This window comes from Oxyura jamaicensis, chromosome 8 (genome assembly GCF_011077185.1).
Source record: "Oxyura jamaicensis isolate SHBP4307 breed ruddy duck chromosome 8, BPBGC_Ojam_1.0, whole genome shotgun sequence".
Lineage (NCBI taxonomy): Eukaryota > Metazoa > Chordata > Aves > Anseriformes > Anatidae > Oxyura > Oxyura jamaicensis.
This window is the reverse complement of record NC_048900.1, coordinates 30,675,429-30,746,254: the sequence shown is the minus strand read 5'-3', so window position 1 is coordinate 30,746,254 and position 70,826 is coordinate 30,675,429. Positions and strand designations below refer to the sequence as shown.

Below are 70,826 nucleotides of genomic sequence, written 5' to 3'. Positions count from 1 at the left end.
GCAGAGAGGCTGCTGGGGCCACTGGGAGCCCAGGGGCTCCTTGCCTCTGGCCGTTGCCCCCACGAACCTGGAACTGAGACCTGAGGAGCCACGCAGCTGCCGCAGGCAGGTGCCCAAACGCACGCCAAAATAAAGACAAAGTTCCTTTACTCCCCGTTCCTGAGTGACAATCAATAAGTCTATTATTATCCAGCCAAGGGGAAAGCAGACAAATCGGGCTTAGAAACACTGACGTCCGTGCTTCAAAACAAGGGAACTGCCGATTTCAACCCATGGAAATATTGATGCTTGCAAAAAAAAAGGCAACGTATTTATGGAAGATGTAATTTCTGTGAGATGATAACACCAGGCTGGACAGGGGAAGGCGGGCAGACCTGCACCGACCCACCCAGCAACCTGAAGAACATCACCCGACAGCCAGAGGTCAGCGCTCAGCCTGCCCTGGGGAGGAAATTGAGTGCTGCCGGGCAGCCGCTGGGGCTTTCGCCTTGTCTAATACCTTAATCTTCTTTTCTGGAGCCCGGCTCCCAGTGTTTAATTACGTCTCCATTTTGTGCCCTGATTTCCCCAGCCCTGTGGCTGCTGCCCTTTCCCAGCGGGCTGGGGGCTGGCCCCATTTCCCTGCTCCAGAAGCAGAGATCCCCCCATCCACCATGTGTCTGGGCACAGAAAGGGAGGAGAGGAGCCAGGGGGACCTGCAGCAGCACGGCCCGAGCGGGGGGCACCGGGTTCACCTCCTGGCCCCCCCTGTCCTGCCGCCCCGTGCTGGTGCCTGCCGGGGGGCTTACGGCTCGCCGCCCGCCCGTGGGGCCTTTGGGGAGTTTTAGCAGTGATGCTAAACCAACACGTGGAGTATTTTTAGCTTACGGAATGTACGGCATATTTCTGTCCCTCCATAGAGCAAATTAAGTATTTGATGACAAATTCACCAATTAAGTGGGAGCAACTCAATTGACTTCAGTGGAGTTTCACTGACTTACTCCTGCTAATTCCATTAAGCAGGCTTTACATGACATTTATGTAGACATACTTCTGCCTCCCTCCCTTAATCTGGATATAGGAGTAGTCCCAAGAAACCAGTGGATCATTTCTGGTGGAAAACACTGCCAGCTTTATCTCCTGAGCAAACTTGGCAGCTTGTAAAGGTGACTGCCGAGTTGGAGGTTGGTGTGTAGCAGCCACGTCTCCTGCTTGCTTCAGAGACATCGTTTAACAATGGAATGTAGGAACCTGGAGCTTACAATCTCTAAAAATAATAATAGTAATATGGCTATCGCATTTTAAAGTAGACCTTTCAGGTGTTGCTTTCCCTTTAGACCTAATTCCCTTGGCTCAGGAGGGCGGCTGCGTGCAGCAGCATCCCGATGCAGTGCCGGTGGGCAGCTCTGCCCTGTGGCCACACACTGGAGTTCTGCCCTGGCACTGGGCAGCAAGGACAAAACCCTGAAATTTTCTGGTTTTCTGCACTGGTTTTTGCACAGTGTGGTTGGTTTTCCTGCTGGGGCTGGGACAGGAGGTTCACACCCCCACGCAGCCCCCACGGCACCTGCTCCAACTCCACTCAGCCTCTGTAGGAGGCGGGGACGGGTGTTGGGGCATTAGAGGAGCTCTGATGCTGGGGATTCCAGGTTGAGCAGACCATTTATTCACCCATCATGCAGGTACCTCGCTGCTCAGCCCATTTATTCACCCATCATGCAGGTAACTCACCACTCGGCCCATTTATTCACTCATTATGCAGGTAGCTCACTGCTCAGCCCATTTATTCACCCCTGGCTGCTCCCTGACTGTGGCACGGGTAAGGTCGATGCTCATCCCGAACACCCGCACTGCTCATTTCTAAATATTAGCACAGGAACTGGGGGTGAATTGCCATGCTGCTGGCACACAAAGCCTACTCCTGGGGACTGCCCCACTTCACACCATTTATTTCTATCTATCCTGCCATGGCTGTTCAAGATTTTGTGCATTTCTCTCTCTTCTCTGCTACTTGCCCATGGATGCTCTGCAAGTTCTGTGCCACAATCCGAGGTCTGCTGTGCTGAACCCTCTGACCGTAGCTGCCTTTTTGCAGTAAACTCCAGAGCAGAATAAAAGGATCCTGTCCTAATTTGCAATAAGCCTTCGTGACGTCATTTTGTGGAAACCAAATTATACGGGTTTCACTTGAAATCAATTGAAACATATGAGGCTGCAGCATGAGCCATTATAGATTGATCCTAAAAATTACTTTACTCATAAAAATTACATTGAGACTTCTCTAAATTCAGCGATGACCTAAACTAAGGCAAATGCACTAGATGCCTCATCCTGCTGTCTCCTCTCTTCAGGCAGTACAGTTCCCAGGCAGCGAAAGCAGCGTAACCTCTCGTAACGGGCTCTAGCTGGGCACCGCAGACCCAGCCCGACCCGAACACACCGGACACGTGCAGTGTGCTCACCTTCCACTTACCTCCATCAGCTTTGCACCCCCGAGACCAGGCGTAAAGCAGCAAACCCGGTGACGCTCCCCTGCGCTCGCTGAAGTTTGCTTGCACCTATCTGAGATCACCACGCAGGCTCCTCGAGGGTTCAGGGCTCACAGAAGGGTGTCGCTGCTGCAGGGGGGGGTTCCTGGACACCTTAGAGGAACCATCACTGCAGGCAGACATTGAACTTCTCCCCCCACAAGCTTAATTTAACACGTCACCGCTGGGTACTGATGCTTCACGGTTGTGCTCCTCGGTCTGTGCCCTGCTCCTGCACACCTCATCACGCCCGAGCAGTGAAGCTTTGCAGGTTTTGCCCCTCACAGACCAGCAAAACATCCACGTCCAGAAAACACCTGCAGAGTGCAGCAGCGTGAGCAGGGGGAGACCCTCGGTGCTGCCCAGCAGTGCAGCCACCTCCGGCCAGGATACTGGAAAAACCATGTGCAAACCTGCAAGGCATTAGTGCCTGTTCATGAGGCTGAGCATCCTGCTCTTTTCACCTGCAACACATTAGAAGAGAGGGGACAAACCCCACCAGGGGCTGTGCACGGCCATGCTGGCGCCTGCTCCTCCCCAGCACTCTGTGGGGCCAGCCTTGGCCATCAAGGTGGCAATGTGAGCGAGAAACCATCACAAAGCAGAGGAGAAGTAGCCCTCAGGCATCAATTTATTCAGGAAATGCACTTCTGGAGCCACCAACTATATTGAAATGCAGGGCAGTAAATTATTAGCCATACTGCTAATCACTTCGACTGGGAATTTAATTTTGCACAAAGCAGAGACAATCGCAATTTCAACGCTCAGCTCTGGCTACACTCGTTACCAGTTTTTGTTTTCACATGGTTTTCCTCTCTGCTGTTTCGTGACTGTTAAGGGGAGAAGGGCAGAGGGCATGGTGCTGGGGTGGGCACTCTCCCAGCTGACCCCGTTCAGTGCCCTTGTGCTGAGGGAAGAACCCAAAATGTTGACTGCCATCCACAGACCTCTCCCCCGCCTGCAATATGAAGCTTTACCCCGGTTTTGGAGGCTGCAAGCCCCTGATTTGTAACCCACAGAGAAAGGGGCTTGTTCTGTTTCAATTGCATGCAAAGAGGCCACAGAAGATTAAATTAAAAATATAACAAAACATACGTGAAGCACATCGGGATGAGGGGCTTGGCAGCAACTGTGTTCCTCTAGAGGAAGCACCGGCCTGAATCCTGCAGTGGATGGTGCTGGGCAATGGGTGGTGGGTGCTGAGCTGCTGGCAGCCTGAGGAGGTGCCGGGGCCTCATCCTGCACCACCGCACCCCACAGCACCTGCACTGGGGAGCAGTCAACAGCTCTGAATGCATTAGGTGCTTCTCAGCTGCACCAGCACCAAGCCTCAGCACGCGCCGCTTTTATTCCCTGCTGCCGGTGCTGGCCCGGGCAGAGCTCCCCCAGGAACGCAAACCTCTCTGAATAACAAACAGCGTGAGCAAAAACAACTCGCCGTTTTGTGATGCCTCCCACACCGCCGTGTCTCAGTGCCTCACAAAGTGTTTCGTTGCGTGTTAGCACTGGAAAAAGCCCCGCATTTTGCTGCGTGCCAAGGCACTGAATTTTGCAGGTGGGCTTCCAGCGAGCGGCACGGCTGGCGGGACAGGGGCCCTGTGCCAAGCAGGGATTGTCCCCCTGGAGGGGACACAGCGGCCACGTCCCATGGACAGGAATTAATCGTGCACAAAAAGAGAGTGTTAAACTGGAGCTTGCAACAGAAAATTTGGTAAAAGAAGGACATTTTCCTCCTATATTTGTTCATTTATGCATTGCTTCATATACATTTTTATGGTTTCCTTCATATAGATGTAATATTCACACCGAGAGGCTAAGAAAAGGAGAAGGGACCCAGGAGCTGTCCTGAAGTGCAGGAGAAGTGGAGACTGGGGACAGCGGGAACCAAGCAGTGACAATTCGGTTCCAAAAGGGGACTCCAGACATCAGGCCTGCCGGGGAGGGAGAGGACAAGCAGTGCTGACGGAGGATCTCCATCCCCGTGCTCCTCGGTGCGGGTGAGAGCCAAGCCCTCCTGCCCAGTGTGGTGGTTTTACTCGGGTGGGCGGCAGAGCTCCACCACAACTGCCCTCCCCCTCCTCAAAGAGGAGCGGGGAGAAAATACGATGAAAGGGTTGAACTAAGGATGAGGAGATTGTGCAGTAATTATTGTGACAGACAAAACAGACTCAGCATAGGGAGATAGTAAGATTCATTGCCTATTGCTAACAAGCTAGAGTAGTGAAAAGCAAAGGAAAGAAACCAAAAGCACCTTCCCCCCATCCACCCTCTTCCACCTCCTCCCCCTGAGTGGCGCAGGGGAATGGGGGAATGGGGGCTATGGTCAGTCTATAGCGCTTCTTCTCTGCTGCTCCTTCTCGGTCACTCTTGTCCCCTGTGCTGTGGGGTCCCTCCCACGGGATGCAGTCCTTGCTGAACTGATCCGGCGTGGGCTGCCCACGGGCAGCAGCTCTTCAAGAACTGCTCCAGATCTGGGTCCGTACCACGGGGTCCATCCCTCGGGAGCAAACTGCTCCAACCTGGGTCCCCCACGGGCAGCAGCTCCTGCCAGGTCACCTGCTCCTGCGTGGGCTCCTCTCCACGGGCTGCAGGTCCGGCCTGAAATCTGCTCCGGCAGGGGCCTTCCACAGGCCGCAGTCTCCGTTGGTGCAGGTCCACCTGCTCCACCATGGTCTCCTCCACGGGCTGCAGCGTGGAACCCTGCTCCACCGTGGTACTCCATGGGCTGCAGGGGGACATCCTGCTTCACCATGGTGCTCACCACAGGCTGCAGGGGACTTCTGCTCCAGCGTCTGGAGCACCTCTCCCCCTCCTTCTTCACTGACCTTGGTGCCTGCAAGGCTGTTCCTCACTCCTCTCACTCTCCCAGCTGCTGTGGCATTTTTTTTCCCTGTCTTAAATCTGCTCTCACAGAGGTGTAAAACAACATCACTTACTGGCTCAGCTCTGGTCAGCAGTGGGGCCCTGACCAAACGTGGGGCAGCTTCTAGATCCTTCTCACAGAAGCCACCCCTACGGCCCCCTGCTACCACAACCTTGCCACGTAAACCCAATCCAAAAGGACTTTGGGGGAAAAAATGTTGGAAAATCCCTTTTGTGTCAGCATTGCAGGGGGGCACTGCGAGGGGCAGGGCAGGGCTGCGAGGGCTTGGCCTCAGCTCCCAAACCTCCTGCCAGGAACATGGATTTTGGAGCTGGCAGCGAGCGACCCCGCTGAGCGGTCCTCACCTGGGAGCTCCTGGGTCTGTAGTTAAAATCTTGGATTACAAAAAGTCTGTAGTTAAAACCTTGGATTTTCAGATACCGGCCGAACAAGCTGGGGGCTCTGTGCTGCAGTCGGGCAGAGCCGCCGGCGGCACGCAGAGCAGGGGTGAATTTCATGAAACTTTCACTGCGGCAGGATGAGCCTTTCTTCTCAAAAGTGGCACCACTTATGTTAATTAAATTTGAAGAGTTCATTAGGTAAATGGCAATTGCAATAACATGCTTTAAAGAAATGATGAAACACAAAACCTGCTTTCGGAAAACTCACTTATCTCCTTTCCAGGTAACCTTCAAAGAGCCATGTCAAGATTAAGAAAGGAAAACAACACTTCTGACACGCTGGCTTTCCAGACGAACTGCTAATTAACGCAGGGCAGCTTTCTTTTCTGATTTGTATGTTTTGCTTTTGCTCTGTCTTTGACTTGACCGGCCCTTCTTCTTCCTCCTGAAAGCTGCTGGCTGCAAGGAGTTGGCCATCACCAGTGCCTGGTCTGCGGCCACCACCAGCCATCTCCAGCCACCACCAGCCACCACCAGCCACCACTCATCATCAGTGGCCACCACTGGCCACCACTGACCACCACCAGTCACCACCAGTCACCACTGGCCACCACCGGCCACCATCAGTCACTACTGGCCACCACTGGCCACCACCAGCCACCACTAGCCATCTCCCCGGGGGCAGGCACTGGCTTGCAACACTGCTGTGAGGCCAGCCAGATTGGGGCTATTTTGCTAGGAATAAAATAAAATACAAAGTAAATCTGCAGTGGAAAGGGATGCCTGGCTGCAGACACCCTCCCAGCCGAGATCACCTGCCAGTGCACAGGCTCGCCAGTGCTTTTCCTGGGAGACGAGCACGTTTCTGGTCTCGTAAGCCCCGCAGCTGCGGTGAAGATGTTTATTTGCACTGCGGTGGCACTACAAACTCCAGCTATGTACCAGGATCCAATTATGTCAAGTACTCACTGATTTAACGAGGCGTTCTGGAGGCGGGGGCAGGCAGACGGCTGCAGAAAGCTGCTGCACTCGTTGCAGAAGACGAGGCTCCGGGGGAACTTGTGCTGGGCTGGCTCAGAGCAAGGGGAGGCCGGGACCTCCTGCTGCCAGCCCAATGCCCCTCGTCCCCTCCAGGAGCAGCCCCAGAGCCCCCACGGTGCTGCTGTGCCAAGGGGGACAGAACTGGCACCCAAAGGTGCTCGTGTTCCCTTCCAGCATTCTCCCAACACACAGGAGCGGAGGCAGGTCCGTGGGTCTCCAAGAACCATCATCTCCTGGCCGGTTGGGAAAGAACCTTCAAAATTAATCAAGCAAAATCTGAAGCTTCCAAGTGTTTTTCAATGTGCTTTTGTTTGTTTGTTTGTTTGTTTTATAAGAAATCCTTATTCCATGCGCTTCTCCTGGCATCGCGAGCTCTGGCAAAAGTCAATGGCTGCAGCTGTTAGGGAGCATGCTGCAGAAATACACTTTAAATGTAAAATATTGACAAGCACTGTGGGAGTGAAGCGAAGGACGGTGGGCGCCTGTGTCACCACAGCTTCTCCTACTGCTTCTGAGGGCTGAGGACAAGCAGGAACCGTTTTCGGACATCCTGACATCCCGCGTCAGGCAGGCAGCATCATGAAGGGGAAATCCCCCTTTTGCAACATTTGCATCCAAAGGCATCTGCAAAGGGCAGGAACGTTCCTTGGGGCATCTCCGCCAGCACTGCTGGTGTTCATCCAAGGAATATTTTTGCCCGAGATGCTGCAGCTTGGAACTGGACATGTTAGCGCTGCAGTGTTTCCTGCTCCCACGCTCGTACTGGTATTTTTTGGCCCCTTGTAATGCTGTCAGCACGTGGAGGGAGCCTCCAGCAATTTCAGGGACACTGTTCAGTGTTAGCTCAGTGCCAAAGGAGCCGGGGGTACGTGCATTTTGGTGCAGCTCAGCACGAAGCCGGAGGCCCCAGCGGTGGGGCAGCAGCAGACAGAAGCTTCAGGCATGGCAAAGGCATAAAGCAGTTGTTAAAACACAGGGACCTGGAACAAAAAGGGACGCTAAAAAAGAAGAGAGAGGACAAGTTGCAAGAAAAACAACTCAGGGGAAAAGGCGTCTTTGAAACATAGCTTAAGACAAGGCTCAAGGCTGCAGCGCTGTGTGTTGGGGCCCTTCCAGCACTAAGAGCATCCACCTGGCTTCTGCAGTTATTTGCAGGTTCAGAGCTGAGGTTTCTTACTGGGAGCTCATCTCTCCTTCAGCCCTTAATGAGATAATTCTGAGCTCTAAAAGCTGGCAGAAAGTACGTATTAATGACTTTTCTGCTCTTTGGTTCACCAGTGCTCGCAGAGGCATAAAGCTGGCCTGATGGCTGCTGCTGTGTATTGTTTCCCGTTGCGAACGGCCGTGTGCCCGGGGTTAATTAACTTACAACTGGTGGCATCCCGAAACTGGCACTGTGCTGCAACGTGCAGGTGTGGCTGTAAGCGTGCAGCACTTAGCAGCTCGGGTTATTGTCCAGGAAGATGACATCTTTGCAAGCCTGCTCAAAGTACGGTTGTGGGCAAAGAAGGCTATTAGATCATTTTAACCTCGCCTGCATACACGACTGTTTGCTGCCACCACGCTTGTGCCAACCTGTTCCACCCAGCCACCGTAATGGCTGTGTCAGGAGTGAGCTCAGCTTCTTGTTATAACACTGCTGCTTTCCAGATCTGTCTGAAGTGCGCTGGGTGGAAATACAGCCGGGGTGAAGCCCCTGCGCGGAGCTACGAGCAAAAACAGATCTCCTCGCCTGGCTGGGGCTTGAGCAGAATAAAGGAGAATGAACAGGAGCAAGTTTGGGGTCGAGTGGGAGGCCAGGAGCATGGGCTGGCCGAGGAGCTTTGCTCAGGGCTTGGTCAGGTCACCTCGGTGGGGATGTCATGAGCCAGCAGGGCTCGGCTTGCGGCGGGGACAAGGTGCGGATGTAACCCCTGCCTTTTGGACGTGCTGTGGCTCAGTTGGGCTATCTGTGCCTCTTCGGGACGCTGCTTCCCCTGCCATCAGATGTGGACTTTGCTGTTCCTGCATGCAATGACTGTTTGAAGCAGCAGTGCTGGCACATGCAGCGCCTTGGGGCAGGCTCCTGATGGAGACGGGGACACGCGCCCCATCCCGCCCCGCAGCAGCACCTGTGGCCCCATGGCAAACACGAGTAAAAGCTGCCCTGGGAGCAGCTCATGTCAGCTCCTTCCCAGCGCTGAAAACCAGACAGACTGACGCAATGGCTCTGCACTGCCTGCAGAAAGCGTCGGCTTCAACCTTAATTCATCCCCTAGCTACAGCCGAAGCGCACAGCAGTCTGATACGGAGGAGAAGGTAACAGGCAAGAAAAGCAGTCATGGCTGGTAAGGACCACGGAAAGACAGCATGCTGGAGGTGGTTCTCCCCTCCACAAACTCCTGCAAAGTTGACTCTTCTTATTAAGACACAGGAAGCACATTTCCGAGCCTGCTCCCGGGAGACTTTCTGCTATTCTTAGCTGAGCGGAAGGAACAGCACTGTCACAACAAGGAGCGAGGAATAAAGGAGCTAAAAATGGAACGGTGGTGACTTCACTCGCGTTTTGCTTAACATGTTAATATTAATCTCACAAAAATGTTTGTGGTCCTTCTTTGACAATCATTAAGTCTGACTTTCAAAGCTGGTGCCTCGAAGAGGCAAGTATAAAAAGAAAGAAATCAAATCAGACTTAACCAAATATCTGGAATTCAGGCAAGCGGTGTTTCAGCAAAGACGGACGAGATCTATAGTTATTGGATTTTGCAGACCCGACGTCCCGCCCCAGCCCAGCTCCAGCAGCAGGTCATCGTGGGGCTCCTTGGGACTTTCAGCATTATTTAACCCTTCCCTAATGAGGGGCTGGACGACTCCAGTGACCGCTGACCCTGCCTGGGACAGCCTTGCCCAACACAAGCTCAGCCGTCCCTGCCCATGGTGGTGCCCCAGGTCCACTGCCAAAATCGCAGCCCCCGGCTCCACCATCCCACGCCAGCGGCCAGCCCTCAGCCAGGGACATTCCTCCTGCCCGATGGCCACCGGACAGCGTTCATCTTTGTGAAAACAGCTTGTCCACGGCTGGTGGCAGGGCTGCAGGGCTATGAAATGATGAGACCAGAGCTCCGAGACCTGCATCCCGTGTGGAGCTGCCGGGGGAACTGGGACAGCGACAGCCAGCAGTGTGTGCTGCTGCAGCCCTGCGCGTGCAGATTTTGGGGGTGCCCATGCCGCGGAGAGATGCCAGCAGCTTGGTCGGAAAACGTTCCTGCTCGCCTGGGCTGCCTGATGCTGCGAGCAGCATTTATAGCCGCGCGTGGGAGGAATCCTCTCCAGCACGCTGCATTTCTGCAGCTCCCACCGGCAGCACAGCCCCGCTGCCTGCTGATGTCCCCGGCGCTGCCCAGGGACGGTGGCAGCCGCCGGGCTCCTCGGTGGCCCCACATCAGCTGCAACAGCCCCAGCGGTGCAAACAAACTGGCCCCTGGGGGTGGGTTTTCTCCCCCCACATCCCCGCAGATCCCAGCGGTTGTGCCGGGCTGAAACCCCCTCCACATCCCTGCCCGCTCAGCAGGAATCTCCAGAAGCCCTCCGCACGCTTCTGTCGCATCCTGCTGATTTTTCCCTATTTTATGTAAATCACGCATTCAGCCAACTGAAAAGACTTCAGCTGCAATGGGCAGGAAAAGATGGTGGGTTTGCCCCGATAGGAAAAAACTCATTTTCTTGAACCTTTGTGCAGGGACCAGCCCTGGGGACCAGGAGCTGTCCAAGCCCCCAGATGAGGAAAGCAGAGGCTGCCCCAGAGCCCACCGTGCCGCAGCCCTGCCCTGGGGGCCCAGCCCTGCCCTGCGTTGGGCAGGCACCACTCCGAGCTCCATGCCCTGACCACACATCCCAACCCAACACCATGGACCATGCTGCTGCTGTGCCACCCCCGTAACCTTCTGGAGTCCTTGAGAACATGGAAATTCTGTAACCAGCCCTGTATAACCCCTCTGACCAGGGGCTTGGCTTTATTTTCATACCGTGTTACCTCCACGGGCCCTTGGCACATTTTGGGGTGAAAATGGGCTGTGCCGTCCCCGCCAGTGGTGCTGCTGCTGAGCTGCCCAGCAGACCTCACTGCCTTGTAATGAACTCCCAAAGCAGCAGCTGGAAATACCTGCTGCTTAAACAGAATTGGGCAGGCCATAATTAATTAGTGCTTGCAGACCTGTTCTGAACTACTCTGCACCCTGATTTTGAAACAGAGGAATTCAGAAGAGGGGTGCTTAACATGGGGCATCCCGGCTGCAGCAGAGCCAGCACGGAGAGGGCTGAAATTCTTCACCCTCTGACAGCTCCCAGTTCCTGATAAAACAACCAAAAAGGGTTTTTGTGCTTTAACCGATGAACTCAAACTGCCCTCCTGAACTCTTCGTTGTCCTCTTAGCTTGAGCTGAGAGCCTTCAGACAGGTGATAAGCAGGGAAGCAGCTTTAGTGATTCCCAGCAAGCCAATTTGGCTTTGTTCAGCCAAACAACACAAGAAGCTTCTCTTTGAAACAGAGGGGTGCAAGGAGGGACAGGGGGAGGCAATGCTGGAGGCTTCCTGGGCTCCCCTGTGCCGTGTGTGGGGGCGAGGGGCTCGCCAGGAAGCCCCTCTTGGTGGAGTAACCCAACAGCATCACCCCATCAGCATGAAGCCTCCACGTGTACAGGCCCGTACAGGTCTCCAGCAGCTGCTACCAGTCAACCCTGCGGCCCTTAAGAACAGGGGAAACCTCCAGACGGGATCCTAGGCTGAAGATTAAAATTTGTGCGCTGTCCCATTTTGCTCTGACACCAACAAGACGGAAAATTCCTGCTTCCGTCTCATCACTAGCAGAGGTTTCTGGTCTAGAGGAAGAAGAGAAGGAAAAGGAGGAAGAGGAGGAGGAGGAAGAGGAGGAAGAGGAGGAGAAATAATTCCACACACACTGGGTGAAAGTTCCTGGCAGCTCTGCAGCCAGCCTGGCTCCTGGCACTCCCCCGGGCACGGAGCTCTGCCGGAGCTGCCCGCGTTCCCCAAAGGCTGCACGGCAGCGAGCCAGGCCCTCCAGGCATCCCTCCCTTTGATATCAATACAAGTTTCTATTTTCTTGGCAGTTGTAATCATTAGAAATTACATAGTTGGCTGGTCTTCCAGGAGCAAATTAGGAGGATCGGTATTGTTAGGGGAGGCAGCACAGCGAGGGGCAGGGACGGGAACCACGGCGTGCGAATGGGACACGGCACAAAGCTCCCTGGGGCTGCTGGCTTTGCCTCGTCACGCCTCAAGTTATCCCCAAATACCCCCTGATGAATCAGTCTCAATGAGAAATTTTTACACAGATGAATGGCAAACCAAGGCCTGCAGCACTACTCCCAGGCAGAAGAACAGTGGATGTGTTACTTGATTATTCCCTTCAGAAAGCATTTTCCTACCCAAAAAGTGCCAAAAACGGAATAAAAAACTGTTCTTGTATGAAGATGAGCAGGACAAACTTGAGACAGCCCAAAAGTTATGGTACGGAGGGACAAGGATATTTCCATGTTTATAATGCAAGGTTTATTATTTTCATTAAGGTGGATAAAAATTGTCAGAGAAGAGGATTTTTTAAAGAAAAGTGAACTTCTGTGGGCTAACTGCTGTTGCCCAGGGTCACCCCCCCGTGTCACCCAGTTCAGGGACCTGCTCCGGTGCCTGCAGACCCCAGTGCCATGCTCCCGCAGTGCTTCGCAGTGTGACACTGAATAAACACAAGAAATAAGAAAACACAGACACTTTGGGTTTGTTTGCTGAAAATGCAGCATCACATTCCAATGCATTAGAAGCAGGCAGACACACGCTGCCCAAATAAATCACTTTCAATTACAGACGGTGAAATCCTTAGCAAAGCAGGATTTTGCACCAGGGGAGTTTTAGGTTGGATGTTAGGAAGAACTTCTTTACCGAAAGGGTTGTTAGTCACTGGAACGGGCTACCCAGGGAGGTGGTGGAGTCACCATCCCTGGAGGTCTTTAAAAGACGTTTAGATGTAGAGCTTAGGGATATGGTTTAGTGGGGACTGTTAGTGTTAGGTCAGAGGTTGGACTTGATGATCTTGAGGTCTCTTCCAACCTAGAAATTCTGTGATTCTGTGATTCTGTGAAGCAGGATGGAGACCCTCAGCCTGACTCCTGCTCAGCAGCATGGCAGGCTGGGACCTCGTTCTCCTCTCTCTGTAATTACAAATAAATCCTCTTCTAAAATGCTGCCAGATCGGCATTTGTTCTCATTTTTTAATCATTCTCATGCTCTTCCTGAGCACCTTGGAGACCCCAGGCTCCCTGCAGGCGTCCAGCGCTGCCGTCACTGCGCTCTCGGTGCAGTGCCACCTACACAAAGACCCTGCGTGTGCCTCCTGTCCCCAGCAGCAGGTGACAAGTGGCAGGGACCAGGGACACAGCCCAGCCTCTGCAGGCTGCCCAGACTCTGGAGCTCCTTACTCCTTACATCTCGTGCGTCCGACGCTCAAAGGCCGATGGTATCTGGGGTCTCTGCTGCCCACCGGCAGAGGTGGCACCGCCCTTGGAACAAAGCAAGAAGAAGCGACAGGTGAAAGAGACAAGAAAACTGCACCACAGCCACGGAGCATAAATAGGAATGCATCCCATCTCCCCAGAAAAGCCTTTTAGAGCCAAGACAGAAATACTTCTGTTGGCTTTTTTCCTGCCAATGCTGTAATCAGGAGCGTGCTGGGGTGAGTGACTGCGTTAGGCAGAGCACGTAGCGAAAGGCACCCTCATTTCCATCAGCTTCTCTTGCCGGGTGCAAGGCAGGGAATTTCCTGACAAGTGCCCAAGCAGGGCCGATGACGAGCTGGAAATCCTTACCGGGGCTGGCAGGGACAAGAGCTGACAGAGCCCCCGACCTGCTGGGACTAAAAGGACGCCCCACCGCAGCCCCAGGCCTGACGGCTGCACGGGGCTCACTCCAGGAAGGAAGCTGTTTCCCAAAGTCACCAGCAAATCCCCGGTGAGACACATGTCCGATGAGATACACGTCCGCTGAGCTGCCCAGCCCTGCCCGGGGTACGGCAGTGAGCCCGGCCTCAGCGGGCATTTCGCATTAATGTTTCAGGACTACACGGATTTGGTAAAATACTTCCCAGCAGGCTGTCAGATCCCTTCTTCTTGGAGTCGCTGAGAATAAAATCCTATTTTCTTATAAATTTGTGATGTGATGGAATTACAAAACAGGTCAGCTAGAAGGTTGTTAGATACGGCCTAACATCTCCCCCACTGAAACCCAACCACGTGCACGAGCCCGCACCGCGCTGCTGGGCCGAGCAGGGGCAGAACACACGGCAGAGAGCTCGGCCTCGACAGCCAGAGTCCAGGCACAACGTGCAGGGAAAGCCAGCGTCAGAAATCGTCATTGTCACTGCCCCCGTGGAGCTGCTCGGGCTTTCATCTTCCTTAGAGGTGGAGGATAGATAGGTTTTATACGTGCCTCATAAAACGGTATTGCTGAACATTAGAAGCACGTCAAAGTAAGGAAATACAACCGCCTAAGTTATTCTGAGAACCACGTTTTCTAAGAGGTCAGAGCTAGATCCTAAATTTGTGCTAGGAATTACTTCAACTTGCAGTATTAAAATTAAATATAGATGACAGCATTTGCACATTCAACTGAAACCAGGCTGTGCGTGCAAACGTGCTTTGCATGCATTGGTTTGTATCTGCTGTTGGGGAAAACAATCCTGCCTCCCTGGATCTGCTGCAGAAAAAGGACCAGGCATGGAAAATTATGGCCAACAAGGCAGAAGCCCGTGTATCTTTATTTTTGTACACCTGTAGGGGAAATGAAAGCTTTTGTACGAGGGGGAGAAATGTAGAACCCAGGTGGCACTTCCCCTGGCCCCAGGCCACAAGCACAGCGCTCCCCGTGAGGATGAGGAGCCCAGGGGCTCCCCCGGCAGCAGCTCCGAGGTGCTTGGTGGGCAGAGCATCGCCTCTGAAGGGGGGTAATCAAACAATTTCTGGGCTTATTATCCGCATCCTTTTCAACGCCCTTTGCGAAAACCAGATGTCAGAATTTATTTGTGACACGTGAACTATTACGCTGACAGTAGGCAGAGAATAGGGAGCAATTTTGCCATCCGAAAAGCATCTGAATGAAGGGCATTGTCTGAGAGCCATCTTCTCCAGCTGCACTGTGCAGGCTCGGCAGGGCACAGGGAGCCCTCACAGGGGCAGGGAAAGCATCGGAGTAAAGGCGGGCAGAGGAATAATGAGAAATAACTCATCTGGAGAGCAGAGGCTGCACGTGGAACACCTGAGGGGCAGCAGCTCCGCGCTTCACTCCAGAAACATGTGGGAAAGCAGCTTGCAGTGAAGAAGGGTGTTTACAGGCATCTTGTTCGTTGTCTTTTCTTTCCAGGCCTTCAGTGGCAAAATGGCAGGTGAAAGCCAATGCAGGTAAATACAAAATAGCACACGGCAGCAAGCTCCTGAGGAGCTGAGGCGCTGCCCCACAGGAGGAGCAGGACCAGGGATGGAGGGAGCGGTTCTGCAGAGAAGGAAACAGGCACACGACCCATGAGGACACCCCGCGCCCTAGTCATGCACTTATCACTATGATAAAGAACACACACAACATCTCTGGCTTCACTCCTTACCATCGCTCCGACTTGGCCAACGTGAGGCCAGCCTTGCCAAGTAGCACGCGCCTGCACCACGCCGGGGCCGCCTGCTCATCCCCTGGCGATGCTGACCCAGGGCTTCCCCGGGCTGGAGTGGGGTGGGAGGGCTGCGAAAGCTGCTCACACGTTCGGTCCTTCCTGCTCCAGTACCCAGGGGCTTTACCTGAAGTCCGTCCTCACCTCCTCCTAAACCCCGGCCGGAGCGCAGCTCTAATATTTCATAGGCTGGCAGAGACAGAGCCGCCTCGTCACTTTGCATTAACAAAGTCATCAGATCCATTTAGAAGGCAATCAAGAATGTCTCATTTTAATTAGAGGTGGGATTGCCACAATTAAACTAAACAAGAGTCCTTCTTTCTTTTACTGAATCGAACCTCGGCTGCGGTCTCCCCGTGCCCTCCAGCGCCTCCGAGGCAGGTTTCTGCCATCCCCAAGCATGGCAGCACTGAACTCACACAGAGATGTGCTTGATTCTGTGAATATGTAACACGGACGGGTTGGGTACCGGGCATGTTTCATAAGTTACTCACCCGCGGAAAATGCAGGAGGAAATACAGAAAATAGAGCAGCAATATTGCACTCCGCGCGGCTATACTGCGCTGATGAGCCCAGTGCCACTGTCAGGTTTTATTAAAACTCTTCTGAAGGAAGAGCTTTGATGAAAACTGCCTGTTACCTTCTTTTCTACAGCACACGAGGTATGGGGTGAGGGACCAAAATACCCTCAGACAACAGGCTGTGCCTCAAGGCCTGTTCTTTTCCGTGCGCAGCTCAGTGGCACTGCACCAGATGAGGCTGTTGAAAGCTTTTACAGGTTGTGTACTGCAAAGAGAGAGTAGAGGGAAAAAAAAAAAAACTCATTTTTCTACCGGGGAAGTGTGCTGCTGACCCTACTGGGAGCGGCTGCAGCTGCCGGTGTCACCCCCAGGTTTCCTCGATGGCACCAGCAAAGTTTTTTGGTTTGTTTGCAGCAGTGAAAGAAACCTCCGTCATTTCTCACAGGGGAAAACAAGAAGGAACCTAGCACAACGAGCACCCAGATTGCCGGGTGAGATGCTCCACCCGAGGACAACGCGTGGTAACAGCTGTCTGTATTATTTTCGGTAGGACCACCGTCTGTGTGAGCCGCCCAGGACAGAGGCCTCACCGTGCGAAGCTCGGGCTCCACGAAGGCAGCACGGCCAGGCGAAACAAAACCAGCTCTCCTCGGCAGTGCAGGTTTCCCGGTTCATTCAGTGGCAGCCAAAGAGCCTGGCAATAGATGAAGCACATAAAGAAGAGATTCTGCGGCGGTTTGCCACAGGGCTGGACCTGGGCAGAGCCAAGCTGAGCACCATCACATTGCGGAGTTTCACCCAGCATCGCGGCCAGCGTGCACGGGGCCAGCTCGTGCCCGGCCACGAGGGTGCACAGGGCTTGGCCGCCTGCTCAGCCAGGTTTCCTCCTTCACCAGCAGCTCCAATCTGAAATTAATTTCCAGGTTCATTTCCCTCTCGCTGTTTCTCCCTCCCGATGCAAGAGGGGATAATTTAGGCATCGCTCTTACGTTATCATCTGCCCGAATTCTGGACAGCTACAGAGGAAGAACTTTTTGAGCGGTTCCTGCTAAAAAATTATTCATTAATTTATAATGCTATCATCTGGTGCTCCGAGGAAGCAGGGTGATGTCTTTGATTAATTGAAATAATTGAATTTCCCATCCCTACAGAAGGGTGAGCTAAAGGAGCCCTGTGCAGGAGGCTCCTTCGACCGCCCAGCCTCGCCTGTCCCTCTGCGTGCTGCTCCCTGGCCTCAGCTGCCTGAAAAGGGTTTCCCAAGCACGTTCCTTGTCCCGTCACTGCAGGGATGTTCACACACCCTGCGTGAAAGCCCCAGCTTCAGCTGCACGGAGTCAAAATGCCCCGAACCCCCTAGAAGAGGAAACCCAAGGGGGAGCAGGGAGTGTGCTGGGAAACTTCTAGGTAGAGCCAGTGACTGGGCTGGGGTTGTTCAGACAATTCAGATCTACATCTATTCATTTGGGTTAAAACTACCAACTATAAAGACTTGGTAAAAACCTGACATTCCTCCCTGGCACGCTGCATCGGCTTCCTGGAGGAAGGCAGGAGGCGAGGCACGGTCCCAGGCGGCCGGCGGGGAGCGAGAGCTGCTGCGTGGGGCCAGCAAACTGTAAAGCAAAGGGGAACTCAACAGAGAGAGCCAGCTGTGCGCCGGCCGACTTCCCGAAAAGTGCACCGGGAACCCACCCTCCGGTTCGGCAGCACGAGGGCAGGCAGCCAGCCGCCACCAAACAACGTTCAGGAGCCGCGTGTCGGCCCCAGCACCCCAGAGCCTTTGGGTATGCAGGCAGGTAATTGCAAGGGGAAGAGCACGAGGCTCGCTGGAACAGCTCTTCCTAATGGGTCATCTCTGGGCTGCACGCTATTCATTTTTAAAGGATTCTCTCCAAAATTGTACTGAGATGTTTTTGCATGCTCTCTCTTTTGCCCATAAAACAAGACTATTTCTGGCCACGAGCACTGCGAGACGGCCAAGAGCATTAATCTAAATCACCATCATACCTTCCAAATGCAAGCCATCATAAATATTTTCTGTTTATTTATAAAGGGTAATTAATTCCTTTGATTTTGCTATTCAGTGCTCAATAAACCTCTTCCCATCTTTTCCCTGCAGCTCCCAGATTTTGGCTGCTGGGAGGCAGGAAGCGCCAAGGCTGGGAGGGCACCAGGGAAAGCATCACCGCGACAGGCACAAGTACTTCATGGCAGCTAAAAATCCGAGTCAGGACACAGAACTAAGCATTTCCTTTTTTTCCTCACCTCTAGGGAAGTGGAGCTTTCCCCAAGCTCTATGCAGACGGGCACAAAACCAGGTTTTTGTGAAACCAATTATTTCATGGGAAAGCCGGTCTGCAGGACGCCTGGCACAACCCCAGCAGGGCCCAGCCCCATTCCTATCAAAATCTGGCGCTGAGCCTCTGGTCTCGCTCATGGTCCGGGCCAGATCGTGAGCATCTTTCCAAGCATTTCTACCTCCATGGCATCGTGCTTCCCATGCACGCCAGCTTTCGCTTCAGCCTTTTAAATGCAAAGGGCACACCCTGAAAATAAAAGGGCTCCCTGGGATGAAGTGAGCCCCAGCCAGGGCGCCTGCAGCCCCTGCAAGCTCAGCCTGGAATTAAGGTACACAGAGCTCACGGGGAAATGTTGCAGGGAACGACGGTGGAGAAATCATAACGACAGGTTAAGAGCACGGGATTTTGCCTGAGCGTGTTCAATAATGGTTTAAGAAAAGAAGCAGATGAAATTGCAGATGTCATACCGAATGGCACAGGTCTGTCACTCACCAGCAACTCATCGTCCCCTGGGCATCCGTGGATATTTTCATCCTCCCTCCTGGGACTCTGGCAGTGGAACTGGAGCAGCCCCGGGCTGGTGGGGACCAGCACTAAGGGCATAAGGACACCGAGACAGCCGAGAGCCGCCAGCTCTGCACCACCTCACCTGGAGAGGGACGCGCATCGGCCTTGCCTGGCATCTGTCGTTAAAGAGTAACGAAGGCTGTACACAACTGGGAAAAAAAGGAAACAAAATGGTAAAAATAATTTTTTTTTGAACACCACATACGTTACTGCCCAGGGGACCTCCCTGGTATTTCTGGTGCCTGGCAGCCAGGAGGGTTTTCCTCCGAGTGCCCTGAGCACCAGCGGAGCTCCGCAGCACTCCTGGGACATGCTGCAAACTGGAGCTGGGTACCTTCCCCTGGCTTTTTTTTGTCCTACTTCATAAAAAAATTATTATTATCATTTTTTAATTAAGATGAGAAGTCTCCATCATGGCAAAGCACTGCAGCACATGCTATTTAAGATTTAAATTTTAAGATCTTCGGGAGAAAATCTGGGTGATTAACTGCTGAAGACGGGCCTGCAGCACTGAATCACTGAATGGCTCAGGTTGGAAGGGGCCTTAAACACCATGTGTCCTCCTGGACATGCATCTACAACTGCTTTCCAGGTATCATTGCTTCTTTTTTGAGGAAAAACCTGCTGCTTTGAGTTGCACAAAGACAAGTATGGGCCTGAGCTTTCCCCTTGCTGCTGCCATTATTCCTGACGCTGCGAGCAGAAGCAGGACCGGTGTGTGCCAAGCGAACTCCATGCTGGGCTCCTGCTGCATCTGCAATGCAATTGTCACTTACGCTGGCTTCTGGCGCGGATCTGGCTGGTGAAGAAGTATAAGTGAGAATAAAGGATCTCAGTTTTTCATGGGCAGGTTAAAATGCAGGAAGCAAGATGCTGGAAAAATACTCTTTGCCTTGCAAAGCAGGCAGATTGGACGTGGAAATCACCAGCTGAATAATTACAGGACCCTGAGGTGTCACCTTTACTGTCACTTTGCTACAGCTTCAGTCAGGCGGTGGTTTGAATTTCATGGTATTTATGGATTTGAAGTGGATTTTTCTTTTTTTAAGTTTGCTACTGAGAGGCTGGGCTCCGGTTTGAGCCGCAGGGACAGGTCTGTGCCCAGCAGGTCCCCATGTGCCCACTGTGTTTATGTGCCGTGGTCCCAGACATCTCTCTGGCAAACCATGCCATGCAAGCATCCCTTGCAGGGATGCTCCAGCTCCCGCATCACTCCGTGCCGGGTCCCTTCTGAGTGCAACCCCGATGCACGCTTCATGCTGACACCTTCCAGCAAAGCCCACCTCTCCGTCCCCTGGGCCAGGGCTGGCCTCCCGTCCCCACCAGGCTCCTCCCGGTGCCCCGTGCACAGCCCTGCCATCCCTCCCATGGATGCTGAGGATCCTTCCACCTGAAGGACCCAAGTCCCATGCCGTGCAGTGCATTACTATTTCTACAGCCGCTCCAAAAACATGAAGCACCGCGCCGGGGAATGCTATTTCCAGCTTTCTCGAAGACAACCTGAATAAACCCTGGGCTGGGGCATCAGCACGGTGCAGACCTTCACCTCCCAGCCCAGCAGCTCAAAACTGGGAAGAATCGGTTAAGCTGCAGTAAAGGCAGTGCTGCTGCAAAACCTGCGCAGGGCTCTGGCAGGGCAGGGGCGTACAGGCAGCAGACAGCCAGGTGCTGGAGCGAGGCTCGAGGAATCTGCACGAAGCGCGACGCCAGCCCGGCACTAATTACCATGCTCCGTGCTTAAATCATCGGCTTTTCTCATTTGGCTTTCAGTGCAAAATGATTGTTATTTTAATAGGAACAGAAAGTACTCAGCACATTTCGTGCATAAATTCCAGCCTGCCCTCCACTGCGAGCAGCACCGGAGCAGGAGACCGGAGTGCCCACGGGATGCCAGGGACACCGGGGACACCGGGGACACCACAGACACCGGGGACACCAGGGAAGCTTCCACACGGAGCTCTGACCACCAGCAGCACTCTGCCGGCCTGTTTGTGGCTGGAGGTGGGCTGTGAGCAGGGCAGAGCACGGCACTGCTCCAGCTGCCCCTGTGAGAAGCCGGCCACCAGCGGCTGCTTCTGTCCCCACTGCGGCCAGCACCATTTCCCAGCAGGCGACAAGCCTGCCTAATTAAAACCATCCCTAATCTCCTCCAAAAGGCTGAAAATACTAGAGCGCAGAATTTGGGCTTTTCATGAATAAACCGCCTTTTTTTTTTTTTTTCCCCCGGCTCCTCGGTCTGTCTCCATAGTTACCGAGAGACTTGCTGGGCTGCCTCTGCAAGCTAATTGATTTTCAGAAAGCACTGATTAATAAAGAAGCGCCGAGTCGCCCTCTTTTGCAGGGCAGCTCCCGCCGCAGCCCCCACCTTGAATCCCGGAGAGCTGCAGCAGGGCACAAAGCCTCTCCTCCTGTCCGAGCGTGCCACAGCTTGAAGCCACAACACGGGTGCGTGGCCTTCACGCAGGAAGACCGCTGCACCTTGTCAGAGAGCTGTGTCCCCTGCGAGGCCGGCGGGATCGGTGCCAAGCCCTTTCCATCCCTTTTCCGTTCCTCGAGCTGCGTTCCTGGCAGCGGGCTGTCGGAGCACCCTGGGACAGCGCGGCTGCTTGCTCTTGGTTGCTTGCTGGGAACACGGGGACAGAGGGATGTCGATGCCTTCGTTGCTTTTCGCCAAGGGCAGGCTACCCGCTAACACCTCCACCAAGCACGGGCCCGGGCACTGCGCTGCTGGAAGAGCAGATTTCTGACACGGGGTTATCCCAACGCCCCACGGGGAGCGCCTCCTCCTCTTACAGGTGACAAGGAATTGCTTCCCAGTCCCAATATTTTGTACATCTTCCCTTTGGTCCTGCATCCAGATGCTGCACTACGCTCCCCAGGTCTTTTTTTCTTTCCTTTTTTACATGGCAGCTTCTTCACTGCCACGGGTTATGGTGCTGGAGGCAAGATTTTCATCTGTATTTCAACATCCAGCCCGTGTGGAAAGGCAAAGAAAAACTTTGATGAGGAGAACCTCGGGGCCTGAGCATTTCATGCAAAATTTAAAGCGTTCATTAAAAGTGCTCAGAAAAATGCCTTCGTGCCCGTGGCATTGCACATGCTCCTGCTTCACCTCTGCCCAGCGATCCCAGCCGTAACCTCGCCGTTTCCATGCCGAGCACCACAGAAAGTTTGAAGTCAAAACGGAGGCGGAGGGGTGAGGACAAGGTCACCAGGAGCCACCCCGAGCATGCCCGCCCCAGCCCGGCCCGAGGGCCTCTCACTTGGGTGGAGCAAACACAGTGCAAAGAAAAAACACGAAGCGACTTCTCCCACTGCGATTTGCTGGGGAAAACCCACTCCCATGAGGCAAAACGGAGGCAGTTTTGGAGCGGGTAATTATTAGCCCACGGTGCTTCCAAGGCTGTATTCTGAAGATACTCACGCAGGGTTTTTTTTTCACAAGCACACCGCAAACCCTAGCCCAGAGGGTGCCAGGGCTGGCTCAGCACTGAGCCCTGGGCACAGGCTGGGGCAGCACCACCACGTGCCAAATCCTCCCCCTGGGACGGGAGCAAAGGGACGCGGTGGCACGTGTGGGCTCCTGGCTGCAGGCAGGGAACCCCACAGCATCCCATGGGCTCACCCCGGGACCTCTTTAGCAGAGCTTCACGTATTTCAGCATGGCTGTTGGCACTGCTTTGCATCGTGAGCAGTGCTCCAGGTTAGAGCTGGAGGATGACCAGCTGGGGCTCCGTCCCCAGAACTGACCACAGTTTCCCTTCCCCTTCTGCCCATGCTTTGCTAACCGTGGAAGGGGCTGGCCCGAGGCTTGTGCATCCCCGAGGATGTCAGGAGGAACCAGAAAGGATCAGAGAGCCCTCTGCAAACAGAAAGCACCTTGCACGCACGCACCCGTGCGTCTGCTGAACAAGCACCAACTTTTCATCTCGTACATGACACCGCTTCGCTTTATTCTGTTGACAGGCTCTCCTCCCAGCGTGGCTCAGGAGTGTTGGAGAGAACAGCCTGTACAAAACAAAGCTGCCTCCAAAGGCACCGAAAGCGCGCCTGTTTGTGTGCAAGGTGAAAGCCCACGTGGTCGTGACTATTAATGAAATATTGTTCGTTAAAGCAAGGGAAAATACAGTTACCTCTGGTTTCCTCTCCAGCTTGCTTTAGTGTTACTGGGTAAGACGAACCTGGATCAATCAGAATAAACCATGAAGGAGCTCTGTCTCGCTGCGTTGTGCCTCGGCTGGGAAGTGAGTAGCTAGCTTGAGGAAACAGATAGAAACGTAGCATTATTTATGACACATCCTCAGTGCTGTTTCAGTGATTAAATAATTAGGGAGAGAGATTAAAAATTACTTTAAATGAGCTGAATTCCTAAACCCTCCCTCCTCCCCCACCTCGGCCGGCTGTAAGGATCTTTAAATCATGCCTCTTTAAAACAGCTGGCAAGATGAAATACGGCAGCCCGGTAAATCCACACATTTGCAACAGCACTGGGAACAAAAGACGCATCGCTGGGTGAACGGGAGCGGCTGCATCTGCTGCCTGAGAGGGGCGGCACGGTGGCACAATGGCACATCAGCACAGGCTCTGGCTGCCACCCGACCCCCAAGGACCCCCCTGGGGCTCCCCAGGCAGCCTCGGCCTCCCCAGGCGCATTGGAGTGCCCCCACGGGCACGGCACTGCCAGCAAAAGGACTCAGCAAAGGGTCGGTGTGAAGCGGGCAGCGCGGCGATACCCTCAGAATGGGAAAGCAGAGCCCCCGTGCGAGCCTTACCCCATGCACGAGAGCAACCTGGTGGGGTCATTCTGCTCTCTCTGCTCTTTTCCTGGCTGTTGGCACGCTGTGGGTCAGCCTGGAGCTCCGCCTGCTGAGGCGCGCTCTTACACCGAGATTTATCAAATTACCGCTGCCCATTGAGTCAAACAGGTGAAAAAGGCCCCGTGGGGTTGCCTTGACACAGCCCGAGCCATTTGTAACGAATTATTTCCTCCTACTTAGAGGAGGCTTAGTAGACAAATTGCTTTCAGTGGCTACAGTAAGGTAGTAAAAGGGAATGTGTGGGGGATGAAGGTGGGGAAGCAGCTGTGAAAATAGAAATGTCAGGCGGGCTGCAGCGAAAGGAAGCAGAAGTAATGGCTCACAAACGAGGCCATTGTGCTCCAGAAAGACACCGCAGCGTGGTACAGCCCAGCTGGAGCAAGTGGCACTTGGAATTTGGTAAACAAGAGTTCAGCTTCTCTACGTATTTATACCACGGGCCAGTCTTGCTACAGGACAAACTTAGATGTGACCAGAGAAATCCCAGCAAACGTCTGTGGCCGAGCGGGCTGTGGTACAGCCCTGCAGCCATGCCCACTGCTGGATTCGTGCACACAGCCTGGTGTGTGCACCTATCCATACAATAAAGTGAATAAACTCTGGTCCTGCGAACAAGCCCGGTTTTGTAGCACGGAACTGGGTCTTGCCCAAGTCAGAAGTGCTTCTTTCACTGCATCCTCCTCTTCGTGGCTTTGTACGTGCAGATTTTTTTGCACTGGGCCCTGTTTTGTGCTTCTCATTTCAGCTGCCAGAAAATGCTGAGAGCTGCTTTGGCACTCGGACTGGCAAACCTCTCTGAGCAACATGTCTTTTAAAAACGAGTGCCTTTAGTCCCTCTCCCTTTAAACACGTGCACCAGTTTTTGAGGTTTGTAAAAACAGCAGCAATTTTCTGCTAAGTGGCTAATTCAGGGCAAGCCATAACAGTTCAAACGGGTGAGCAGCTGCAGCTGGCAGAGAAGCCACTCTCCATATCAAACCTGGAATTTAAAAAAGCAAATTTCCCATTTTTAAAACAATACTTTTTGGTGCTTTCATATTCCGTTAGATTTTAAAAGGAAGAGTTTAAATATCACCTACTCCCAAAATCTGGAATATCTCACAGCGATGGACAAAATTCCTGACAAAACAGCCCGTTTCTGGGGCTTGTGGGAGGGGTCTGGGCCTTCCAGGGGGTGTGCACTTTGTTAATAAATTAACAGAGACCTTCTAAAGAAGTGCTGGGCTGCGACAGAGCATTCCCCGGAGCAGCAGCATGCCGCATGCCCCATCTCCCGAGCTGTCACCACTCACACACTGCATGGTAAAAATCCACATTTTCAAGTTTGTTTTTTTTTTTTTCCCAAGTAGGTTATTTTCCTAAATAAGACAAAGAATACGCGGGTATCCACTCGGCCTAAAATCAGAAAAGGGAATTTGGGAACTAATTTTCAGCTACCTGAAGTCGTTGGTGCTCACAGACTTCTCACGCAAGCATGAAAGGGAAAAGGAGAGTTAGGAACTCAGACGCCTTCCAGCAGTCACTGACGCAGGTGGACTCCTTCACTTCCCAAGCACAGCCTGACCACTGAGTTCACTGCCAGGACTGGTCACCCAAACAGGGCTTACTGCCTCCCCCCAAGTATCCCCGTGATGTTTCTCTTGTTACGCTTGGGATAAGGGCGAAAACAGTGCTTCGAGCAGGATTTATCCATCCTCCAGACTGTTCCTGAAAAAAAAAAAAAAAAAAAAAAAAATTAACAGAGAAGGAAAGGCACTAACTGCAACAAGCACCCACAGAGCAGTGCAGAACTTCAGACAACAGGAAAAAAAAATCATTGTCCTCTAAGAATACTGATGTAAAACTAGGAAACATAACCAGATTCTGCAAATTAGAGAAATGGAAAAGCATTAGGGAGGAAGCGGTATAAAAACACACCCTCATTTACCTCCTAAGGAGCTGGGGAACTTCACCAAAGGCAGGAGCATGGCAACGGAGCTGTTGGTGCAATTCATTCTCTCTCGTACTCTGAAACTTGTCCCTGTGCCTTTTCACATCCAAAATACCATCTCAGGATGTGAAACAACAAAACTGAAGCCAGGATAATAATCAACACTAGTTTCCCAGAACGTGTCTGGAGCCAGCCAAGCCCCTGCCGGCCGGGGCTCCCAGCGCACTGCCGCACGCGCTACCTCTCCTGCTGCCAGGTTGTCTCTTTGCAGCTCTGACTCACAAATATACATCAAGCACAGCCCATTAGCTTGACTTACAGAAAAAATCTTTCAAAGAAAATGAAAATGCAATCAATGCTGCTGTGGAGCTGAGCGCCGGCGTGATGGGCAGCGGAGATGGGTGGCGTGGAGCACTGCTGCAGGGTGGGGTGGGCAGTGGGGGAAAAGGGGTGCTCTGGGGAGCAGCACGTCCAGGTGAGCCATGTGCAGAGATGCCTTCTAGAAAAAAACAAAACTCAACGGTTTTCTAGTGAAGCAATGAGTCTAAGGAAGCCTAATGCTTATTTCACAAAAGATAAATACTGCTAATCACAGTGCTTTGATTTATTATGCATACTCCAGGTCCCAAGCATCCCTACACATGAGCAAACTTAATGTCTAGAACAGCATCGTTACTACAAGGTAAACCTATATTTATGATGTGATAGCATCTGCTCTGCGATAGCTTTAAATTAAAAGGTTGGCATGGCAACAGATGCTCCCACACTGCTGTGTCTGCCTCGTGCTGCCATTTTGCTCAGGATCCCTGGTGGGTTTAGGATTAACCGCCTACAGTATTTCATTTTGACTAACGAAGCCGTTTTTGGCTGAAGCATCAAACAAACAGCTGAAGCCCTAGCGTGGACTGTGTACTTTTTGTTGCCTAGCTGCCCTGTAATTTCAAAACACGTCTCCCTGAACTCACGCTATTCCGGGTACCCCGAGCTCCTCCCCGGCGCGCTGCCAAGCGGCAGCGACGCACGGTGCTGAGCACCGGGCCCTGGCCAACACTGTGCCCCACGAGTGCCGCAGCTCCCCCTGCTCCCACCTTGTCCCAAAACCTCACCCCACGTGCCACCTCTCCCCCTGCTCCCACCTCATCACAGTATGCAGCAGAGCCAGCCTCCAGCGTGGTCCCCGGGCACGAGCCAAGGGTCGCTCTGCACCCCCCCTGCCACTGCACCACGTAGCAGCAGCAGCTTCGCAGGGTCTGCGATGGCACCTGGGTGCTTTTCAGAGCATTTTCCTTCTCTCCAAGGTACACGCATGTTACAAGATGCCACATACGGTGCAATTGCTCTGACTCCACCCCATGCACTACCTGGGCAAGGAAAACCTTCCCCAGCCCAGCTCAGGTTACCCTGTGTGCAGTGGAAGCCCAGCTCGCTCTGCACTTCCCAAGCAGAAGCAGCAACACTAATGAGATATTTTTCAAGGCAAGAAGGAAAAAAACTGCCTGAAGAAACAGATTGCATTTTCTTGCCTCTCAGGGATGCTTTGTATGAACTGCAGCAGTTTCCACATCCTAAGATTTGGGGTTTCATTTCACCAAATGCAGTTTTTCCTGAGAAGGCGCTGGAAGCTTCCAGTCATTTCTGGGTAGAAAACACAAATTGGGCTCATCCCATTCACGAAGTCAGCCAGTTAGCTTGCAAATGCAGATGGAGTAAGCATCTCTGAACAATTGCTATCTAACCAGTCCTTCCGTAAATCAGATGGCTTTTTTCCAGAGCAACTCTGGAAAAGCCTGATGGAGGCCTGGAGAGAGCCACGCTCCCCGCGACACAAAAGGAAGCCTGAAATGAAATGATCCGAACAGATGCAATCCTGCTTGCTCCCGCACACCCAAAGCGGGACATCTGAAGGGTTTTGGAGTGCTCACCGACAGGCAGGTTCCCGCTGACGAGCCAGGAGGATATGGTCACCTGGAAGGTGGGGGAGATAGGTACAAAAGCAGAAGACCAGTAAGGAAAAGGAGGGAAAACCAGTCTTTTTCATGCCTTTAACAAAAAAAAATAAAAATAAAAAAAAAAAAAGGCAGTGATATTACCACAAACACAGGCAGTGATATTACCACAAACACAAAACCGGGGACGTTCAGGCAAGTGGTAATTTCAGCGAGGAGGGAAAATATTGCTCACAGCAAAGTTACAAAGTTTACATTCGGGGGTCACTTTTATTTTCAGAGGTTTTGTCAGGTACATTATTCAGAAACAGCACAGTGATACGAAGCAGAAAGGGTAGGTCAGAAGTGTTGCAACAATTGTTTTCAAAACAGCTGCGGCAAAGTGCTTGACAGTAGGATTTGGTAAAAACTTGTACCATTAAAAAGGGATCTGTTAACAGCCTTCCTGAGTTTTCCAAAAGGCAGATCAGTTCTCCCTGTGGGAAACTCCTTAATAACCCAAATTTCCTCTTCCTAACAGCACCTCCAAGCACAGCACGAGGCACCCGCCCCGTCATCTTTTTCACTGCTCCTGCCCCTCCGCTCTTGCAGCATCCTTCTGCTCTGACATCTTCACCTTCCTTTTCTTTAGGTAGGATCTAACAACTCAAGGTCTATGCACCCAAACGACCTATTTGGGGCAGTTTTAAGGACTCTAACTCTTCTCTTCTTGGGGCATCTTCTTTCTCCATGCCGACCCCGCTGCTCTGCTGTGCCACGGCAGCTCCATGCACTGCCTGGAAGTGTCCACAACACCACGCACAGCTGGGAACGAGGGGACACATCAGCACCAACCCGGCCTGAGGTCCTTTCCAGGATGAAATAGCAGGGGAAAGCTGAGGGCTGTAGCATTTACTACAAGAAGGTCAAGCTAATTAGGACGGCCTCGTGGGGAAGTGATGTGCAGCTGCCTGTTGTTGAGGAGGTTCTGCCTGCCTCAGCACGAGTGAGCCCAGGAAGGGGAGGAGGATCCAACCCACAGCGTGAGCTCCTGGGCAGCTTGAGAGCAGCAGGGGGAGGAAAGGAATTCAAGAAAACTTCGTTTAACCCAAGGATAATAAATAATCCAGGTGATCAACCAAACCAGGAGCTGCTCTAACGTGAGAACAAGCAGCGATGTGATGCCAAGTGCCTTCTGTACAGATGCTGCCGCTGGACTTCGGCTGACAGGTTTTCAAGGAGCCTTCAGCAGCAAAACTTCGTATCAGCTGCGAAACATTGGCTTCAATTCTGGAAGTTATAGAAAAGCTCGGGCAGAAATCAGACTTGGAGGAGGCACCTTCAAATGTGTCAACAAAACGGAGAAACAGAAAAGAAACAATTACATGGTTAATTATGAAAACAAAAGCCTCATTTAAAAATAGTGCCATTTTGTAAGGAATGGAATTAGGGAAGAGATATGCTATAGAGAAATGCTGTGTATTGCAGGGACTACTTTGCTTACGGAAAGGCAATGCCCAAATCCATTTTCCAGGGACGCAGCGCTGCTCAGGGCTCAACCTATCTTCACAGCACCACACAGGCAGTGCCCGGTTGAGCATTTTGGTAAAACTTTATTAATTAATGGTCATTAATTAGTGAGCAGAGGCTCTTCCTGCCAGCACTACACATGGGATGTGGTGGTTACTGAAATGTCCTGGCCCACCCTGCCCATTGCCAAAGTTAAGCCAAGCAGGGCACCGAGGCTCAATTTCAGTGCTCCACAGCTTCTGTCATTCAAAAAAATAATAATCATCATCATTTTTGCATGCAGCAGGGTGCCAAAAAAATGCAAGGGGAACTCTTCAACCTGTACATTGCTGGTTGTGCTGCTACGATCCCAGCTCTTACAGTATAAACCTCACGTTAAGACTTGGTAGATCCATTTTTTTATTACTGTCCTGAATCAAGGGAAAAATTCATGAACATTTTCATGCAAAAAAGGTGAAGGTTTAACACCTCTCCCAGCAAGCCAAACAAAACAGCACCAGATTTCTAGTGAATACAGATCAGTCTGCATAACAAAGCCTATGTGAACCATCTCATTTCTCAATTAGGGGTCTGTCCTCCTACCTCATCCCTGGCTGCCAAGACGTACAGATGTGCTAGACAGACACTGGCCAGAGCGCTGCGCTTGCTTTGAATGCCCATGAATGTATTCTTTCCATTGTTTCGCCTAAAAGGGTTTCACAGGATTTTGACAATAACAAAGTTAATTTGCGATGCATCAGTTAAAAGAAAAGTGAAAAGGAATCCGTGTGCACAGAAAACGAATCTGTTAATGAACAGAAAATAGCTACAACAGAAATATCTAGATGTAGCAAAGAGGCAAAATCATGCAGCAAGCTGCCTGCAGAACCCAGGAGCAGGATGCTGCCAGCTCCACGAAGCTCCAACCTGTGAGCCCCAGACAGCTTCAGAAATGCTTGGAATTTATCATAAGAGACCCAGAGCCCTCATTCATGCTGAGCAAGTCAATATTAAATTCAAATTCTACATCTCTGAAATGTTAATATTTAAATTTCACAGTTAGGTTCAGGCCAATCTGTTCTAATAAACAGCAGGTTTCTATTACTTAAAAACGTACCCATAAAAATATGAAATATATGCTGCTTACATTTATGTTTTCTGCCCTACTCCGCAGGCATTCCTGTGGCTAGCAAAGGTTTTGGTTAATTGGTACAGAACAAAGTAATTCCAACAAAACCCATTGCAAGGCCAGGTGCACCATGTGCCACGAAGGGCGCTGGCGATCAGCAGCAGCCCCATCTCCACGGATGAGCCTTTTCCCTCCGGCAGCGTGGGGCACCCCGCACAGACAGGGGGGCCCAGTTACTGCTGGGGGGGCACCACTGGGGGACGTATTTCACTGACAACCTCCAAGTCTGTGGGTTTGAATTTTTTCCGTTTGCTGTTTCGCACAGCGGCACTGGGGTGAAGGCTGAGCTCCCTGAGCAGCAGCCGGGGGCAGCCGCAGATAATCCCCATCGCCCCATCCTCCCCGCCCCAGAGATAAGGCTGCACTGGGGATAATGAGCTTTGGTTTAACTGCGTTATCAGTTAAGATTTTTTTTTTAATTACATCTTTCCAAATATTACACTGCAGCACACAAAGAAGCCCTCCCAAGGAAGTTAATCAGGATTAGGTATGGAAACAAGGAGCGGCTCCATGCTTGGAGGCAGCAGCCTGCCCATATCCCTGCCTCCGGGACAGGGGGCACAGGCTCTGCCAGCCCTCCCCAGCACCAGGGAGGAAAAAGCAAAAGCTCCAAAGACATCGAGCAGCTCTGGTGTGAGCCTTGCATGTGCTCTGCAAAGTATTTTTCCTTTAATTAGATTTTTCTCCTGTTCAGAGGACACCTGGGAACCATTATAATCTCTGCTACAACATAGGAAAACAAAGCTTGCAGTTCCACACTTATCTCTGAATAATTTAAATGGAGTGGCTTACAAAACACCAATTTACCTAAACACAACCCATGCAGTCTGTCATGATAGGTTTGATATACAGCCTAAGCCAGAAGGAATATTGGCACTTTCACGTTGAACCAGTTTCAGATGCTCCAAAGCTCCGTGGAAATGCCACAGCATCCAAGCACCAGCTTCTGCTGCTCTGATGTGCTCGATGAAAGGAACAGCAGAAACCCAACTGCAACCACCAGAACTGCAAAAACACCAAAACCCAAACTGAAAAGGGCACTGTGGGGGATCTCAGGAGCCCACCCAGAGCCCTAGGAGGAGCTCACCCTGAGAAAATCCTCCAAGCCTCCTCCATGCTGAACCCACATGCAGCTGATTCCTGGCCAGCCAACCCCGCTGGGCACTTCATGGCTGTGCGGTGCCAGGCCGGCAGCTCCTGAAGCTCCCGGCACTGCACATTCCCTTATCAGCTCCTCACTCACTACACCCTGAGTTCAGCCATAGAAAAATGGATAAAACTAATACTTTTAGCAGCATGCACCTCCCTCACATCCAGGGCTTTTCCCAATTAGCGTAGCGGTTTGTATCAGAGCGGGTGTCCCCGGTGTGCAGGAAAGCATCCAAGACCGTTCTAGCTCTTGCTTTTTTGCCTCTAGTCATGCTGAGAGTCCTGTTGCATTTTATATATCTATATATCTTTTTACAGCATTTTTTCTTCCATTTGAATCACGCACTGAAGTTTGGATCTTCATGGACTTCTTACATCTTATCAAAAAGCATTTTTTCCTCTGAAAAGCGATTTTGTAGAAAGGCTCTACCTGACTCAGCAGGTCGGCTCCCTGCATGCATTCACAGCATTATCTGCTGACATCAGGGACAAAAATAAGTTTTTACTGACTTTTATTCCCACAAACTCTGTGGTTTTCACATAGTCGAGGCTGAAATGAGGTCTGTTCTACCCCGCAGGTCACCACTAAGTGACCGCTACTGAAATTAAGAGATGTCACAGGTTTTATTAATGGCTTGAGCTGCAGCTTGCTCTGAGAGCTCAGGCTGCGTTTCCAGGGCTGGCAGTTAGAAAAACATTATGCTGAAAGCCACTGATTCACACCACCTCAAACCTCACACTCCATCGCTATCACAAAGCAATTTCTCAGACCGGAATTGCACTTCAGAGCTGCTCGCCTTATCAGGCATTACTCCAACACCACAGCCAAGTGTCGTCTTCCTTTTTCCCCCCCCTCCTTGGGCTCTTATTCTTCCAGAGCATCGATAAGTATAATATTGTTCCCACTTCCTTGCTTAAATGCTAATAAAAACCTCACGTCGCTCTGGCAGTCGGTACCTGTTGCCTTTGGCATGACGGTATTTGTACGGACCGGCTTTCCTGCCCAGCCCTTTCACGTGGACTTGAGACCTCTGCAGCCTTTCAGGTCATAAAACTCTCCCTTGCAGGCTGAGCAGCCCTGGTTTTAGTGGCAGAGTGATTTCCTTCGGGAGTCACCGTCTGTGCATTTACAGCAGGACGGTGGCGGACTCGATCATGCCACATGCACGGTGCAGGGTGGGATGGGCGGCCCGGCGGGAGGGCTCTGTGCATCCCTCCTACAAGTGCACGGTGAGAATGCTACAGGAAATATTTTAGGGCAGCACAGGGCAAGGCAGGAGACTGCACCTCGGCACCACATGGGCTCTGCAGGTGGCCCCGAGCAGCGTGCACGAGCTGCCCCAGTCCCCCCAAAGCCCACCCGCCACCACAGCGGCATCACGTTGGCAGCGGCACCGCTCAAAGGGTGAGAGTGGAGCTGGGGAGAGCAGGACAGCGCAGGGGAGGAGAGGTGGCAAAGAGCTGCCCTACTTTAGTGCTATTTTTGAGAACTGTCTCAAATGCAGGATGGATTGACGTGACGCATCAGGCATCCCCATATCCAGCACACCACCGCGCCTAACCTACCACTGCCGACCTTACTGGCCCTAAGTCGTTCTAGCAGTATCATCTTTCCTTAAGCTATGGAAGTATTTTGTCTTATTCTTGAATATATTTAATGAGATGCAACTTCTTTTCAGAGCTCCCACACACAGGCAGGTCCGTTCAAGTAACAGCTTTGCAAATCAAAAAGCATTTCTTCCCCAGTTGCGCTCCAGGTACCTTAAGCATTGGCCACAAACATAAGGTGATATCCACACACTACTTATCGGTTTAGTGGATAATCATGCCTATTTTGAATTGAATCAGTTACACATATTAAGACTTCATATTTTATTAATTCATCAATTTACATTCCATATCAAAATTAAATTTTGTCCAGAATCATTAGGAGCAAACTCAAAATAAGGTAGGTTTTCCACTTCCCTTTTGGAGGTAGCAGATACAATTTCTCAATACTCAAATGGCAAATGAAGAGCATAACCTTGTTTCAGGAGGCTCCTTCTCTTGCGGGTTTTAAATAGACCGTCACGAACGCAGACCTGCAGTCCTTGCCGCATACCAATGTAAAGCTCTGTGTGCACTGCCTGATGGGCTGAGAAACGATTCAGGACTCAGCAATTACCCATTAAAAATAAAACCGGTTTTAAAGGGAATGTTACAGCTGACTCAAATTTATCCATATTAATAAGAAACTGTCTGCTTTCTATTCTGTTTCAAAATTAAAGAAATCTGATTTCCCATATAATCCCAGGAAAAGCCCACGTATAACAGAGTGACAGCCTATTAGCAGCACCCTCACCGTCAGCATTTACCATTTGCCTTGGTACAACTGCTTGGAATGAGGAAGCCTATTTGCTTCCTCATTGCTTCCTTCAACTCATTTGGGCATGAGTTTGATCAATGGGGAGCTAGATAAAGCTGTCCCTTGGTAATTATAATACACTTACCCAGATTTTAAATGAAAATAAAAGGTTTCCTTTTACATCATGATTTTTTATCTGAAAAATGAGTAAAGGAAGGAAGGCTCCAGCACAGACTGTGCCTCTCCCGGCCACCTGGGTTCACCCCGGCTCCGAGAGCAGAGCTGGGGCAGCAGCACCCAGCACCCAAACCCCCACTGCTGTGGGCCCTGCACGGTGACAGCAGCACCGCCACCAAGAAGAGAAACTAAACATCTTGCAACCCAGGCAGGCTGCAGAGAGAAGCATCTCCTCTGGCACCCGTCGCTCCCCTGTCCGGCCTTGGGATGCAGCTGGCAGCCCTGAGCCAGGGCCAAGGCCATGGTTAGCACGCTGTTTGGTGCTGAGAACAGCCTGACAGATTTTGCATGAACTAAGGTATGCCTAATACCTGCTTCTTAAGATTACTAATGAAGGCTAGCTTTCAATTTTAAGGGAACACTACAGCACTGCACATCTCCATTCACACACCTCTGAAAATACAGCCTGTGGGAAAATAAATATTGCTTGAATTAGCAGCGTGTCACATCAAGTTTAAAAAAATCCAATTTTTCATCTCCCTGAAAACCTCCAGCTATAAGGATATGCTAACCAACAGACATCGTGCTGCACTATGCCGATCAAATCAGAAAAACAATTTTACCAGTGAAAAAATGTCAGTACTTCACCTGCTAGTTCTCACCCAGACATCCAGCTAAGCCCCCGAGATTTATTCCTTGGGAGATAAGCAAAAGCAATAGCAAACGCATAATCCAAAGCAACAGTTCCATTCTTTACATTTAATCTACTCAGTTTTGCTCTCTGCAAGCTAGTCCCCGTGTCTTGTCAGCTCGACCGACTTCTGTAGTGCAATGCACAGTGCTTCTCCAGACAAAGGACGGTGCTTTTAATGAAGGCTTAATATGTCAAAAGCATGTATTTTTAATTAACAACACAGTTTGACATCACGGGTAATTCGCTACCCACACATCTGACTAATACACTGTCTCCAGACCAGCTGAAGAGATAAAGCTCAACAACAATAAAAGCAGCTTTTTAAAATCCAAGCACAAAAGAGCTTTAGATAGAAAGCTGGACAGTAAGCACATATTGTTGTTCCCTACAGTGGCTTTTCTCATTAGCGAGGTGGCCTTTTCCAACCACATCCTATAGAATAAAGAGATTTACAAAATCAAGAGCATCAGAGAGCTGTTAGGCAGGGAAATTTTGGAGTTTTTGCTTATCTCAGTACCTTAACAGCACGTACACCGGATAAAATATGATGTTGACATTCTGCCAGCGGAACTGGGAGAACTCAAGCATCAGTTTGTTTTCTCTTCTCACAGTTTCTGGGCTTTTCAAACAAGAATTTAAAGCAGCAGATTAGGCAGGGGTGCTTCCCACTGAAATTCCTAAGCCACATACCCATCCTCAGCCCCGACCAGGTGCCAGCTTTGCTGCGGCGGAGCTCTGCCCGCAGCGGGGGGCTCAGCCACAGCACCATACACCCCCTCCAGAAGCCAGCAGGAGGTAAGCTCAGATAGCTGGGAGGACTTGTTTTCGCTAGAGGGGACGATTAAGGAGTTTATGCTTTGTGGGGAGGTCAGAGGCTTGGCTGCCGGGATGTGGAGCAGGAGCACCCCAAAGCAGCGCTCGGAGGACAGAGGACAGAGGACAGCACCCCAGAAGATGCAGTAGTTGCAGACCCAGCTGGGGACAGGGGAGAAGAGAAGAGGAAGGAATGCAGGAAACTTCAGAGGCTTTCCATTGAAAATGCATTTAAAAGAAATGTTGATAATCCATTTTCCTCAGTTAAATCAATGAGCTGGGCTGGGCCCATAAACCAGCAAGTCTTTGAACAGCCAGTCTCATCTCCATTTAATCCATAAAATATCACCTGTGCCGTGTTTATGCTATAATATACAGCCCTAAAATATGACATTTCAGATTGCAATACAATATTAGAAAGCACATAAAAGAAGTCAGAAGAACAGAGACCTGCATGTGCAAGCAAGAATATATCCTAGACAAGCAGGAAAAAGAAATGCATGGTCGTTAAATAATAAACCTTCATTATTCAGATTCTGTTAAGTATTATGAAGTGATGTTAAACATCCAGAGAAGCCTCAAATGACCTATAAATATAGAATTAATATACCTAATTAAGAGGCAGCAAGCTATGTTTATGGATGAGCTTGGACACAACAGAAGCAGGAAAGACAAAACTGAGCAGAGAGACACGAGATGCCAAAGGCCTGGGTGCTGTAAAAGGGCTGGGAACCTGGCTTCAACCCCCAGGTGCTGCAGAAACCCCGAGAAGGCTCCAAAGGTCTGAAGGATTTGCTCCCCTAGCCAGGAGGGCTACCTGGCCATGATTCAGCCAGGCAGAGCTGCCATGGTCATGCTGTCCATGCAGGACCCAGGCAGGGCTGTGGAGCCCCCCATCACCGAGCAGCCAGCGAGCACAAAGCGCAGGGGGTGGCCAAGGCCAGCACGGCCCGTCCCCACCAGCCCCTTGGGGCCTTGTCTGCTGTTTGTTAAAAACAACACGTCCTAGATATCTGCAGTGACTGGAAGAGGAGAAAAGCCTCGCTTTGCAGCAGAAAGACACCCACAGCAGCTCCAAGGCCTCTGCTCTCTGCAGCTTCTGCGAGAAGGCACGAGCTGCTCTTTGATAGCAATGGCTTGGAGAGCTCACCCGAGAGCACGGCCACCCCAGCAAGGAAAACGCTGGGCACTTCTCAGAGCCCCCGAGCTGAAGTCTTTGTAGAAACTGAAGACCAAAGAACAGCCCACCCAACAGAGCTTCATTGGGCAGGTAACAGTGGCGTTTGGCTGTGACCCATAGCTGCCCCTTGGTGAGGCAGAAAACTGAGGTGGATGGAGTAAAGAAACAAAGGCAAAGGAGAAAAACAGCATGAAAGGGGCTGCGTAGCTGAAATCCAGAGAGTATTTCAGTTAAATGAGGTCAGCATATCAGGAGCAATCCCCCAGGCTCCTCACTGCTTTCAGTAGCGTGGTCAAAATCTACAAAGAGCCGAAGGACACCTGGTTTTGCCTTGGTCCTAGGAGTGGATTAGCTGGGAAATATCAAAACAAAAACCAGAGACCACAGTTGAGTTCTCATGGCTAAGCCGGTGTACAGATTTTCACATTTAAAGTCCTTTACGAATCAGTGACTTTCGCATAGCAACTGTGTTCGCAGTAATCCTCATCTGCACGGGCTTCGGCTCCGCGCCAGGCCTCTGACCACTCGGGGGAGGAAGCTGCCTCGTCAGAAAGCCTCTGTGCATGCTGCAGCCGTGGACAAGCAGCACTGAGCTTCAGCAGGAGCCAAAACAAAAGAGCTTTGCCCTTAGGAGAAGGATGGCAACGTCAAAGTCTCCATAAGAAAGCAGGAAGCCAGGAATAGAGGTCCAAAATCAATAGACCCCCATGTGCTTTGACTTGGAGTAACTAGGAAACTGCACAGCCCAGGTCACACCAGGAGAAAAACAGCAACATGCAAAACCCCAGCAAAGGATCCTAAATATTCAGATCAGTTACCTCCTGGAAGGATGGATTTTTCTCCAATAGTTTGGAAAATCCTTTTGTTCCATTAAAAAGGAAAGGGAAAAAAAAAAGTTTTTAGCCCCTACCTGAACCAAAAATCAGGAGATTACAAACCTTTGGTTGTATAATTATGGAAATAAACTAAAAGTCCCATGCAGTATGATCTGGTGAGAGCAGCAAGTAATGCGACAGCCTGCTCCCAGGGCATCGATGCCGTGACACTGCCTGAACAAGGAAACGCTCTCGGGAGAGGGAAGCAGACCAGACGTGCTCGCAGTCCCGTGAGCCCTGGCCCTGACACTCGGGGTCGGGGCAGACCCGGTGTGCTGAGACCTCACCCAGCGTAACGCAGGTGCTCTGCATCGCTCCTAAGGCAGCTCAGCCCCCGGTCTCTGTGGCACCAAGCAGGATCCAAAGAGCCACACCGTGGGACAGCCCGGTGCTGGAGCTGGGGACGGGGCATCCAGCGGCTGCTCGGCCTCAGGAGGACGGAGCAAGGGCACAAAGTCTGAAGTGGTGGAGGGGCAAGTCCAGAAGACAGAAAACAGGACATTTATTGATCGCTGTGCTGTCGCAAACAAAACGCAGCGTCGTGTTGGACGTGTACAAACAGCTGCCATATTAACATGTGACCGAAGGCTTACAAGGCATTAGTGATGAAATATCTTATTAGCAACACAAGAAAAAAGCACACATTCCCCACATAACCCGTGATAAATGATTTCTGAGAAGTTTCACATAAATAAGCTTAAAGTTGCAATTTTTCTGCCGTGCTGTCAGTTTCACCCCAGAGTATGGCAATGAATTTGTCTTTTGGAGGCTTTTTCATTTGGGATTTTTGTTTCAGCAACAAGACATGATGGGGAAAAGAATTCTTTGTAGGATTGTATTTCCCACCCGGACAAACAGGGAGTATTCTCACTAACACAGGGAAATGGAAGCATTGTATTAGTTAATGCATTAACAATAATAATTACTCATATTCATATCACACTAGAGGGACAAAGATGGATAAATTGTTTAATAAGATTTTTCTCAAAACTAAATCAACCAAAAAAAAAAAAAAAGGTAATTTGCAGAGCAAATCAGTAGCTGATTTTTGTACCAGAAACATTTAGCTGATTTTATGCATTTCTCTCTCCCATGTATTGATATGGGTTGCAACCATTAAGCACAACCAGCAGTGCGACAAGCCGTGCTGAGCAGCTAGAGCCAGGCAACAACTCTCCTACGTGCTGCCTCCTGGCAGGGGGACAGCCGGGGGAGCAGCAGGGTTATCGGTCTGCGCTGGACAAAGGGAGAACCACGGCTGTAAGGGAACAAAACCAAACGCATTATAGTTCTGGTTCTAGATCTGTTTGTCTGTCGGCTCTGTGCTATCAGCCCCTGTTACATCAGCTCTGAGAAGCGCAAAGCCCATTTCTCTTGGCCAACTCAGTCTGCAGGACAAGTCTTGGAAATGGGCGAGTGTCACGAGCCGTTCCCAGAGCTCGCGCCCAGCCTCCACGCAGAGGGAATAACCTGAAGTGCTTTGAGAGACGGAGCTGATGGATCAGGAAAAGAGAAAATTAATTTTAGCTGCCACCATTGGGTATACCGACTGGGCTAAAGAGCAAAAGGGAAATAAGTCTAAAAAACATCAGAAGGGGTTAAATACGCAGGATGCGTAATTCAGAAAAATACATGAAGAGTACTAGAATTAGTATTTAAGATGAGCTGCCAAGTATTTTTTAAAAACTTTTGCGTGAATTTGATTCTTTGTATGGGCTTGAAAAACTGTTTGGAATAGCTTTGCAGTATTTGCTCTTTGTTTTATCCTTAAAATCTTAGGAATGCCAATATTGGCCTGTTTTTCTACAGAATTTTTGAAGATCCCAAGGACATACTTTTAAGCCAAGCCTTAAGCAGAGATGCCGGATTTTGAGCAAAGCCTTCCTTTCTCTGAAATGTTAATTAGCCACTCAGGTGGAAAACTTTAGGAAAAAAAGCAAAATTTCACAATATTTCGCTCTCAACCCTTCCCTTTTAAGCACGGAGTTTTCACATCCTTTATTCTTGAAACTATCTTCACTTATTTTCTCAGATTTTGTGTTTTTTTTTTAGACCAAACACCTTAGAAGTTTAACATAAATACCCTACAGCCCCTTGAAGCCTTTTTCCAGCTACCAATATCTGGCTCGTTACATGGTCCGGCTTATTAAGGCAGCTAACAGAGCCCTATTTGCAAGGTATTTAGAAGACAAACAATCAAGAGAACATATAATTTGCAACTTTTCTACGATTTGCCATTATAAACATCCATTCTCACAGCACTTTACTCGTGTTGGAAATGTATCATCAATTCTTGGAAAAAGCCCTTGATTGATGGTGTTTCCAGACAAACTGGGAGCCTGTCCTTTTTATCACAAGACAATTGATAACGAATTAAGTTATTCAACTAATTATACAATCACATCCCAAAAACTCATTGTGGGTCTTTCCCCTAGCAGCTTTCTGCTTGTTTTCCTCGTCTAGCAACAACCTGAACAAAAAGCACCGTGTTATGAAGAAGAGATGAAAGGAAAACCAAGGGGCTCTGACGGCTCTTTCATCTGCAGGTCTTCAAAATATCTGTAGGGCAAACACTTCTGATTCCTCCTGCAGCAGCGCACAGCGGGCCCTGGCACGGCTCCGGGCTGTAAGCAGGCACAGCGGCACGGACCTCTTGGCACCTCGGGCAGGAGTCCAGGCTTTGGGAGATGTTGCATCACACTTGAAATATTTTTGGGGAAAGCTTTCCTCTGAAGAGTTCGAGTCCCAGGCGTGATTTCTCATCAAGGGAAAAGGTGGCAACCCTGCCTAACCAACTCCGTTGAATCCCAGTTTATTCCAGCTAAACAGTGAGCAGATGGGAAAATGCAGTCAGGGAGGGACCCAGAAATGGGCGAGAGGCAAAAGACAGGCAGGAGGCTGTCCTCACACACCCGGCTTCAGACTCCATCAGACATAACGCCTGTGTTTGAAAACCCGAAAAATCAGCGGGTGGTGACAACATGCTCAAATCCCCCCCAGCTGCACTCTGGGCTTGCAACTTCTTGCTGCAGACACTGGGATCGATCCATTTGTCGTCTCCAAGCCGCAGGGCAGGAGAACCACTCTCCGTGATGCAGCGTTTCAAACTCTTCTTTTGGACCTCACCTGGCAAACAGATGCACACCTTGGGAACTGCGCCTCCCACTCAGCCTTGGCAGAGCCTCCAGCCTGCCCCACGCCTGCAGCCTCCACATCTGCTCTGCCAGCCAAGCAGCACCACTCCTGTATCTGCAGCCCTAATCCCATAATAAATAGGCTTTTTTTCTCTCTTTTTTTTTTTTTTTAAATAAAACTATTGCCAAGTAGTATACTATCTGGCACTGCTCTGTTTAACTGAATAATTTGCTAGGACTGAATTACTATAGCCTGTATTAAATGTTGAGATTATCGAACATGTGCTTGTACTGAATTAATATTTTATCACTCCCGGGTCCTGTGTGGGCTGGCTGTTCTCCTGGAGTGCTTTAGCACCATGGAAACGTTGGGAGATATTTTCTCTTAATTGCATGAATGGTTGACAGATAACAGTACAGTACCATGGAATTAAACCGCGATTGCTGAAGAATTCAGATGAGCTGCTAACACTGCTTCTCTTGTTTTAGTTTTATTTTTAAACCTGGCAACATCTGTCCTTGTCCATTTATTTCTGAAAACTTCAGTACCAGTAGGCAATGCATCTGTGTGACACGTGGCACACAATTAGCGCATTTCAGAGGTGAGCCCTTTAAACTTGAGAGAATTTCAGTTGAGGGAAAGAATAAAGATCTCGAGTGATTAAAAACTCTAATGAATTGTTTTTTCCTTTTAATTTGTATTTTTATGACAAGGCTAATTCTCTAAATAGCCCCTTGCTTTTTAGAACTGTCAGGAAAATAGTATTTAAGCACTGGTACTCAAAATTATTGACAGCAAATCCAGGTAGCTGGTTATAAATTGACTTTTTATATTTCTCAAGTTAGAATTGTTCAATAACTTGCAGGACAAAGCCCTAAAAATCACTGAGCATTATTACATAATCAGGCAGTTTTACAAAGTATTTAAAAAAAAAAAAAAAAAAAATCTGATTTGTTCTGCATGATTCACCACAGTGTAGCTGTTCAGGACACGTATTGTCTTCAAGAAAACATGTAATCTGCCCGTGTAAGCTTGTGACACCTTCCCTGCACCGCCTGCTCTGCCTCCCAGGGCATTGCTGAAGTACCCCAAGTACCTTTGCTCAAGATCACGCGACTGTTCGATGGATAACAAATTATTGTAATTATCCCCAGTGCTACAAAAGGCAACTGCATTCTGCAAACGAGGTGAGGTGCTGCACCAAAACTAAGCACAGCGACAGTCCCTTTGGGGGCCCCAGGAAGACGCTGCTGGCACCCACGCTGAGCAGAGCAGCTTCACGGCGAGCTGCCCACAGCACCCTCCTGTCGGACAGCAGGGTAAAGCTGTCCTGAAGTGCTCCTGCTTCAGCTCCTCATTGCCGGGTTTGGGGCTAGAGCTCAGCCTGCTCTCGGGGCTGGCGGGACAAGTCTGGAAGCAGAACAGGGAGGAACAATTGGTTTTGCTTTTTTTTTTTAGGTGCACAGAAATCTTACGTAACCAGCGAATTGTATTCCTCAAGAGAAACCATGCAATGAATTTAGCTAAACTGAATGAAGTTTCTGCAATTTTATGAGAGCGGAGCATTAAGTGCTATATGGCTGAAGCAGTGTTTGAGCCCTACCCCAACTGAAAAAATAAAAAATAAAAATAAAAAATCAAAGCCCGTGCCCTGGATGCAATCCGAATCCAGATACTGAGCCACAGACCCACTGCTCCCCAGGAGTTTTCTGTAGGCACTTGGAGCATAGCAAACGAATGTGCTTTCAGAACTCTTTCCCGATTTTAATCGGAGCACATCACATACGGAGAACTGAACTCCGCCTATAGGTGACAGACTGGTAGCCTGGAAGGGATCCACGGGTTTATATCCACCCCTGCCTCCAGCAGCAGGGAAGCAGAGCCCAGCCGGCAGCGGGGCAGGTCTGAGAGCTGGGAGATGGTGGTGGCTGTGCCTTTGCTTCGCTGGCTCGGCGAGAACCCTCCTGGAGCCCCTGTTAAAGCAAGCAAGTTATATTAAAGCCATTTATCTTTATCATTAACATAATATGCCACCAGAAACTTCCAGTAAAGCCTTGAGTTTGTGTGTGTGTTGTGTGTGTGTATTTTTTTTTAATGAGATGGATCTGAGCCAAGTTCCAGGTTCCAAATGAGACATCTCTGAAAACTCACCGAGTTCCAGTTCTGTACTCGGATCCAGATCTATTTTGTCACCGTGCCCTTTTTAAATATGCAGCGGTGAAGCCTGGAACTAATCAAGATCTTGGCTTCCGAGCGTTCAAAGCCCAGGTTTGAGCTGTCTGATTTCCCTGCTGCCAGTGAAGGGCAGCACTTACAGCCTCGTGGAGAACACCCCGCTGTGCCTCCCCACGCCTGCGGGCACCCCTGGAGCAGAGCAGGGATGGTCCAGGTCCCATCCCACGGGGGTGGCAGGCGCTGTCCTGCCAGCAGCTTCCCTTTGAAAACACCAAGACAACAATTACGTTTGAAAAAGTCTAAATTCAGTAAGACGAGAGCTAAATGAGGCCGTGATCATCTCAGAACGCATCTGTTTGTTCTCTACAGCAAATGACACCATTATCTATATTCTAAAACAGAGTAAACTACCTTAAAGTGCTCATCTGTTGAGGAAAGTTTGATTTGCCATGAGAGTTATGGTCCAAATAGAAGAAAAGCTTTTTTATCAACCAAACAAACAAGTTCCATATTTAATCTGCAGTCATTCCACCTGTGTTTACAGGACTGTAGGTAAAAAACATTTAGGAATCGTCACTTTTCTATGGTTGAAGTCTCCCCAGAAAAAAAGTTTTCTATTTTCCTAAAATTTCATCTATGCGGACAGAAGAATCCTTATCTAAAGGCCTCAGAAACCAAACTTCCCAAACTTGACGCTTACAAGAAATGCTCAAAGTGTTGCACTGTGTTTAACCTGCGTTGAAATCAAGCGTAGCCGTGGCACTAAAATCTTGCACGTGCTTTGGAAGTGTAGGGATTAATGTAAATACCGCACACCTTCCTGTGTGATCGCCGAGTACAAAACCATGTAAACTCCTCCTGTTGCTTCCATCCAGCCTGAATTCAGACGACAGACTCGAGGAGCATTTGTCAGCTCATGTGCGCAGCCCCCGCTAGCAGCAGTGCTGATGCCCTGCAAACAGCAACATTAACATTGCTGAAAAATTCATGGCCAAGCAGAGAAATAGACCCCTTCGGGTGAAAAACAGCTCCATGCAGTGACTAACCCACATGTATCCTTGTCAGATAGCGGGTAAGCAGACACTTGTTCTGCACACACAAAGCTGAAAATATACGTAACTGGCAATGCAAAAGCATGACTCCTTCAGCTTGCTCTTTGACTATGTATATGTGGGTAGCTTGGCACATTTCCATCAGCATCATTCAAGATTAAATCAAATCAATCTTCAGCACATTACTACACCGCTTTTGGCGTTGCTGTATCCACATCCATATACCTAGTCTAAAATTAGAGTTGTTGGAAATGCGCTATCAGGAGGAAAATCGGCTGAAAGGAGAGGAGAAGCCAATTGTGGATGGGGCTGGTTGCGTTTCCTGTTACCAAGATTGCCCAGCACTTAGGACCAGGACCGCTTAACAACAGGCTCTCATATCAGAAAACTTTCCACTCCATTCCCATTCCCACCCTACTTCAGTTGGAAGAGAGATTGCCTATAATTTTTAAATACAAGTCCAGAGGTGAAAAAGCCACTTCGCTAAAGCTGTGTTTAGCCTGGAGGTCAGGCACTCGTACGGACTAGGTGGGAGCTCCTAGGTGGACCAAGGACGTGACCTCCATCTCCATAATCCGTGGTGCTGCCTGTTCTGCACGGGGCGTTCAGTGCTCTCCGTTGTGCATAAATATTCACCAGGCCAGGAAGATATTCACCATAAATATTCACCGGGCCAGGAACAGCTGAAGAGAAACGAGCGCGTTTCTCCGACCAGCTGCACAAAGACTGGGACACCGAACTTTGAAGGAAGGATGTAATTGAGGTGTACTAAGATTTACTTGAGGTGTACTAAGGTGAGAAGGGACAGGCTTCGGAGAGGGACGTGAGGGTGTGTGTCTGTTAGGACACACCACCAAGTGGGGTCCAATATGAAACGTAGAATTTCCCTGTTGTTCCCTGAAGCAGTTCCCAGCTCCATTACATTCATTTCTTCGCTAATGTGTCCTTCTCTTTCCATCCTTTCTAGGCTCTATAGTTATTCAAAATATTATTTCTTAATATGTACCACCACAGGGCCAAGCCCTCCCCCATTCGACTGTTCCAAGAGTTGGCAATAAACTTGGAGAAGTTGTTGAATTTCTTCAGGTTCTCAGGCTCATCTGCTCAGTTAATGGTCAAGCAATCCTTTCATTCTATCAATATCTGTCCCGCTGAAATGGGGAACTTATTTTTAGCCTTCTATTTAAACAAAATAACCTAGTATTGCATGAAGGTCATTTTTAACAACAAGCTCTAACAATTTTAGAAGCGCACCTCCTCTCCGAGTCAATGAATAGTTTAACAAACCTGTTGGCCAGAAACTGAATAGTTGTAATCTGACATAAAGGGTGCCAGCTGATAATAGTGCTCTGTGACCTAGAAAAAATATTCAGGAGTGACATTTTTGTCCACAGCTTGCAAATTAGGTACAAAAATCTGAAGAAACATTTAACTCTATACAACTCACGCCCTACTCACGGTACGTTACACTGCAGTGTTACTCTGAGCCTGGGGCAAGTAAGAGGTGCGTTGACTCAATGCTCCTCAAGACGTGCTGTCTGTGTACTGCCAGAGCCTGCACGGAGAGGACTACACCGTCCCTGACTCCAAACTGTTACAAGCATGCCTTTTTTTAATTATATCGAAATCAACTTTCATATTAATGCGACAGAGGAAATTGAAATACCCATGACAAGCAATATCATCCCCTGCACAATGCTTTATCTTTACGAGAACTAGCCGGTATGCTATGAAGATCAGAATCATTACATATGTAATTAAAACACGAGTGAATGGCTTCCCTGGGGTGATGGGGCAATGGAGAGGAGGCAACAAAAACCTCAGCAGCAGCCCTACCTCACCAGAAGTAGTAGTAAGTTCTGTCTTAATTGGGTGAATGTTTGTCAAGCCTCCTACTTCCTCAGTTCCTCCTGCCTTGTTTCACATGGGCAATTTGCTCCTTCTGTCTTCCCTCCAGGATTTTTCTCTGAGTGTTTTTCTAATCAAATCATGGTGATTTTCAAGTGGCTTCCTTTCTCTTTAGAAATTTTCATTTTCTCCTGCATTAGCCCTCTAAGAAAAATGCTTCCATAAATAAATTGTACCTTCTAGAGGTTTTCTGCGTACACATTACCCGCAGATTAGGGAGAATATTAACAAGAGCATCAAAATCACGGAGCAAGCAGCCATCGCTGGATGCTACAGAATTGAAACTCTTGTGCCAGGGCTGTCGGTCCGTGCAGCTCCCCGCACAGATGCTCTGGGACTCCCTCCTCCTGGTCCAGTCCTGCCCAGCTGCCTCTTGCCCTTGCCAGGAGGCTCAGTAACCAGAGAGGGGACAGGAGCAATGCAAAGGTCTTTGCTGGGGTACTGCTTTCACTGCCTTCTCCTCTCGTCCAAGGAAGCGCCCTGCTTCCAAGCAGGGCAAAAATCAGAGGACTATTTCAAAGTCAGCTTTACAGCCTCTGCTAGGCAATCAAATAACAGTGTCATCTGCCTACCCCACTGAGCTACAGCACACAAGAAGAGTTCAGAATAAGACTAAAAAGGGCTGGACAACAAGGGCCACTCCATTTGTATAGTTTCTTCACTGCCTAGAATCAAATTTATTTGTATTCCCATTTGGGTTCCTGCACCAAATCCCAGCCCACAGACTTGCTAAGGACTGCTGTATACAGCAACTTTTCAATTGCCTCTTTTTCCCCCTGGTCTTCCCAGGCTACTTCCCAGACTTTGAGGAAAGCTTTCATACCTTTACAGATCCTATAAAACTTTTGGTCAAGGGGACCTGGACCGTATCAGCCTATTCCAGGGGCTCAGGGACCACACGCAGCATCCACTACTGCCTCGGTCTGCTGAGAGCATCGGTGCATGCATCGTTCTTCCCAAACAAGGTGGTCACCAGGCTGATAAGCAAGATCTCTGCGGATTTCACCCTCTGCTAATAGAAATTCGAACTGATACATTCCTCATAACACAACGCCTTGATCGGCTCTTTACAAAAAGCTTTATATAAATAAACTAATGCCTAATGACTCAAAGGAAAGGGATTGCAACTTCTCAAAAAAAAAAAAAAAAAAAAAAAAAAAAAAAAAGCTCAAGGACAAAGCAGTGGTAGACCACCAAATGCAATGAAAAATATTCAGTGCAAAGGCCTGGGAAACTGGCAAAAACAGCCCTGCTACCACACGACAGATGTGTTGCATAACGATAACCGCACGGTTACACTCCGGCTGCAAAAGTAACATTAAAATTGCATGAACATTTATTAAATCAACATGTTATCATGAAGTTGCATTTAACAGAAAAAGCAGTTGGCCCGGCTGGCCTCAGAAACACCTTTTGTGATTAGAAAAAAGCAACACCACCACCACGTGGCAAGAATCAACCACCTCACGAGAAAACGATGCAGGAAGACAGGAGCTGGACGCAGAAAAGCAAGGTCTTGCTCCATCTTGGTTTTACATCCTAGAGCAGGCTCCTGGGTTCGGTTTGAGAAAGCAAGGCTTCATTTGGGTGCCTGGACTGGTGGTACCATTGCCCGCTGCAGCACAGGGCATCGCACTTTCACATCCCAGAATCACGGATTGTGGGTCTGCTCTGACTTTCTAGCAGATGCTGCACAGTCATGCCCAGCCCTCATTAGACCTTTAATTAGACTCTGACCATCTCCGGAATTTGTGATATTGGAAGAAACCAAAAAAAATAAAAAAATCTGCTTTGTGTTTTCAAAGACTGGCGGAGAGCGAAGCGAGCACCAGGAGCCATTGACATGAACGCCTGAAAACACGTACAATGTTCACGCCTGTTATTTCCCTACTGCTTCCAAATACCATTGAGATGAAAAATTGTCAATTTGCTATCTCTAATCAGATCGTGTTCCCCTCCTGAAAGGAGTACCTGCCTCTTCCTAACAGGAGGGGGTGAATACGCATGGGAAGAAGGCCGTGCCCCATACAGGATCCCATCCTTTGATCTTTTGAGCAACTGGCTTCCCAATTGCTGCACTGTGAAGCATTTTAATGTACACTTTGCATGGATGGTTACAAGCAAATGAATGATTTAGTAGCAAAATGTTTGGAGTAAACCAATTGAGTAAAACTGCAGAGGGCATGTGCAATCAGGCTGGGTTTGAGTAACAGCTGCTACACTTTTGTAGAATAATAGATCTGATGAACTAATTCGTGAGAGAGCTGGGCACAGCTGTGATGCAGCTCACAAATGAAAAGCAAGGAATTGTAAGCAACTGCATAAAAGGATTGTTTTTTCAGACCAACTTCACTAAAACTGCATAAAGTTGTGTTGTTTGTTTTTTTTTTAATTAGTTTGGTGGATAAGGGAACCAGAGGAAAAATGCCTCTGTCTGAAGTAACTGCTATTTAAAGGTCTGTGGCTGAGTCAGAAAATCACTTCTCTTTTAAAGTACAGGAGCGATCAATTGAGTTCAATAAAAGTTGCCTGAACCAACAGACATGTTGAAGGAAAATTCTGCATTCTTCCAGAAAAAACACCGTGGATCAAAATTCTTAGCATACCAAGTAAAAACATTGAGTTATCAGATCAAGCTTGCTTTTGTGTTACACCCAAAAGGAAGACGTAATTTGCAGCTTCTCTTCCAGAAACCATCCCAAGAGGGTGTACTGGGTCTGGCTGGGATGTTAACTGTCCCTGCAGCAGCCCATACAGTGCTGCGCTCTGCACTTGTAGCTAGAACAGCAGTGGTATCACACCGGTGTTGTGTCTGCTGCTGAGAAGTGCTGGCACAGCATCAGGACTCTCTCTGACCCTCCTAGGGGGTGGGCAAAAAAGTGAGAAAGAAACATCAGCAGGGCAGCTGACCTAAACCAACCCAAGGGATATTCCATACCATATGATGTCACACTCAGCAATAAAAGGTGGAAAAAGGAAGAAGAGGGGAGGGGTGGGCTCTCGTTGCGAAAACGTCTGTCCTCCTCCCGAACACCGGCTGCGTGCGGTGAGGCCCTGCTTCAAGGACGTGGTCAAGCATCGCTCATTCGTGGGAAGTAGAGAGTAATTTCTTTCCTCTGCACTTCCACATAGCCTTTACTTGTTTTGTTTTGTTATTCCCTTTCCCCCTCCCTCTTCCCCTTTCCCTTTTTTTCCCTTTAGTTGAATTGTTTAATTAATAATAATATTTCCTTAATTATATATATATATATATTTCCCCTCTTTAATTAAATCATCCTTATCTCAACCCGTGAGCTGTTCTTTCCTTTACTTCTTCCCCTCCTCATCGGGCAGCATGTGCCAACAGGCTATTTCAGACTCGGGGATGTACAAACTAAGCTGAAGTTTTAATCGTATGCCGTTTTACTGACAACCGGCTCTTTAAAAAAATCAGAGTAAAAACCAATTTTCATCAGTTCCGATCCATGTTTAAACTCAAGGTCCACCGGGGCCCCTGGCTCCCCTCCTGCAGAGCTGCTGCCCCTCCACGGCCAGCCCACTGCAGGTGCAGGGCTCCGCGTTGGTTTCCTTCCCTTTTCCACTTCATAATGATCAGTGATCCCCTACTCACCCGTACTCCCTTCCAGAAAAAAATAAAGAAATAAATAAATAAATCATTAGTTAGCTGATTTTGCTCTATTTTCAGCAGATAGCTGCTGAAGCAGAAGGATGTCCAGCCTTCCTGAATGTGCGCCGATTTGATGCCCTGCCAGTTTTTCATTTCATCAAGTTATTTTCAAAGAACTTACAGATCAGCACAAGCAAGAACAGCAAAAGGCGTTGACATTTCCATAAAACATCCAAGCGTGTTTTGTTTTGTTTTGTTTTGTTTGAATTATTTTTATTGTAGCTGTAACCAAAACAATTTGAGAAACACCTTGCAGAAAGAAAATAGCTCTATGGAGACAGAAGTCCATCACAACAGCCCGAAACATCCAGCTCACTTCCGTAATTCTGCTGGCAATCTGTAGAACATCATTGCTGTGCAACGCCGACAGGACGGGGATAATGCTGTAATTTATTCTTAGAACATACTTAAGCAGAATTATTTTACTAGCAACCTGCTGCAATGCCCACAGTAATACAGCAGCCCGCACAGTACAGCTGATGGTATGAAAGGGAATGATTTAACACGAGAAAAGCCATCGATTTTACACAGTGCAGCAGAGGCAGCCTGCTTCCAGGCTTAGATCTCTCCCTCTCCCTCTGCCTCTTTGTCTGCTCCAAGGTTTCCTTCTGCATTTTGCTGGTGCAGAAACCGTAGCTCTCCACAAGTAATAGCAGGATTTCCAATAACCTCAGGCCATCCACATCTCACTGTAAGAAATTGAACTGGAGAGGCACTGCTCGGTCTGTTAGATGTGCAGTCACATATCAGGCAACATCAGCAGGGCTTGTTCTAGCCAAGTCTATGTTGTAATTACCTAAAAAGAATCCCACATCTTCCCCACAGAAATAATAAGCGTACCAGTGTAGGCAGCTCCGCATTTTTAACTACCACATTATTTAGGAAAATATTCTCAAGTACTTTTATATATTTAGCATAGCCACCAAACTCAGGTTTTCAGAAGTACAGAGGATGTTCAGGTGTGTAACTCATTAAAAAATCATCACAATTCAGAAGCCAGCGTTTCAGATACATTCATCTACTTCACGGGGCGAGCTCTGAGTGCTTTACACCACTGCCTCTTGCTCCAAAAGTTTTACAGATTGCATTTTGATCAGCACCCACCTGCTGACAACAGTTTTATTAGAGTGTGCGCATCTTTGCTGATGCTCTATGTGTTCGCTATCAAAACTGGGAAACTTTACATTTCTAAGCACAGTTTCCTACATTCCTAATTGTAAAACTCAGCCCAGGGCAAGTGCTGTAATGACAAAGGGCTGGGGGATTGCCCCAGAGCACCAGCTTGTCACCACAGGAAACACACAGTCCACGTCCCCACTCTGCCTGATAGATAATTTACGCCAAAACCAAGTTTTACCAGGTTAAATTAAGTAAAGAACAACAGGTCTCCAGTGGAAGACAGATGCAAAGGTATAGTTCCATGAGGCCAAGTCTGTTAACGAAACTTCATAATATGGACCAGCTTTTTATCTTAAAAACATGTTTAAAAAAAAAATAGTTACAGAGGAGTTAGATACCAAAACACCTTTGGGGTTCTTTGTGTCAAGCCTAGCAGCACTATAGGCAACAAAAAGAAGAATGCTTTAAAAATCCAGTTCTCTGAACCCAGATGGCTGGGAAATTTAAAACTCCTCTAGGCAAATAAATACCTCTGAAATGCTTGGTTTGTGGATCTGAGAAATCCAAAGGACATGTAAGAGATGTGTCAACACTAAAACACGTTTTGCATTGAAATGTTGCAAAGGAAAAGGGAACGCTGCACAGCAGAAAACAATCAACTTCATGGGTCTGTACACCAGTTTGAGACGTCTGGGTTGCAATCAGCAGCACTAGGACTTGCAGCCTCTTCCACAAAGAGAAAGCTAAATGACTTCACCTAGCCGTAATTTAACTCTCGTCCCAGCTGAGCCACCCCAGGGGCACGCACTGTGCGCACCCATGTGTGTGAACATCAGGGGCTGGAGGCATGGAGCCAGCCTCTCCCAGGAGGGACCCCCGGTCCCCAGGCAGTGCCTCCCGGGGTGCCAGACGGAGACACCAGCCCCGTGTGGAAGGGAGCACTTCCCCCATAACCGCTGGTGTCCGTCAGTCTGAAGGGCTGCGTCACACACCTGAAGTGTAGCTCCGTCCGTGGTTCAGTGCTGGAGCAACCAGCAGCTTCCACGCTCATCCCACGCAGCCCAGCCCTTCAAGGGAGCTCCTTGCAAGGAGCACACTCAGCTGGCTCCCTTTTCTAAGCTTCACATCCACTACTTAATTAAGTCTTCAGCCAAATGACTAGGGAAAAAAGCAGGGAGTCAATTAATATATCATGATGCAGTACATAACGAACTTCTGACAGGACAATAAATAATATATGAAAGGCAAAGCAAAAGGGCTCTAATTCAGGGTTGGTTCAAAAATACCTCCGGCCTCAAACTCTCTGTATTAAATTTTTGAGCACAGGACATTTCACATCTACGCTTGCAAAGACCTTATTTACAACCAGAGTTTCAGATGCACACAGCATCAACACTTGATAATCTCAGCTCTAGTAGCCAAAATAATATTGCTAAGTTATTTTGGTATGAAATATCTCTGAATCCTATTAAAAATAAAGTAGTTCTTCACTAAAGCTGCAACCTTCCTCCAAGATGGTTGCAAGTGCTAGCTGTTAATTATAGATAAAACATTTCTGCAAGACTTTGAAATGGTGCTTGAAACAAACCCCGATCAGCTGAGCTCCAAGCTCAGTACTTCTGGAAATTCAGAGATCACACAGCTCCGTACCCGTTTTAGCTTTTTGCACATATTTAACGTAACATGAGTGTTCTCTTGCAAAAAGGCTCTTTGTGCACATCGCCCTATAGCAGGGTATCATTCACCTTACAGCTACACCTGGCATAGATACTTACGCTGTTGGGCACAATTCTCTGACCCACGTCAGAGATATTTTTTCTTCTGTCCCTTATAAGAGTTAATATTAACGACAAAGTGTTTGCAGATTGTTGTTCCTGCTCTAACAATGTTCCACGCGTGCTTTCTTTAACAATACCATTGGGGTCAATATTAGGAGAGGTTTACATTCAAGTAGTAAAATGGAAGGAATGAAGCCCTGACAAGATAAGGGATTGTACATCCACAAAACCTGACATTATTGTTTCATTTCACCAAACGTCAGGCAGATTTATTCTGTGTACTGTAAGTATAGAAGCTATCCCCCTAAAATCAACATTTAAACCGACATGCACGAGCACCAACAAAGCATGCTTCTGAAATCTTCACGGCACTTTACAAATGCTGTGCTCAGCCTCTCTCTTGGTTTTCCTACTGACCACAGGGCCACCAGCGAGTTCAGAGACCGCCGTTCGTCACCGCTGCCCGTGATGGTCCCGGCAGCAGCATTGTCACGGCTGCTGTTACTCCGAGCGCTCTGCCTTACCACAGGAGCACGGCAGAGAAAGCAGATGTTTAGTTCGCTGTACGCAGAAATTCCAGCTCAGCAGAGATCAAAACCAACACCTGGCTGCGGTAAAAAGAGTTATAAAACGCAGGGGCCAACGAAAAGTCCTGTGGGGCATCTGTTGCCTCTGTTTCACCAGCTGGGTCCGGGTACCTGCAGCGGCTGACTTTTGCTGGCAGCTCAGCTCAGCTCAGCCAAGAGCTGCCATGGCCCCAGCTCGGGGTCACTGCAGCCTTATCAGTGCTGGTGGGAAGGGGAAAGAAAATGGGGCAACATTGAAAAGGAAGAAAAGGAGAAGGAAAAAAAAAAGGTGACATGCTATATCATTTCCACGCTGCAAAACCAAGAACTTGCTTTTGAGGAGAAGCCGCAGTGGGGAAAGAAGGACGCATGTAAAGGTCTGTTTTAAAACACAGAAGCGTGAGTGAGGTTGTGTCCTAAATCCAGCAGAGACACGTATAGCAGCTAGCTCATTTCACTCTGAATTACTGATACTGCTTGCAGAGTCTCCGCTGTGTTTTATGGTTGTGTTTACCACGGCGGGGTTTTACTCTCTCCGTCAGGCAGACCTCGCATTGCTGATGCTGCTGCGGGCTGGCCCCTGGCCCCAACGGAGCAGAAGATTTGCAAAGATGGCACAACTGCTGCGCTCCGCTGCTATCTGGTCTACCTATGCCAGAACTTGTAAAACCAAATTTACTACAGCTGCTGATGATGCAGGGCTGAGATAGAGGCCACTGCTGCAGAGGGAAGCTGATTCTGCCAGAAACAGTCATTATTATTCCCATCCCCTTCCCGTCCTCCTGCCAAGCGGGAGCAGCAGGACCAGCCCCACGGGCCTTTCTTTCTTTGTACCACCTTGAAAAATTGTATTTTTTACCTTTTTCTTTAAACACAAAATTGAACACAAGTCAAAAGAGCATTCACAGATACTGTGGTAGGGCTTCAGCATTCTTAGCACTGTCCTATCTATGTGGGTTTACCCACAGATTGTCTTTTGTTCAGCATGAACAGCTAACACAGCATAAAGTGTGCAGAGAGTAAGGCAATTAATAATACAAAGGAGTTCCCCATGCCCTGAAAATTCACCAAAAACAGCAATTCAGTTTAATCTGTAGCAACTGTGCATTGTCTTTGTCACCCGATCTCCAAAATCAGTAGATTTGATGAGAGCGCAGAAAAAAGAAATGAACAAAAGCATGGGAAAATTTGTGAAGAAAAAAAAATCGAAGTGTGGACTTGCGTGGCTTACAAATGACAAAACAGAAGTGACAGAAGTGGGGTACACGGAAGACGCTGTGGAGAACTCAGATCTCTTCTGCATGTCTTACAACACACAAAAAAAGACTTTAGATCAATTCAGTGGGTTGAAAAAGCAATTTGGTTCCATACAACATAGTTCAGTTGTGTAATTGCTTGCTTTTTTTTTTTTTTTTTTGCAGAGGGCCGGACTAGGTGACCTCTGGAGGGCATTTCCTACCTACATAATTCTGTGATTCTATCTGTGATTCTATTAAGTTGGACAAAATAAAAACAATGTGAGGGAAGGAAGGGAAATCCACAAGTAACACTTTGCTCTGAAGCATCTCATCCTACGTAACAGTTAGAGTTGATGAAATAAAGATGCAAATTAACATTTGAAATCTGATCCATTTACTGCATCAGCCCCACAATCCAAGTGTATTGAGCATTTGTACTCCTTAATGACAAATGCACAAAGCTTATGTTATCGCTAGCAGTCTCCATAGTCTATTCCCTTATGTTTTAAATTCACCTTCTATTTGAACTTATGGGCAGGGATGTTAATTCATCTGAAATAAACATTGGGAAATCAATATTAGGAGCTTCTAATTAGCTTTATTCCTATATTTCAAATGAGCAAAACAAAGACATACAGAATATACAGCACAAGCCTCTTCTGTTTATTAATGTGCACAGTAACATACGAGGGACAGCCAGGACCTTGACATTTTAAGCAGACTCCGTTCATTTCTATCTATTTGTTTTACTTTCTGCTGTAATTAGCAGCAGCCACCAACATCAAACAATTATAAGGGGGAGCAGGGAGGGAACAATGCTCTACTTTTACCATTCCTTTCCCTCGTGTGTTTTGCAAAACTGCATATGAGGAGAGTTGCACTGATGCCTTCGTTCAGCTCAGCTGGGCCAGTGTCTGTATGCACCTCTAACAAGAATAAGGGACAGAAAGGTATCTGAAAGATAAGAAAATCTCATTGTGAAGCCATAAATCTGGCTTTAGAAATAATTTCAGTGACACAAAAGTGCTCTTCTACCCTTCTAAAAGACTGCTTGTATTTCCAGTCTCTTGCATCTCTATGACTGTTTAGTGATAAAAGTACAGAATTCCTGCCTCTGTGAAGTCATTTTGCTCTAAGCAGGGAAACCCACAGGCAACAGCAGACTTGGAATTGAGATGGAAAAGCAGGAAGAACTCTAGTTTTCACCTCCTAGGAGATTAATTAAAACACTCCAGCAGTATAACACTGCTTACACTAGTATGAAGAAGATGGACTGTAGCGTTTCAGACTGCTCCAATTATCACTGTTACTGTAGTTTCCAGAGATGCCTCTAAAATCCCTTTACTTGTTCTAAGATACGAAGTTTCACAAAATGCATTAGATCACCTACAGCTATAGGTTGAATGCAAATATATCAAACATTATATGTTTTAAAATTATCCGAGAAAGGGAGTATGGGAAGCAATCAATACAGAAACAGCTGTAGTCATCACTTTCTGCAGGTTTTACTCGTGGAGATTTCCCTAAGATAATTAGTAAATTGATTTATACTCTTGAACAGGTTTAGAGCCTGGGTCACTGGAAAAATCAATGCCACTTCCTATCTTGGCAGCCGCTCATCAGGCAATTTTGTTAGAAAGAAAAACAGGAGGCCAGTCGTTGAAATGTGTAAGTGATGAGGGGCATCTCCCAAGCTTTTTAATCTAGTGAGAGAATCCACATTTCTTCTCCTAATCAGATAGAAAATGTAAGTGAAGTAACTTACTGTTACATTATTGCACTGACTGCTAGGTCAGACACTGCTAACCAACCAGCAGGTGCTGCAGCACACAGATCTGACAAATGTCGTGAGGAGGATGCTTTGATTGGCTCCTGCAACTAATTTCTTACGCACATAAAAGCGGAAAAAAAAGCCACCTGCCCCTTCAGCAGGGACTGTCGCCTGCGGCCAAGGGGGCATTTCGGTGCTTTAGCTTTCTGGTTTCCTCCCTGAGCTACATCTTTGGGTCTTACTGCTTAAATCCCCTTGTTATGCTGCGGTGCTTTCCTAGCAGTAGTGGCTTTATCTTTCTTATAAGGATGCCTGAGGCATGGATCTGCCTTTATCGACTATAAAAGAAGCTCAGGTGATGGGCCCGGAATGTCTGAGCAATGGATGGCAGCATCGAGATGAGCCAAGGGGCTCATGGGGGGCTGATGGCTCCAGCTTACAGCTAGGTCTGTGCCCTCCAGAGAAAGGAAAAACACTTAAAAACCGTGAAAGCCGTGCTGCGTGTTTGCCGACCTGGGGGTTTCTTATTTTCTTCAGACGGTGTGTGCGGCTGGGATGCTGTGGGAGCTACTCGGGGACGTGCTGTGCTGCACCTGCACTTGGAGTGGCGTGTGTGAAAACGCCGTGAAAAACTAAGCGAGGCGATCAAAGCTCTTTTCATGCCTTTTATTAACAAATCTTTATTTCCTGAGAGGATGCGGGGCGCTGACTCCCACCTCACAGCGGGGCAGCGCCAGGGAGGGCTCGCGCGGCCCCGGAGGCGGCGCGGCCCCGCCCCGCGTCACGTGCAGCGCCCGCCGCGCCCAATGGGGAGCCGCGCAGCGCGTTCGAACGGCGCGGCCGTTGGGGCTCGGCTCGGCCCGGCCGGAGGGGCCCGGCCTGAGGGGCCCGGCCGGGGATGGAGGGCGAGGCCCGCCCCGGCCCCTACCGCGCCACCAGGCTGGTGAGGACGGGGTCGGGGCGGGGGGGGGTCCGGGCCGGTGCCTGTTGTCGCGAAAGCTGCCGGCTCCCGGGATCGCCTCGTCTGCAAAAGCGGCTCCGAGGCGGGGGCTGGCGGCCCCGGTGGGGGGCAGACTTTCTGCCCTGTCAGTACGTACGCGGGCATGAGGCAAAACCCTACGTGAAACGCTTCCCTGTTTTAAAGTTCAAGTTTAAACGTACTGCATGTGTAGTGACGCTAATACCTGGTTTATTGTAGGTATTGATATTTGTCAATATAGGTGTGATTTTCTTTATATGGTTATTGCTAACTATTACTACTATTCATCTGGTTATTACTAACTACTGTTATTTTAATTGATTTTTGTTGTTAGCGCTTCAGGCTTTAATCCTCTCTTCTTCACTGTTCTGTGTCCGTGCAGTGGAACGAAATCACCAAGTATTTCCGAGCGGGCATGCCCTTACGGAAGCACAGGCAGCGGTTCAAAAAGCACGGGAGCTGTTTCACTGCCTCAGAAGCCGTGGACTGGCTTCATGAGGTTCTGAGGAGCAACAGTAACTTTGGTCCTGAGGTTAGCAGGCAGCAGACTGTCCAGTTGTTAAGGAAGTTTCTCAAGAATCACGTAATTGAGGATATAAAAGGAAGATGGGGATCTGAAGACTTAGAAGATAATGGTGTGCTATACAGGTACTGAAACGAAGACCAGCTAACAGAGCTCTTGCACTTGAGAATTTGATTTAATGCTAAAATTTTCCAAAAAAACAAAAAGAAACACATCACTTTGGTTGAACTGGTTGAGCCAAAATTAATTAGTACCACTTTACTCAGCTGTCTTGCAGTATAGGCCATAAATCCTGCATGCTGAGGGCTGCTCTCACACTTAGGTCTGTCCAAGTTTTTTACTTGGCATGTGTGCTTCATTCAAGTGCCTGGGGGGTGGGCAAAGAATTTATTGTAGTGGCTCTGTGCCACTGCTCTACCAGTCCTGTGTTTACTTCTCCCGTACATTTTACGGGAAGCCAAAGTGGGAAACAAAGCCTAGCCTAAATTCTTAGTTTAAAGGTATTAATGGCCCTCGCCTATCTAAGTCTGATCTCGGTGCTGTATAAATATCTCAGCATCTTCAACTTGACTTTGGAATCAAGAAGAGTAGCCCAAAGCAACTTATAATATGGCTATGTTTAACAACGGAAAAAAAAAAAGTCATTTTTCTTGAGTTCTCTTCTTCAGAATCTTATGGAATCATGCTGATAAGGCACAGTTTCGGGTAAATGACTTCTTATATATTTAATGCATTTTATTCTAAATGCATTTGCTGTCTCTCCTATTAATTACAGATTTCCTTCAACTTCTCCAGTTAAACCTCTACCGAGCTCTTCTCGAGAAAAAGAGAACTTGGAAACCTTCTCCAGAGACAAAGACAGACTTTTTAAACTGCCACATTTATCCAGGAGAACTGTTAAAAAACATGAATTACTGGACTCTCTGGTAGTAACTTATGTCTCTCAGATAATTATAGTTGCCATGTATTTGCCTTATCCTTTGAAAACAAACAAAAACCTAGAAGCAATCATCTATTAGTTGCCCTGCATGTCATCTTCCCTTCTAGCTGAAGAAATGAATTGTTAATTTCTTCTAGAAAGTGAAATAGAACACTTACGTAGCTTTGATAGCAAGACGCAGCTGTATTTTATAGTGAAGGGTCTTGGTTTTGTGTTCTGTTTCGTTTGCATTATTCCATAAATATTCAAGCAAAACTCGTGTATGTAAAATAGCTGGAACCGTGACATGGCATTTCTGAAACGTGGTCAGCAAGTAAAAGGGATTGTGTATGTGACACAAATAGTAATTAGTCTTAAACTCCTATATGAAGCTATTTTTCAACTTACTGACAACAGGTTTGTTGGGAGGATAATACAGGGGGAGAATGTTATGTTAGTGCTGCCACATTTTTGAACCAGAAAGAAAGATCACTTGACCTCCCCCCATCACATGCCCACCCATCACAGTATATGGTCAGTTTTGCATCTGAATGATCTGGGCTTACATAGTTTTAATTGTACATATGTGCAAGCGATTAAGCATCTCATCCCATCGATATTGGAAGGGGTTTTTGTTTTCCTATGGGTTTGTGGTTTTGTCTCCTTCAGTTTAGAATTATTCCTGGTAAAATGTTTTAAAGTGTTGGAAGAGTTGGAAGGTGTTCTTGAACTGACCAGTACAATATTGAAACTTACCTTTTTTTTTTTTTTTTTCCTTTTAGGACAAAAATCTAGTTGTTCTGTTTACTTTTTCAAAAAGATTGAATGCAATTGTTCAGCCAGTTATTCCCTTCAGACTTGTGTGTGTGCATACTTTGAATTTAGGTTATGATCCTAAAAAAGAAGCCTTTGCTTGTTACCACATTTGGATTTGATCTGTTTCTATTCTTTAAATTGCTGGCTTCTGAAAGTCTTGATTAGGTTTTTTTTTGTAATGTCCTTTTTTGCTTTGTAATTGCGAATGCTTACATTCCAGTGCTGTGACTGCTAAGGTTACTCCCTGGATCATGTTTAGGAATTTAATGTTCTCAAGATAGATGTATGTTTCTTTATTTTAAGAGGCTTCTTCCAGTATAACATGCATAAACCACTAATTTTCAGGAAAACTTAGAAAAAACAGAACCAGATATAACAAAGGAGAACAAAGAAGATGCACAGCACAGGAAGGAAATAAGCCAGGAATATGTGCAAGAAATCTGGAGAAATATCATTCTAATACAGTAAGTAATAAAGTGCAAAATGCGTTTTCTTGTGCATAAGCTTTCTGTTTATAGTGGCCCAATGAAGCTTTTGACTTGCAAACTATGTGAGCTTTTTTAAAATATTCACCTTTAAGTATGATTTTTATTAACTACTTCTTACATATGCTTTCCGATGTATTTTCTAATGTTGGATTGTTGTACTTAAGAAATGTACTGCTGTTGGTGTTGAATCGTATTTTAACACCATAGCTGCAGGGTTTTTGGTGTTTGTCCCAGGAACATCACAAACTTTTCTTCCAGAAGTGAAATTTTATGAAACAGCAAATCAATTTATCAAGCAACTGTTGTTTGAATAAATGCAAAGTATCTGTTTTCATTTATTATTAACAAAAGTTTTAGACAACATCTGTTTTCTTCCTCCCTGCAGTTTGCAAACCATTTTAGGCCTCCCATCTTTGGAGGAAATTTTGCAGCCAACGCAGATAGTTCCTGAGTATGTCATCTACAACATGACTAACACAAGCAAACACGGGGTTGTTATCTTACAGAACAAATCAGGTAAGAGTTTTTTTTTTTTCTAGTTTTGCTTAAAGTTTTTTGGATGATGCAATTACAACAACATAGTACTTGACTAAGGTAATATGTTTCATAGCCTGTCTCTTACACTTGCTTTTCCAAACTAGAGCCCAGTTCAGTGTGCTTGTCTAGAGGGTTTTGTAGGTGTATTACATTAATCTGTAAGTACACATGCATAGTAATATTTAAAATTAATTTTATATTTGAGCTTTCATTTGATGTATTTAATATGATTTTGATTACTTGTATTGATTATTAAGTCTTTGGGGTTATGTATAAATAACGTATGTATGTTCTTCATTTTAGAAGACCTCCCTCACTGGGTGTTGTCGGCTATGAAATGCCTCGCATACTGTAAGTAAGAGTTTATAAGTTCCAGAAACCTGTTTTGAAAGTTGAAAGTGAAATATATTAAGGCCAATTGTGAATTTCATTTTCAGAATGCAAATAATTGGAAGTGCCTTGATATATTGAGAAGCAATGAAAGCAACTCATATCAAATTACTGCACAGAAATCTAACATAGAAGAGCAAACACTTTAGAGATGTTATGCTTAAGGCAATCAAGTTATCAGTCCTCTAGCAAAAAACACTGAATTGAATGAAGCTGAGTTTCTAATGGCTGTCTGCTGTGAATTGTCTTGCTAAAAAGGAAGTTTTTTTTTCTTTAGCTTGTGTTGTAGTAGACTTGAGCGGTACCAGTAGTCTTTCTAATTCACCATGCAGTTGATTTTTATGAAACTTGAGTGTCTAGCTGCCTTTGTCAGATGTTTCAGAAATAGCGTTACAAACACATGCGGATCACGATTATGTAAGCTTTGCATCTTTCTGAAGCAGATTTTGGAAAGATTCTGAAGAAATTGGATAATTATACTGACCTTTTCTTCTTTTTTAATCTCTCTTTAAATGGCTAACAGGGCATGCAAGTGTTAGATGAGTGCCTCTCAAATGAAATGCGGTACGATGAGCTCCTTGTATGTGTGTCCTTGCCCCTGTCCCTGGCCATTGCCTACATTAGCTCCTCTGAAAGCTGCAATGGCATAGTGGGATGGCGTGGGTTTATACATCTGTGTATATCCAGCTGTTCAGTGGGGCTGTGGTAGGTGTCCATGCAATGTTAGAGTGGCTACAGAAGTCCAGTTTGCAAGGTACACTCTTGTGAAAATGACCTTTTATTTTTTCTTCAACTGCATTCTCAAACATAGAGCCTGTTTCATGAAGAGCACTATTTGGAGAAGCAGGGCAGGGAAGAGCTTGGTGAATGGATTTAAATCAAAGTTGAAAATGGAGCTGAGTGCTGATTTTTGAGCACTTGATTTCCTTAACCCCTACATCAGTCCTGTATTTAGATCTAATAAGTCTTTGTGTGACATGAAGGAAAATGCAAGAAGGTTTGTGGCTATTTTGAGGAATATATAAAGAGCATAAATGAGGTTTATATTACTGGTGTGGAACACCCTCTTAAAAATGAGCTGAACTTAGTGGATTCATAGAATATTTTACACTATTTCTGTTTACAAATGTTATAGTGCTGAACTGCAGTTACATGCATATTGCTGACATAACTGCTCACTTGTGAAACAGTCACTCCTACAGGAATAAACTCATACTGTTATTTCAATAGAAGTGTGAGAATAAAAACTTTGTGAATTTTCTTTCTTTGCTTCTATTTAGGGCCTAGAAATAATGACATGAACCAACCAACTTACAGCGGGTTTGAACGGGATGTGTTCAGAACGGTTGCTGATTATTTTCTCAATCTCCCTGAACCATTACTTACTTTTGAATACTATGAACTTTTTGTTAATATCTTAGGTATGTATGAACTTAGAAATAACCAGTGTAAGCTGTAAGTTTATATCAACTGGGAGGAAAAAAAATCTGTATCTCAAAGTGGACCTTGACCCTGTTGTCTGTCTGGCAACTTGAATCTGAGGAATATCATCAGTGCTGTCGTTCTGTATTACAGTATTAAGTGAAATGCAATTGTATCTCGTTCTATGCAAATTACTGTCTGAACTAACTTTCTAAATATTTGGTAACCATAACTTGTAAATAGGTGCTCATCCTCGTCCCTCACTATTGCAGTCTGTTAACTGCCTTAATTCTTGCATGTTGGTTGCAATTATTGTGCTAGATTGCTTTTGGACTGAGCTAATTTTTTCTTATATTTTACTAACTGAGTCAATTTGTGTCTTACATTTGTCATCTTCTCTGTTCAGTTAGCAACTTTACTTCTTTCTGGACTTGTTTGCATTCACATCGCTTGCATCTTAATATATATATTTCATTTTCTGATAGTTATGTGTGGCTACATCACAATTCCAGATCTATGCAGCAGAAAACATTCTGCCCGAGATGAGACATGTGACCCCCAACCTTCAAAAATTCTTCACTTGAACTCTTTCAAGTCAACTGAATGTCTTCTTCTAAGCCTACTTCGCAAAGAGCCTGAGAAAAAGAAGAAAGAATATGAAGTTTCCAGGAAGTGGTCTGCAGAAGAGTTAGCTGTTCAAAAACAATGCGCAAAGAAATTGCAACAATATAAACTGACAAGTGAACAAGGCAGTGCTGGTAACTTAATAGGAGGAAGTTGTCAAAATCTTTCAGGTTTGAGGAATGAACAAGATCCAGCTCTCAAGTTCAGGACAAGATGTTACTCTTTGGAAAGAATTGGAGGTACTGCCTCAAGTGTACCTAATAAAGGAGAATCAGTTGTCCTCAGGCAAACTGATGTGAACACAGTCTTGGGCACAAGAAATAAAAACCAATCACTACTGTATAAGCATAAAGCCAACTCTGTGTTGGCGTTTGGTTTTGATAACACATACCAGAACCAAACTTATGGTGTGAAGACAGTGTCTGCCTCAACTCTTCAGAAGAAAGAGCTATTTGATGAAAATCATAGTTCAAAGGAAATATGCAGGTCTCAGAGTTTACTTGGCAGCAGGAACTCCAAAAGTTGTACTAACATCAATATACCCGTTGCCGAAATCACAGTAAAGCCAAAGTCTCAACTCTGTGGGCAAAGAAAACTGAATACTTCAGTGGACATCAGGACTGAGGTTTCTGATATCACCGTCAGCAAGAGACTCTGCAAAAGTACCATAGAGCTCTCAGAATACTCTTTCACTCACTCTTGTATGTTGACTGGCACGCAAAGTAAGATGGCTTTCCAAAGCATGTTGTATTGGCTTATCGTGTTGACTAACTAATCTCTGCTTCCTTACTTTCTTTGACGCCGTTACTGTTTTATTTTGATACCTTTTAGAATGTAACTTGTGGGTTTAAAAAACGAAGTTCTGGTTGCTCAGTTGTACTGTCTACAGGTAGCCTTTCGTACCTCCGCTAACAAATGGTAGCGTGTAGCATCTTTGCATTCTTGAGTGTGATTTATCAGAACCTTCCTGTTCAGGTAAGTGATGGAACTTCTGACCTAGGCACTGACTCAGTAAGGAAAGGAATTTGCGCAGCCCTGCCTATCGAAGATGTCTTTACAATCTTTGGAATGTATTTTCTGAAAATAATTTAAGAAATAACATTAGGGTCACTTCTTCATTGTGTTATGGCCTTGACTGTACAAGCAGTTTATCATAATGGCGTGAGCTGAGGATGCTCACACAAAAAAAAAGGACATGTAACATTGATACATAATGTTATGGTTGATTGATATGAAACATAGTTTGTCTGCATTGGGAGGGGAGGGAATTATTTTGCTGAATAAAAAATAATCCAGAAAGTTGGTTCAAATCTTAACAGTATTTACAATTAACTTGTAGATCTCCTTCAGCCTCACTTAGAAAGAATTGCTATTGAAGCACTACAGATATGTTGTTTGTTGCTTCCACCACCAAATCGTAGAAAGATGCAGCTCCTTATGCGTATGATCTCTCGGATCAGTGAGAATGTCGATATGCCACGACTGCATGATGCGATGGGCACACGTTCTTTGGTAAGAGAATCGTGATTGCAGTTTATTGTTTTAAAAACTTGCTGAAGTAATGCTGAGAATACTAGCAGTAATTAGGATTTAAAGTTTTTGGCTTGCTGTAATTAAATACAATTAAATTGTGACTAATGGGCAAATTTTTCATTTCCACAGCACTTACAAAAAATCTGGCTTGCATCAAGCACTGTCTCCATCCTAATACATCTGAAATATTGATGTTGCTTTTGTTTATTTTGGGAGGAGGAGGGAAATAATTCCTTAAAAGAATGTAAATGATTGTTCAGTCTGATTTATCACCCAACTGCCATTTAAGCCTAAAAGGTGCTGGCAAAGTGTGTGTGGACAACCTTTCTTGGGATAAATGTTTTTGTATTTGGAGTTAGACCCATGGAATGGTTTGGCTTGGAAGGGACCTTAAAGATCATCCAGTTCCAACCCCCTGCCATGGGCAAGGATGCCACCCACTAGATCAGGCTGCCCAGGGCCTTGTCCAACCTGGCCTTGAATGCTTCCAGGGTGGGAGACACGACAGTGCCTCCTGTGATTAGGACATAAACCATTCCAGAAGGAGGAAGCCTAGTGAATTTAAAGGCTAGCTTCTAGGTCTGAATTAAAGCTTTTATTGGAATGACTACTGGAAGACATTTGTATTTGTGCCAAATAAGATTAAACAACGTTACCTGCACAAGTTGTTTTAAAATAAGCCTGATAAAAGCCAGAAATGGGGAAACTGTAAACATGTTTTTTAAAAAAATTTGAAACTGGTTGTTGGTGTACATTAGATCTTGGGCAGGCTGACTGTGCAGGTGTGTTTTTGTCTTCTCGCTTGGTTCAAGGCAGCTGCTTGAATTTGTGCATTTTTCTATGGGGGAGGACTTATTTTTAAAAATTTATTTCTTAAAAGAAATTACTTTAAGATTTGTACTTTGTATTGAACGATACTTTATTTCAGTTGAGGAAAAAAATAGTTTTCTTCCTCTTGACCAGCTGGTGTGGGCAAGAGAGATTGCGATGAAAGTTGATACTGGAGAATTTGTTGTAGCACTGTATAGGAGGAGGACAAATCCCCTGGCTGCACCTACTAACGATCTGCTAAACACTTCTAGATGATACAGACTTTTTCTCGATGTGTGTTATGCTGTGCAGAAGAAGTTGATCTTGATGAGCTGCTTTCTACACGACTAGTTTCGTTTCTAATGGACCACCACCAAGAAATATTTAAAGTGCCGACTTACCTGCAGGTTGCAGTGCAAGATCACATAGAATACGTGAGGATGGCTCAGGTTGGTGGCATGCCAGAAGTTCAAGTACCTTTGCTAGCTGCGGAGTACTTGTTGCTGATGTGGGTGGGATGGGAAAACTGCGAATAAAATCACATTGTGTTCAATGCAAACTTCTATTTAACGTATTGGTGCACTCAAAGGCATCAGCTACTTTATAATGCCTTGCAACTTGTGATGTTGCAACTTATGAAGTTGATATGCTTGGATGTTAAGGTACCTTCTTATCAAGATAGTATGTAATCATTTGACTATGTAGACCCTTACTTTGATTTTTTTTATTTATTTATTTCAGGGCAAATATCCAAGGGAAGAAATTTGTGCCATATTGCCAACATACTCATACTGCAAACAAATAACTCCTCAGGAGTTTGAAGAACAAAAGGTTTCTACGTCTCAAGCTGCGGTGGCAGAGCTGTTAGAGAACATTATCAAAGATAAGAACTTGTCTGTAAAAGACAAAAAGAAAAAGTTAAAACAGGTAAGAAAGGTGGATGTTTACTTCTGAGAGCATTCCTGTGAGGGAAGGGGCTCAGCTGTGACACACGGGAGCAGAACATGAGCAAACTGTATGGAGAGAAATGCTTCTTTTATAGAAAAATAAGTAAATCTACTGATTAATGTTTTTTGATTGCATGATCTGATAGGATTTTAAGGACAGTGTCTAATAGAGCATTTGATGCTGTCTGGCAACAATGGGTGTTCAGTGACTCAAAACCAGTATAAAACTACTCTAAGATGCTCTCTTAAGCAGTGTGCTGTACTGGCAATGCAAGCTACCATTAAAATCCCACAGGTGGGCTTAAAATCTGTGGAAGAGACAAAAGTAGTCAGGTTTTTGCTGTTAAGAGGTCAAAATCTATTCACGGTTCTGCAATATTCTTTGCTGTGGAATGAGCTTTGTTTTGTAACGTGCATGTTGTTCCAGATTATCTGTCACTTCTATAGCCTGCTAATGTGTTGCCTAATACTAAAGCTAAAGTGCAGCAACTCTGGCAGGATTTCCTACTGGAGGTTTTTTCTTTTTAAGAAAACTTTTGGCAAGTGTCTCTGACCAAATGAATAGCATTGTACTTGTCCTAGAATTTCCTAAGCAAGTCTTATGACTCAAATTTGAAAAAGCAGCTTTTCAAAGCAAGTGCATTTCTTCTGATGCCCCTTCCCCTGCTTCTGCAACACTGACTTTCACGTGTTGTGACAACTTGAATTTATCAGGACCAAGCTTCAGAAGACAGGCCTTTTGTTCGAGTTCATTGAAACGTTCTGTGTGTAAAAAAGAATAGGTAACTACAGTTACTGAAACCTAAACTTCTGAGTAAGCAAGCGGTAAGAAGTGAGGCACAGCAGCACTTCAAGCAGGTGGAGCAGGGAGGAAGGAAATAAACTGATATACTCTATCAATAAAACTTGAAGTGCGTATTTAAATGTTTGAGTTCCCACTGACATCCACAAGTGATTTATACTGTAAAGGGCACATATTAGCAGTTTATGTTTTAAATTCATGGGCTTATATTCTAGTCTTGCCCTTTGTGCAGGGATAACTAGTGGCATTCAGTAGATTGAATCCTACTTGAGACTCCAACGTGACCTTACATAAGAAACAGGCAGTGTGACCAAAGCATCTCCAAAGCCAGATAATTCTGTTTGTTGCGCATCTGCAGGAACTGAAAAATAACTCCCCTAGTTTAAGTAGTTACTCTCTCTTTCCTGAGAGAATGCCTTCAAAAATCTGAACCTCAGCTCCCAGTTACTGGAAACGTTTATTGCTGTGTTCCTTGAAGGACAGCTTTCCAAGCATAAACAGAACGTACACCAGTGCTGCCGGTGTCTTCAAATGGGTGACTGCCTTGCCTTGCTTGGAGAATAAAAGCTGGTCATACCTTTCAGAATCAAAGAGATAGTGACAAAAACAATAAGCTCTGCTAACTAATATGCTGGTCAACGTGATGGTGAGCAGCTGCAGGCTGTCATTTCTGGTGGAGATGCTGGCAGGTGGTTGCTGGTTGGAGGTAGAGCAGCACGGTGTCTGCTCGTTGCACTACTCCAGTCAACAGGTAAACATCCTTGGATTAAAATGGGACTGGAAGCTCTTCTCATTTCAACAGAAGATGAAGTGCCTGACAAAACTACTTCCATCTGATTCATTGTTTATCGGTTGTGACCTTATAAGCACGAAGGGCTGCAGCTGTAGTCAAGTGTCACAGCAGAAACACTTTACTGATAGTCTTGCTCTTGCTGCTGATACGTATCTGTACGTGGTGATTCATGCTCAAGTCCCAGGCAGCTGGGTTTTATTTTTTTAGTGGAATCCCATTTAATAATTTTCTTTTGCCTGTCTTCTAGTTTCAGAAGGAATATCCTCTGATCTACCAGAACAGATTTCCAACTACAGAAAACGAAGCAGTGCTGTTGGAGAACAAACCTACCATCAAACAACCGATGCTTAGCCTAAGAAAACCAAAATTTCGTAGCCTGCGATATTAATTTAACCATCCTTCAGCTGCATGTTTACTTAATGGATGGATGAATGACTTACCAAGGGGTGCTTTCTATGCAAATTTGGTAGTGGTTGCTTATGGAGAAGGAAGAAATGTTTACATGAACACTATGCTGAAAAGTGCCAAAATAACGTTTTTTCTGGAGGTTACTTTTGAATGACTTCTAAGAGAAATATTTATCTGTTTACAAATTAATCAATGTATTGTGTTCAGTAGAATAAATGTGAAAATAAGCATGAAGCTATTGGTAACCAAAAATGAATACAGGGTTTTCGTATGGGAAACTAATGATATGCAACTTTCTTAATGTCTATTCAGGAATTTGTGCCATTAATTATAGCTTGTGTGGAGTTTTAATTATTCGTTTGGTGTGGATAAGTGCCTTCCTTGTTTTCACAAAATACTTGTCTTCAAGCAAAACAATGTTCTTTGTGTTCGGGACTAATTTAAAAGTTGCTTTTGTTGTTTCCAGGGGAGCCAGAAATTCACTGTAAATAAATTATCTGCCTCCTTGAAATTCTTATTTTCTTCTCATCTGTAGAATCTGCTTTTTCATATTTATTTATATTAAAAGTGCTAGGTATGTTTGATATTTTCCTGGAATGCTTATTTTGGCTGTACTGGTACCATCTGTCACTTCTGTCGTTTTGTTTGAGAAGTATATGAGATGTGACTATGAATAGAATCGTAATACACTACATTTCCCTGTGTTGTTTCTGGAATTAACCTGCGAGGAAGGCTTTGTAAGTGGCAAACCAAGGTAAGCCCAGTCTCAGCCGCTGTTAGAAAATGTTTGGATGTCTGTAGATAACTTTACACTTTCCACAGCAGGTGATGGATGTTTGTTGTTTGTAGTGCCCATAGACAGCTTCTAAAAAATCCAATACCTGCCTAAACTTCAACTTACTTTCAGCCTAAGTGTTGCATAAATGCTTTATTTTGTGTTTATCTGTGTTCCAGTTAAGCTAATCAGGCCAGAGGCTCACATTTCTTAGGATTTAGCTTTCAGCTGGCTGCCCTCATTATTCAGAGTGCTTGATCCATGTTACTTAACGTTCCCTTCTGAGGTTTTGACAGAAGTACAACAAAACCTTGAATAAATAGACAAATTGACCTGCAATGAGGCATTCCAAATGAATAACAGATACAAATTCAATCTCAACCTTTCTTAGCTGTCACTTCCTCGAGTGAGAAATTTTACTGCAAGCTTTTAGGATATATTTTTTTTAAGTATTGTACTGCAAACCCTACAATTCTACATGGGGAGCAGCTCATCAGACATGAATTCACGATGGCCTGCAAGCTCTCAGCTGTGTACGGTGGGGAGCAGCAGGATTATCCACTGGCTGTGGTTCCGGTCTGAAGTCTGACACTAGGAAGGATTTGTGGTTGACTTTCAGTGACATGAAAAAAATGATTCAGGGTGGACTGCAGTAGTGTACGTACTGCTAACGAGGATTCTGCTCTTCGGATCTAAGCAAAGGCTTTACTGGAAGTTGTTCCCCTTTGCTTCGAGACAGCTGACTGCAGAGGGCTTAGGGGCTGCTTCTCAGACTCCAGTCTCTCACTTACAAAAAGACTGCGTGTGTACATGCTGTGGCTTCTTAACTTCTTTCATGCAAGAATTAAGCTCATATAAACTTTTCTAGTCTTTTTTAAAACCCTTAATTTGGTTTGAGTGTTTGGGTTCACTTGAAATGGACTGGATTTATTTGAAAAACATGTTCAGCTGGAATTTGACTTCCAACACTGGGTAGCTCTCGTAAATATGGTCTTCGTGCGAGCAAATCAGAAACTGTTGGCTCGGCACGTGGCTGATGTGGGTGCAGTCATGGTAAGCTACTGTGGTTTGCAAAACGCACTCACCGTTTTGCGTAAACAGATCCCAAGCTCTCTTCTTTCTTGCTTAAGTGTTCAGGAGCTGTTTGTGCTTGCCATCTGTAATACCACCTGGTCTGTCAGAGGTAACAAACTTGTCTTCCTTGCATGGAAGGCAGGAGGATGTGCTGTTGATGGTACTCAGCATCACCTCTTTTTGCTAATTAGTGTTGATGACAGCACCTTTTTAGTCGTTACTTAAAACGACTGATGAATTTATAATGTGTTGCTGGGTTGTGTTGGCTGACGCTGGTTGTGGTGTCGGTGCCACATCAGAGAAGCATCCGGGTCCAGCACTGGCTGGTGACACAGGTGGTGTCACGGCACAGGAACATCCAGGTACGAAGCAGCCGGGGAGCCGCGTGGCTGAAATGCTTGGGGCTAGCCTCAGCGTGAGCCGCGACAGGCAGCTGGGTGCTCCAGGTGTCTGAAGCATCAGGACAGAAGCTGTACACGAGCAGCTGCTTGGGCTCCAGGCAGGAGGATGGAGGAGAGCTGTGGGTGCTGGTGGTGGCGGCTCACCTGCTCCCCGATGGTGCCCCCAAACAGCTCCGGCAGCACAGGGCCGGGGAGGTTTTTGTGTTTCCTGGTGGATGCTGTCACCATGGAAACGGAGGATTTTCGTGACATCAAGGATGAGGACGCTGTTAGGCATCCTTCTGGGGTTAATTAAAAATCTGTGTTATTTCCACTGTTTAAGAGGCCTCAAACCAGCACGCAAGTTCGTGTTGAAAGTACGTACTGCTAGGAGGCCTCCCCAGACAAATTCCCATGTCATTAAGGTTGCTCAATAATGAGGGGTTAGTGGGAGGCCTCAGCCCAAGATCTCACGGACACAACTCGGTAGCTGCTTCGTCAGCCACGCTCTGCCTTGGTCCCTTTACAGGAGCTGTGCCGAGGTGGCTGCCCGTGTGTGATTTATGTGAATAGTTTGGCAGTACCGCAGGGCTGCCTTGGGTTATTGGTATGCCCGTGTTCAAACCTTCGCAAGCAAAGCGCTTTCGGGGAGAAATCTTGAATTATCAGTAGTCTATATATGCTTGATGTATCTATA

The 70,826-nt window shown here is 47.4% G+C and overlaps 1 protein-coding gene and 2 long non-coding RNA genes across 7 annotated transcripts; 1 reads left to right on the top strand and 2 right to left on the bottom strand.

Moving 5' to 3' along the window:
- Positions 1-16,096: 16,096 nt before the first annotated feature.
- LOC118170394 lies at positions 16,097-20,103 on the bottom strand. Its single transcript, XR_004752698.1, has 3 exons — positions 18,824-20,103; positions 16,625-16,728; positions 16,097-16,299 (listed from the first exon to the last, which is right to left on the bottom strand). It is a non-coding gene; the product is annotated as an uncharacterized LOC118170394 (long non-coding RNA).
- A 30,822-nt stretch (positions 20,104-50,925) lies between these two features.
- Positions 50,926-52,983, bottom strand: LOC118170915. Its single transcript, XR_004752920.1, has 2 exons — positions 52,859-52,983; positions 50,926-51,714 (listed from the first exon to the last, which is right to left on the bottom strand). It is a non-coding gene; the product is annotated as an uncharacterized LOC118170915 (long non-coding RNA).
- Positions 52,984-56,796: 3,813 nt separating this feature from the next.
- Positions 56,797-68,602, top strand: DEPDC1 (DEP domain containing 1). 5 transcript variants are annotated; one of them, XM_035333532.1, is made up of 12 exons: positions 56,797-56,852; positions 57,271-57,536; positions 58,187-58,337; positions 59,492-59,610; positions 60,020-60,150; positions 60,475-60,522; positions 61,842-61,982; positions 62,496-63,329; positions 63,947-64,119; positions 65,223-65,399; positions 65,692-65,877; positions 67,740-68,602. In XM_035333532.1, exons 1-12 carry the CDS (start codon positions 56,808-56,810, stop codon positions 67,878-67,880), a joined length of 2,412 nt encoding a protein of 803 aa, XP_035189423.1. In that variant the 5' UTR covers positions 56,797-56,807; the 3' UTR covers positions 67,881-68,602. The 5 variants fall into 5 exon arrangements, with proteins under 5 accessions (XP_035189423.1, XP_035189422.1, XP_035189421.1 ...); XM_035333531.1 differs by having other exon boundaries at positions 62,469-63,308; XM_035333530.1 differs by having other exon boundaries at positions 62,469-63,329.
- The last annotated feature ends 2,224 nt before the right edge of the window (positions 68,603-70,826 follow it).

What these genes read in the sequence shown, in the direction of transcription:
- DEPDC1 (XM_035333530.1), top strand. Translation starts at nt 56,808, where the DNA reads ATGGAGGGCGAGGCCCGCCCCGGCCCCTACCGCGCCACCAGGCTG. An exon ending in TATGTTGACTGGCACGCAAA is followed by an intron (nt 63,330 to 63,946) that starts GTAAGATGGCTT and finishes ATTAACTTGTAG; the next exon opens with ATCTCCTTCAGCCTCACTTA. An exon ending in AAAAGAAAAAGTTAAAACAG is followed by an intron (nt 65,878 to 67,739) that starts GTAAGAAAGGTG and finishes CCTGTCTTCTAG; the next exon opens with TTTCAGAAGGAATATCCTCT.